General features: G+C 30.4%; 5 protein-coding genes across 5 annotated transcripts; 3 read left to right on the top strand and 2 right to left on the bottom strand.

Annotated features, from left to right (window-relative positions):
• Window positions 1-10,143: 10,143 nt before the first annotated feature.
• On the bottom strand, window positions 10,144-12,899 carry LOC114182609 (abscisic acid 8'-hydroxylase 3-like). Its single transcript, XM_085671775.1, has 9 exons — window positions 12,370-12,899; window positions 11,941-12,259; window positions 11,696-11,848; window positions 11,322-11,585; window positions 11,157-11,243; window positions 10,989-11,067; window positions 10,764-10,870; window positions 10,563-10,681; window positions 10,144-10,440 (listed from the first exon to the last, which is right to left on the bottom strand). Exons 1-9 carry the CDS (start codon window positions 12,576-12,578, stop codon window positions 10,350-10,352), a joined length of 1,428 nt encoding a protein of 475 aa, XP_085527901.1. The 5' UTR covers window positions 12,579-12,899; the 3' UTR covers window positions 10,144-10,349.
• Window positions 12,900-15,124: 2,225 nt separating this feature from the next.
• On the top strand, window positions 15,125-16,764 carry LOC114182669 (polygalacturonase-like). The gene is made up of 4 exons (XM_028069582.2): window positions 15,125-15,287; window positions 15,397-15,708; window positions 15,791-16,309; window positions 16,412-16,764. Exons 1-4 carry the CDS (start codon window positions 15,159-15,161, stop codon window positions 16,649-16,651), a joined length of 1,200 nt encoding a protein of 399 aa, XP_027925383.2. The 5' UTR covers window positions 15,125-15,158; the 3' UTR covers window positions 16,652-16,764.
• A 1,761-nt stretch (window positions 16,765-18,525) lies between these two features.
• LOC114182640 (transcription factor VIP1-like) lies at window positions 18,526-22,798 on the bottom strand. Its single transcript, XM_028069550.2, has 4 exons — window positions 21,976-22,798; window positions 21,181-21,313; window positions 19,594-19,678; window positions 18,526-19,047 (listed from the first exon to the last, which is right to left on the bottom strand). The coding sequence occupies exons 1-4, from the start codon at window positions 22,506-22,508 to the stop codon at window positions 18,803-18,805; spliced, it is 996 nt and encodes a 331-aa protein (XP_027925351.2). The 5' UTR covers window positions 22,509-22,798; the 3' UTR covers window positions 18,526-18,802.
• Window positions 22,799-49,215: 26,417 nt separating this feature from the next.
• LOC114182443 (tryptophan aminotransferase-related protein 4-like) lies at window positions 49,216-53,187 on the top strand. The gene is made up of 5 exons (XM_028069312.2): window positions 49,216-49,504; window positions 51,432-51,729; window positions 51,812-52,101; window positions 52,410-52,690; window positions 52,772-53,187. Exons 1-5 carry the CDS (start codon window positions 49,221-49,223, stop codon window positions 53,152-53,154), a joined length of 1,536 nt encoding a protein of 511 aa, XP_027925113.2. The 5' UTR covers window positions 49,216-49,220; the 3' UTR covers window positions 53,155-53,187.
• Window positions 53,188-58,737: 5,550 nt separating this feature from the next.
• On the top strand, window positions 58,738-65,025 carry LOC114182761 (protein ABA AND ROS SENSITIVE 1-like). Its single transcript, XM_028069690.2, has 8 exons — window positions 58,738-58,961; window positions 59,849-59,999; window positions 60,376-60,475; window positions 61,963-62,179; window positions 63,227-63,497; window positions 64,309-64,384; window positions 64,498-64,544; window positions 64,658-65,025. Exons 2-8 carry the CDS (start codon window positions 59,911-59,913, stop codon window positions 64,836-64,838), a joined length of 981 nt encoding a protein of 326 aa, XP_027925491.1. The 5' UTR covers window positions 58,738-58,961; window positions 59,849-59,910; the 3' UTR covers window positions 64,839-65,025.
• Window positions 65,026-72,089: the final 7,064 nt, after the last annotated feature.

The following is a 72,089-nucleotide window of genomic DNA, read 5'->3' as shown; positions in this document are numbered from 1 at the left end:
GACTTTTCATTTGATGATCATTTAGACGAAATTTGGTTTTAGTTTCTTTTATTTGGACAAATAAGTTTATTTATGTTCGTTTGGAAATAATGAATGCAAATTGTTTTTAAATTCAAACTAGTAGGAGACTCGTGCATACGCACGGGTCGTGTTTTTTCGTTTTATGTTATGTAATTTTTAAAATAAAAATTTGGTTGTTATTATATAAATCAATTGAATGATTATTATTATCGATTTAATTACATATAATGATTAATTTTATTATTTAGATATATTATTGATTTAATTAATTGTAATAATTTATAATAATAATATTAATGTTATTAACAATAATATTATTATTAAATTAAATTAAAATGTATATGTATACGTCGTTGTGAGAATAAAATGTAAGTATATTATGTAATATGGTCCTGTATAAATCAAATAGAATATAAAATTGATTTAAATATTTTGAATAGAAACATGTGTACATATAAACACTTGTATGCTATATTAAAACGAAATACATATGCATGTATCATTATTAGAGTAAAATGTAGGCATATGATGTTATATAGTCCCATATAAAATATATACAACATGAAATTTTGATGTTAAAAATTTTAAATATAAACACATATAGATATAAATAAAAACATGTATATTATACTAAAATAAAATGCATATTCATGAGTCATCTTTAAAGTAAAATGTAGACATATTATGTAATATGGTCCCCGTATAAATCAAATACAACATGAAATTGATGTTCAAATTTTTAAATAGAAACACATGTACATATAAACACTTGAATGTTATATTAAATTGAAATACGTATGTATGAGTCATTATTCAAGTAAAATGTAAACATATGGTGTAATATGGCCCCGTACAAAAAATATATATAACATGAAATACGTATGTATGAGTCATTAAATAGAAACACAGAAAGATATAAACATATGTATATTATATTAAAATAAAATATGTATCCACGAGTCGTTGTTAGAGTAAAATGTAGACCTACTGTGTAATATTATCCTGTATAAAATAACACAACATAAAATTGGTGTTAAAATTGTTAAATAAAAACACATGTAGGTACAACCACATGTATATTATATTAAAATGAAATGAGTATGCATGAGTCGTTGCTAAAGATAGAATGTAATCATATTATGTAACATGGTCCCACACAAATAAATATAACATGACATTGATGTTAACATTTTTAAATAGAAACACATGTACATTACATTAAAATGAAATGCATATGCACAGTTTATTGTTAAAGGAAAATGTAGGCATATTGTGTCATATGATCTCGTACAAAATATACATAACATTAAATTGATGTTAAAATTTTAAATAGAAATACATGTAGATATAAACACATGTATATTATATTAAAATAATATGTGTATTCACGGGACGTTGTTGTTAAAATAAAATGTAGACATATTATATAATATTGTCCCGTATAAAATAATACAACATGAAATTGATGTTAAAATTTTTAAATAAAACCACATGTAGATATAAATACATGTATACTATATTAAAATAAAATGTGTATCAATGTGTCATTGTTAAAGTAATATGCAAACATATTGTATAATATGGTCCCGTATAAAATAAATACAACATGAAGTTGATGTTAAAATTTTTAAATAGAAAGACATGTAGATATAAACACATGTATATTAGATTAAAAGAAAATACTGCAGAGGTTGTTGCTAAAGTAAGATGTGGGCTTATTATATAATATTGTCTCATACAAAATAAATATAACATAAACTTGATGTTAACACTTTTAAATATAGTAACAGAAACACATGCAGATACAAACATATGTATATTACATTATAAATCAACAATTCTATCTCAATTATTGTTATTATATTTAAATCAAAAAAATTTTTAAATAATTTTAATTAAATAATTTAGTTATGTATAATTATAAATATATGTGAGACAATTCTATCTCAATTATGGGTGGAAACAATTTTTTGTTTTCTGCAAATGGATTTCGGGCTAAAGACCGTATTGGAATTGGTCTGAGGACATGTCTTCGTCTATAACAATTATTAAAATTAGTTCTTAATATATTTAGTATGGATCCTGAAATTTTAAGAGACATTTAACTTTTTTTAGGTTGGATACAATTTAGATACTAAGATTTTGGAATTAATATTATAGTTTCTGTTATTTGTGATATATGACATGTATTATTAGTTTTCTTATTTTTGTTTAAAGAATTATAGAACATAGAGAGTACAACATCAATAAATTAATAAAATGAATATACTTGTACACTTAAAGTAAGTAAGACTCTCATACTCACAATTAGATGTTATTTGTTTTGACAATAAAAACTCAAGAAGTCTAAAAATTAGAAAAAAAAAATCATTATAAAATAACTTGTAAAATATTATACTTTTTTTTTCTTAAATATTTTATCACATTTGTACAAAGATTTATAAACAAATATATGTGAATATAATAAAACATAAATATAAATATAAAATCTATTTTGTGATGCATAAACTCGATTTTATATATTAAAATATCAATTCTATGCGCTACATAATAAATGCTATATACATTATTATTATTATTATTATTATTATTATTATTATTATTATAATAATAATAATAATAATAATAATAATAATAAGAAGAAGTCTAAAAATTACAAAAAAAATAAAAAAATCATTATAAAATAACTTATAAAACATTATACTTTTTTTTCTTAAATCTTTCATCACAGTACAAAGATTTATAAACATATATATATATATATATATATATATATATATATATATATATATATATATATATATATAAATATAATAAAACACAAATATAAATATAAAATCTATTTTGTGATGCATAAACTCAATTTTATATATTAGAATATCAATTTTATGCGCTACATAATAAATGCTATATACATATTTTATTTATTTATTTATTATTATTATTATTATTATTATATATAATAAATATTTAATTTATTGATTCAAATAATAATAACAAAAATACTAATAATTACAATAGTATTAGCAATTACCAATTAAAACTTCATTTATAATTAAAGAAATTTAAAGTAATTAATGAAATCAATTAATTGATAATAAAAAAAAATTCATTTATAATTAGAACATTAAAAACAATGAATGAAATTAATTGGTCAATTAATAAAAAATTAGAAACAAATCGTATAATTATTGATAGTATAAATCCATTCCAATTTGTACTTACTTGAGCTAATACATAACCAATGGTCTGTAATTGTTTGAAAAAAATCCTAAGTTAGATACACATTTTATTTTCACATTTTTCTGCTCATGAATTTTGGTCATTTTCAATCACTAATTATAGTGATAAAGATGAGAAGGTTACAAAATATATTATAAGCTAATAAAGCTTTGGACAATATTACATCTCGCAGCCTATCTTGATAAAACGTACCAACTATATTAGTTCCTGACGGAACTACAACATTTGGCATGCTCATTAAAAAGCCAAACTAACTAATCTTCAAGTTGTAGTCCATGATTCCTTTCAGTTGGTATTAGTCAAGCTACAAAGACTAATAGAGGATGAAGATAACAATTTGCTTTAAATTAAAATGTTTCAAATATGCAAATAAGTCTAAAATTTAAATAAAAGGCTTTATTCCTAGTGTCAGGTTTGAGGACCCCAAACTTTGTATTTGCTCTGATGTTGAATTGTAATTCTTTGAATTTCTCTTCCACCATCATCATTCAAAACTGTTTTTCCTTGTGCATATTGCTCTTCCAAAGGACTAAAACTTTTGTATGCACTTGCTGCACAATGAAAAAGCTAATGAGAAAGATGATAAAGATGAATTTTCAATGATAATAGTTTATTAACTACAATTGGGAGAAAATTGAAAATCTTGTAGAAAACCAATTTGCTAACCACTTTTATTAAATTATGAGAATAAAATAAAACTTTAGTTTTTAAGTATGATTTAGAAGCAATTATTCATGCACTATTTTCTAATATCTAAAAATAACACAACAAAAGTATAAGAGCTTTGACAAACTTACCACTAATTACAATTCCAAAGTTTTATCATAAGTTATACTTTGCAAGAAAAGGCCAAATGTTGGCATCAAAGTTTTGCAGGTGCTCTTATGCATTATTCTCCGATGGTGTGAAATAATGCACCTCCCAGGACAGAAATCTCAAAATGACTACCCTAAACTTTAGAAGTGTAAATAAATACCTCAGTTATTCCACTAACATCTGAAGGGTCCTATAACTCTTTAAATAACCTACATGAGATATAATTGCATCAAATGATACTGTATAGTTCTCATAAGAATTATGACAATAATAGAACCAAGAGATGCCTACTGGAGAAGGTGTTCTTTGTACCATGGGACACCAATCTGTCCATTCATATACCACATTACCATTAACATATATCACAATCCATATATTTTTGGAACAAAATCTAATATCAAACAACTTTTACCAACTTATGAATGCTCGCATTAAAAGAATAATCTTGACCGAGTATGAGAAGAATAATTTGGAACATATAAATTTGACATGTTTGACATTCAAAGTTTAAGACTAATATCATATAAGTAAGATGTTAAAATATAACTATAATTTACAAAGACATTTACTAACCTTGCTTAGTTAAGATAGTTGTCTCACCAGATTGCGTTTCTCATTCAACAACTATAGTTCTTGTTGTCATTAAATTTAGTTAATTTCCTCAAAAGTTGAACATGTAGAGGTAGACATAACTAACATGTGTATATGTTGTACCTTCAAGTAGACAAAAGAAATTTATTCACAGAAAGAGAGAAACTCCTCTTCTTGCCTCTTGCCTCTTGCTCTTGAATAAAGTTCCTACAATCAAACTTATAATTTTACAGAATTGTATGAAGCACCTTGTATCTTTCAAAGAAAAAATATGCATGAATGCTTATTCTTTTCAAACATTATGAGCCGTTGTAAAATTGATAGAAATCAAGAGCAATTTCTTATTGGAGCACAAAAAATCATTGTGATTGCTATATTTGTTGATAAAAATGGGGTACAACATTGTTATCTTGTTTCAAACCATTTAAAATGGAAAATAGTTTGCTTGAGGCTTCAAGCATAAAAATTCAAGCATTCAAAGCAGATTACTTTCAGGAGTGCATCCTTAATTACTAATGGCACAAATATCTCAAGCCATATTATCCTTGATTGATTTGGCAGCCTTGAATATTTGATGAATTATCCTTCACAACACATACAAACCAAAATGAGTAATAAAAATTACAACCATAATAAAAAATAAATCAAATAGAGCTCAACAAAAAAAGTACCCTTTTACTAAGAGGAAACAATGTCTCTGCTTTTGATTACGAAAATCGTAGAAAAAAAAATACACACACCAACTAATAATATAAAATAAAAAGGGTTTTTAAAGAAGTCCAACTTAATAAATGGTTTTCTATAGCCAAAAGCTCCCTCCATTTGTTCCCCTTGGTCATGCCTTCTTATCTCTTCCCGCACCTCAAATCTTGAATATTTTTCAAAAACCTAAAAAAAAAATTTGGTTTTTTGGCGATCCATTAGCAAGAAAATATATCCAAAGGGAAAAATTAATGGCACGCACCAACCTGATAATCGATAATCGATGGTCTTTTTAGCATGATTAGGGCATCACAGTAGTTTTGAAGAAAATCAAACCCATAATATGTCCTACACCATCAAAGGAGAAGTACCTAAGTTCAACAACAACAAAAAAAAAGCGTCTGAATACAACATAAAAATAAATATTACCTGATCAAGACCGAAGAGAAAACAAACATAGATGAAAGATTATGCTCCCTAGAATTTCATAAAGATAAAGAATGTTTGGATATATTTCACCGAATAAAAAGTAGAAAAATACCCTTTGATGAAGGAGACCTGTAGAGACAAAATAGAAACAAAGTTTAGTTAAAAAAATAGAAGAAGAACCTCTAATGAAGAAGGAGAACTCAAGCTATTAAACAATACCTAACTTTCAGATGTTAACTGATTAAGAAGAAAAAAAAAACTTAGATTAAGATGAAGAAGGATAAGTTATCAGAAGAAGTAAAAAAACCCTTTTATGAAGATCGAGAAGGAGAACTCGAAAACAAAGTTAGGTTATTATAACTTACCTTCAACTGGATATGACGGCAGGAGTAGGAGACGAAGACGAAGAAGAAGACAAAGACGAACAAGAAGAAGAAGACAACCTTGAGGGTTTTCTTCTGGTTCTGTAAATTTTTGTGGAAGAAGAAGAATGCGAATAGGTTTTCTCGGAGAAGAAAAAAAATAGTAATTATTTGTCAGACGTCAATCAAGATTTTAATCAAGCATTGAATGTGGGTCATTCAAAAATTTTATCAGCCATTGAGGAGGAAGAAGCGGGAAATCTTAAAAGAAGAGAGAAAAGACGAAAAAATCCTTCATTTGAGACACGTGTCAATGAATTAGAATGGCCAATTCAGTAACTTCATTATACTAACATTTTCTTAGATATATAGTAGATGTTGTTATAACGAGTTCACTTCCTATAATGAATCCTTAAATATGAAATCACACTAAGCATAAAATTGACTTTACAAACTTTTATATTTGTGTTGAATGCATTAACGGAAAACATACCAAAATAACGAGATCAAAGCTATAAACACATCCCAAATTTAAAGTCTTTTTTCTTTTAAGACGAGAACGGTTACATTCTTTGAAGATAATGAGTTTGGGTGGAAGATTAAGGTTAGAGGAAGAATTGGTGACAATTCTAGATTCAATTCATACAATTGCTTTTGATGAAGCAAGTTCATAACCTCTAAGTTCTGAACTTCCACAAAAACAAATTCAAGATCCTCAAGAACCTATGCTTCATGAGCCAATATCTTTGTGGAGATCCATGAAAAAAAAAATGTCATTTCAAATGATTATGTTGTATTTCTAAAAAAAAAAAAAATGAGATCTAATGGATGTGAAAGTTAGGCTTTCATCGATTGTGTCGTGGACCCACCTTGAAACTTCAACAACAAATGTCACACGCAAACGTTCATTTTCTAACCGTTTACTTACTCTGTCAACTTGATTTTTCAACTTCATGTCTTCAATTTTCCCTTCTTGTTTTTCTCCGATTAAAATGCATTTTACCAGCTTTGAGTGAATGATCAATTTTAGCAAATACTTGATTTTTTTTTTATATAAAAAGGATGTAATCTTTTTATCAAATTTATTGATATCGACAATTTTTTGAAAAAATAAATAAATAGATAAATCATCTTTAGATAACACGATTTTAAAATAAAAAAGCAATGTCTTTTAAACACCATTTTCAAACTATCAAGAGGATGAAATTGTGTTTTAAAATTATATGTTTTAAATTTTCTTTCTAGGTTGTACTGTTTCTACCCAAAAACGACAGTATGAAATTTATGTTATTTTTAAGTTTCATGGAATTCTAAATTTATGGGATTGATTGTATTTTCTTGTAAACAGACTGATATTATATATATATATATATATATATATATATATATATATATATATATATATATATATTGCTTTCAGAAGTCGTCTCGTTATTTTTTTTTCTCTTTATATTGTTATTTCTTTCTCTTTTACAGTTCATAATTTTTTAGTTTTTTCAAATTTTTGTATAAACTTATCTTTTAATTTTAAATTACCTTTTAGTAATATAGTCGAAATTAATTTATATACTAACTCATTTGTATAAGTTTTTTTTTTTTTTTACATTTTTATCAAATAAACCTTTAATCTATATCAATTGATTTGAATATTCACAAGTCATGAAGGAAATTGTGACTGATTTGTATGATGGAAATCAGATGACTAATCTTTCTGTATTATTTTTACCATTCCTATCATAAAGGGGTTTATTCTCTTTTAGATAATATTGAAATAAATAGTAGGAAAAAAATTAACTCGTAAACTAGCAATCTGGTTAATAATACATTTAATATCGATTCTATTAAAAATAAGATTAATCTCTTAAGTGTTTTCCTATATATACTTATTAAGATGCAAATTTGAACCTAATAATAATTACACTACTCTTACACTACAACAAAATCAATAATACTGCACCAATGTTAGAAATAACAAATAAATAGTAGTTAACTAAATTAGATAGTATTTTATACAGTAAAAATCTTAAATTAAAATTAATAATAATAACTAGCAAAATTAAATTTCAATTCACAAAATTATGATAATGTTTTATTCATAATAAACAATATTTCACCTACTAATAATTTTTAATTTATAAAATGATATATATCATAGTTAATATAATAAATAATTTTTTCTTTAAAATTAATTATTATTTAATAATGTCTTTATAGAATTACTAGGAACACACGTGTGTTGTGGGTTCGTATTTTTTTATTTTTATTAAGATTAATAAAAAATATATAATTAATAATTAAAATAGTTGTTAAATATAAAAATAAAAAATAAATTAATTTACAAATAATTAATTAATAATTAGAAAATAAAATAATTAATAATAACAGTAGTTTTTAAAATAATTGAACTGTTTTTAGAATAACGATTAAAGATAAATTATTTATAAAATAATAAAATTTTAAAATAATAATTGAGGGTAAATAATAGAAGATATAGAGTTGTCAACACGCGTAACCCGGTCCAGTCCGACTTGACTCACCATGGATTGATCACTTAGTGAACCAATCCAATTCGGCTCACTTATTAGCAAGCAAAAAAAATTTGAACCCGACCCGGCCCACCACGGGTTGGTGGGTTAAACAGGTTGGCTCATGGGCTCACTTAATTAAAAAAAATACATTTTTTTATTTTTTTTCAATCAAAAATAAATTATAATTCTAATTAAAATCTAAATAAACTTCAATACACTCCAATACAAGCCAAAATCACAAAATTACAAATTATGTACGTGTTGGCTAAAAAATAACCTAATATGACCCAAGTGCAAAACCCAATTTAACAAAAAATACTATTTGCTAGTGAGCCGGGTGAGCCAACTAATGTGTCAAGCATGTTTTTCCTCTTGCACTTTTGAAAGCATGTTTTTCCTCTTGCACTTTTGAAATCTGACAAATTTATTTTGTACAAAAACTCCTTTGTGGATTATAAGTTAATTAGGATATAGTTGCATGTTAAGTTTAAAAATGTGTCAGACATGTTTTCTCCCAAATGCACCTAGAGTTGGTTTAAAAGAAGTGGGATATGATGTGGTATTGGTGTGCACGGGTGGGGTCCACCATTTTAGGTAGGGATGAAATTGTGTTTCCTCCTACTCTTTCAAAATCTATCAATTTTATTTTGTGAAAAAAAATTTTGTAAGCTACAAATTAATTGTTCTTCAGTTGCAAGATAAGTTTAAAGATGTGTCAATCAATTTTTTCTCTCACCTAGAATTGGTGGACCCAATTGGATGGGATATGGTATTGGTGCGCACACTCTACCGTTTTAATTAAGGAGTGAATTGTGTTTTCTCTTGCACTTCAAATCTGTCAAATTTATTTTGTGTAAAAACTTCTTTGTATGTTACAAGTTTATTAGTCTTTAGTTATAAGTTAAGTCTAAAAATGTTTTAGACAAATTTTTCTCAAATGCACCTAGACCTAGATTACAAACGCTAAACGACGATGATAGCAAAAGCCCTGATAGTTGACGAAGAAAAATAATAAAATGTTGACGAAAAATATGAAAGCACACGTAATGGCACAAAAGCCCCCATCTCTCGTGAGGAAAAAATCAATTTCAACCTTCGTCTCCACAAAACCCGTAATGGCACGCGTAAAGAACGGAAAAAATGAAGAACAAAACCTTGGGTTACTGCTTCCAAAGTTCAGACTAAAGAAAAAAGGTGTTTGGTTCAACGTTCTGGGTTGCAAAATAAAGAGAAGGGAAGAAATGTTTCTATTTGAAGACACGCAAAATTCATTTTGAAAGAAAATTAAAAATTGCAAATGAAAAACCATGTTTAGTGCTGGTTAAAGTGGTAAAAAAATAGAAAGATTTGGGTGTCAACAAATCGTTTTCCAAAGAACTTTTATGATGATTAAACATGGAGAGAAACAAAGTGAACATGAATTTGTAAATTTGAAAATGATCTCAATTATTTGTAGTTACTTTCCGTTATAGCTTTGCTTACATATAAAAAACGAAATGCAAATTATTCTTTGAGGATTAGTTTCTTTCCTCAGAAGTCATGAAGCATGATCTCTCTGTGAAGTAACAACAAATAGACAACGATTCTATTCCTTCACAAGATTTTTCTTTGCTGTCTCTTCTTCTGTTGCTTGTTTGTAGTTGCTACAGCAAACTTGTTACAGTGCCTCAACTATAATAGGATACTTGTTCTTTGGCATCCTTACAAGCGTTGGTTGGACAGAATTTTCATCCTCCAGAGGTCTCCACCTGATACAAAAATTCTGTTACATAAGAAAATGTAATAATTGATGTTTTGGAAAATGCAGCATTGTCCATTTTCTGTGTTCAATGTGATTCTCTTGATCATTCAGAGTCTGATAAAATCTTACTTGTATCTGTTGACAAGGTGATGGATGAAGACACAAATTTCAAGCTTGGCAAGGTTCATTCCAGGACACATACGTGGTCCACTACCAAATCCAAGAAAACTGAAAGGCCTCAAGGGTTCCTGCAATTCAATGAAAATATCAAATTTGGGGTCCTTAGAAGAACGAATTATCAGCAATGTCTCATGTCAGGAAGAAAATTACATCGAATCTTGACGGATCAAACTTTTCAGGATCTGGGAAAACTTCTGGGTCATGGTGTATGGAAACAACATCTAGGTTGATTGACCAACCTTTCTTAATTTTATAACCTGCAACATTTAACATCAACTTTGATTCTCATTCAGAGAACAAAAGTTTGAACAAACACAAACAAAGGAACACACTTTACATAGACATATGTGGCCATTTTGTATTGGCATACCGTACCATCAATTTCAAAATCCTGGGATGCCTTTCTTGAAAACCAAGGTAGTATTGTTGCTCTTCGAAGAGTTTCACTGATGACCTGAAACATGAATCATAAATAATCTCGGTGATCTGTGAAATTTGATGATCAATTAGTTACCTAAAAAGGCTAAAATTTTTGTTACTCACTTTGGCTGTGTAGGGCATGTTATTAGCCTCTGACCATGTAAGATCTGTTCCAATTTTTCTTCTGGCCACAATTTGTCTATGTTCCTCCTGCAAAATTCAGGAACTTAAATTTTAAAATCATTGAACACAGAAAGGAGAAGACTGTATAGGGTCTTCAATACTCACTCTCAATTGTTCTAAAACAATCGGATTCTCAGCAAGAAATTTAATGAGCCATGTAAGAGCAGCAGTTGTGGTATCATGGCCTGCAACCAGCAGAGTTAATATATTATCCTTCAATTGTTTATCTGTGAGTTTATTTTCATCCTCTTCTCCATCTTCTTTGCTGTGTTTCATAACTAAGGATCCTAAGAAATCCTGTTGAAAGTCTTGCCCACTTCTCCTCCGCAAAATTGTAGAATCCAACATCTCATACATCCTATCTCGAGCCTGCAGATATTCAGAGCATGCATCAGAGTGAAAGAGAGTTAAGTTATCTTAGAAATTGAATCAAAGCACCTATTTACTTCCATGTGGAAAGTTTTGAACTACTTAGTTACCTTGATGCCACGATGAAAAGCTGTTCCTGGAAGTTTAAAAGGCAATGAGGCAAATGAGGAAGAAATAATCTTAAAATTTGATCTAAACTTTTCTTGCTCCTCCCCTGAAGGCTCTAAACTCATGATCATATGCCCAATCACTTTTAAAGTAAACTGCAATATTCAAAATTTCAAACACTTAGCATGAATGTATAATATAACCAAATATGAAATTTTCCTCGTTTGAAAAGTTAGTGCAACTCAACTGTAGAAGCCTCCTCAAGAACCAGAACTTTCCTTCCTTCCCATTGATCTAATGTCTGCATTGCCTGAGTGTTGATAAAATGGAAATATTTCTTCAGTCCATCAATTGATAAAGGTTCACCAATCAGTCTTCTTATTCTTTTGTGTGCCTCCCCAGTGGTTTGCAACAAGCTGGTGGGGCCCAGAACTTGTTGGCCAGTGTAGAACAGATTCAAACTCACAATACCATCCTTGCCAGTTAACAATATCTTACTTGCTTCCCTCCCTGTCATGAAGATGGTAAACCTCCCCAAGACAAAACTCTTGAAAACCATTCCATATCTGTCATAAAATTGAAGTGACCAATGAAAAACAACATCCTTAAAATTCCTTAGCTGATACTGATGCAAAATTAAACTCAGTTCCATGTTTTGATGTTACTAAATTGTTACCTCTTTTGCCTCTTCTTCATGAAGCTAAAGATTCCCGAGGGACTTGAAAAGTCAGAGAGGAATGAGAAGCTCTCTCCCACAATTGGCCAACCAAGACTTCCAGGGATGCCTTCCATTGCTTTAGGAGAACGAGTTTGATACAACAAGAACAACACTGAAAACACTAACACTGAAAGGATCAGTGAGAGCAGCAAATTGATCACCTCCATTTTCACTTACAGTCACCACCAAATTGCAGTAGTAGGGGACAATCAAAGAAAATGCTCCTATATATACATGTATATATCTATACTATAAGCTACAGTTATTAGTTGTATCTCTCTCTGTTTTGAACACCTTTTTTCTTAGGACGTGTGTGATAGATTTTGACATGACACAAACACCAAGGAGTATGTATGTATTCATACCTATATTGGAATCAGTTAAACTGCAGGCCAATGTGTTACTTTCAAATGGTAAATCCTAAATTTTATTTTGGTATCTCAATTTTTGAAGCGGTGAATCCAACAGTTTTCTTTGGTAGAATCTCAGGGAATTCTTTGCTCTTGCTGAAGGTGTTACGATGTTGATTGCTAGGTTGACACAAACACTCCATTTAGAAATTCTCTACGTTGAAAACAAACAATATTATCAATTTGCCGTCCTTGGACTACTCATTTTTTTGGCTTGAAGTGCATAGGTATCTTCATGTTGTATTATAATAATAAGAAAAAAAAAGACTATACTTATCTGCTCCAAATTTTAGGATTCGTTGGTCAAAACAATTTTAGTGTTTTTTTTTTTTTTTTATATTCTCAAGCAAAGCTAACAGCACCCTTTATGTCCTCGCATGAGCACGTAACCCTTTGGAGAGAATCCTTGATAAATGAGACAACATAGACCATGACGCCGAATCGTGTGGAGACAGAATGTAACAACATATGAGTCCCTTCAACTAATATAATATTGGATTATAATTGTTCCTACAATCTTGAATAATCTCAGAAATAAAACAACTGGATTTGAATTTCTGGCTCAGTTCAAATAATTTTTCGATAAACTTTTAGCTAGAATAAGATGAAGACTAAAAGAGAAGATATTAAACAAATTTAAGAAAACAAAACCACAAACCATACCTTCATCCAAAAGCAAATTTCAAAAATTACAGAATTCTCGCTTTTTCTTATAACATCACTATCTCTCTTTTTCCTTCAAATTGAAAAAAAAAAGTTCTCATGTCCTAAGCTTCTCTTCTCTCTCTTTTTTAGACAAAAGTTTTCAGTTTACTCTTTGTTTTTCTCTTTGCACTTTCATTGGCAAGTTTCTTATCGTCTCACAAGCTTATTCTTCTAGTAATTCATCGTTTGTTTGTCTTTCTCTATAATGGATTCAATATCTCTTTTCCATTTTGGGTTTGGTTTATCAGTTCGGAGGGTTTGTCATGTTCTGAATTTTTCTCTATAATTTCAAATTTCTCTTGGAAGGAGATTCTCACATAAAAGATTTTGGGTTTGAAATATTTTCTTAAAAAGCCCTTTGGAATGAGAAAATCCAACAAGTGATACTCGATCTATACCTAGGATGAGTATATCGCATTCATAAAGAGTGAAAGAGGCATTCTGATTAATGGGGTGATAGCAAAGCTCATCATTGTTATAATACATGAGTATACATTGCAATACTCAAAGTGTCATTCATCTAATTTATGATCATATTTGTCACGAAAGGACTGAAAATAGACGATAGACTATATTTTGTGAGAGTCGTGATTGTGGAGACCAACATCGTAAAAGTAAACTTAGAGAAGAATATTGCAAATGTATTTAAAAAGTCTTTTTTTTTTGTCAATATCGAAATTCAAAGTTGATTAATTTTAAAATTAAGTATGTTTTTAGTCTCTGAACTTTAATTCAAAATTGGAATTTGTCCCTGGTCAAAATTTTGATAAATTTTGGTCCCTGAACTTTAAAAATGAATGAATATAGTCCTTTTAACCCAATTTTGTTAACTTTTTTTTTAAGTTTCGAACGCATTTCTCAGTAAATATTATTGAGAAATACGTTCGAAACTTAAAAAAAGTTAACAAAATTGGGTTAAAAGGACTATATTCATTCATTTTTAAAGTTTAGGGACCAAAATTTATCAAAGTTTCGACGAGGCACGAATTCCAATTTTGGACCAAAGTTCAGGAGGGACTAAAAACATACTTGACCCTTAATTTTATTAGTTATTGATTTACTATAGTTATTACATTATTGATTTAAATTATTACTTCTTTTAGTTAATTATATTTTTAAGAAATTTACATAATTTCTGAAATTTTAAAATGAAAATATGGCATAAAAATTTATTTATATGAATGATCAATAAAATCATTAAAAAAATAACAAATGTATATAAATATAAAGTAGTCCTTTTCTTAGCATATTTGATTGTTGGGAGGTTGAATTTGCACAGCATCATCGAAATAAATAGTTCATTGTTGATTGAAGTGAATATATTTTAGGTAAAAATTTTGAGTTTGCGCACAAGGTCCTAAGGTTAGAATATAGGTAAATTAACGAACTTACTATTAAAAAAATTACAAATGATGGTTCACAATAAGCCATATTTTTGTAGAATCTAAACCCCCAATTGGTAAACTCCTTAAAAAAGATTGTTCCAACGAAATCAATGTTTATAATTAGATAAAAATCTTTATATAGTATTTACAAGTTTTGGCATTGTTATACTAACTAATATTTCATCATTTATAAATACACATTTTTCCTTAATAAAGAATGTAGAGGGAAATTGCGAAGAACACCGAAATGGATTTGCAATTGAAAACGATCGCATTTGCTTTATTGATATTGCAAGTTTCTTCTTCTGTGAGAGCTCAATCTGGAGTTCTTGATATATCAAAATATGGAGGAGCCACTAATGGAGATATAAGTCAAGTAAGATTTTGAGTTTCCATAATGTAAAACATATATGTCTTTTATACAAAATTGGATGAATAAATATGATTATATCTAATTTTAGTTTTCATAATTTTAACCCTAATAGGCTATGATTAAGGCCTGGAATGATGCATGTGCATCAACAAACCCTAGCAAAATTGTGATTCCTCAAGGCACGTTCCTCTTAAAACAAACAGAATTTAAAGGGCCTTGCACGGCCCCTATTGAGGTTCAAGTTGATGGAACAATTCAAGCACCACAAGACCCAAACCAGTTCGATGGAGAAGCTCAATGGATTAAATTTACCTATGTTAATTTCTTAACCATTTCTGGTGGTGGAACCTTTGATGGTCAAGGTGCAATTGCTTGGAATCAGAATGACTGTTCACAAAATAAGATTTGCAAGAAGCTTTCCATGGTAAAAAATGTTTGCAATAATTTTCTATCTTTTTCTTTTGCATTTCAATGACACAATTAAATTTTCTTCTATTATTTCATAGAATTTTGGTTTTGGCTTCCTGAACAACACCGTCATTCGAGACATAACATCAAAAGACAGCAAAAATTTTCATGTGAACGTTTTGGGATGCAACAACATTACATTTACAAACTTCAACGCTATTGCACCTGCAAATAGTCCCAACACTGATGGAATTCACATTGGAAGATCAACTGGTGTCAACATTACTAATTCTATCTTTGCAACTGGTGATGATTGCATCTCATTGGGTGATGGTAGCAAACAAGTCAATGTCTTCAATGTGAAATGTGGACCTGGACATGGTATTAGTGTAGGAAGCTTAGGAAAATATCCAGAAGAAGAACCTGTTCAAGATTTCTCAGTAAAAAACTGCATAATAAACAACACAGATAATGGTGTCAGGATCAAGACTTGGCCTGATACTCCAGGAGCAACTACAGTCACTGGTATGCATTTTGAAAACATCGAAATGATTAATGTCAGGAACCCTATAATCATAGATCAAGAGTATTGTCCATGGAATCAATGTACCAAAGAGGTACTTCACTAAAATCACCCTTTTCAGTACAAGTTAATATATCGAAGATCACACATCCATCGACTAGAATTTACTAACAATTTTTTTCTTCTATGATTGCAGAATCCATCAAAAATTAAAATAAGCCAGGTTTCATTCAAAAATATTACTGGAACTTCGGGAACTAAAGAAGGAATTGTTTTGCTTTGTAGCAGTGGTGTACCATGTGAAGATGTGGTGCTTACTGACATAGATTTAAAATTCAATGGAACTGTTGCTTCTGCAGTACTTTCCAATGTCAAACCCATAATTCAGGGAAAATCATTATCGCTAAGTAACACTATACCAAAAGTTGAATTGTAATAACCAAATAAGTCATCCTCGTCCTAACTATAATTTCTCATAAATGTTAATTGTAACAGTGTGATTGTTGGTTCTAATTCTTTGATAAATAATGATTATCCTTTCCACACAAAGTTTTATAATTTATGCAGCCTTAATTATTGCAGGACTTTATTGTTTTTGGAGTAGAAAAAAGCACATATATATATATATATACATATATATATATATATATATATACATATATATATATATATATATATACATATATATATATATATATATATACATATATATATATATATATATATATATAATTACTTTATGTTTAATTTAAGATATGGCATTGTGTGTCTATATATGTTTAACACAAGTCCTCCAAAGCTTTTCTGCAAATGTTCACTTAAATTTGAAATAGTCCTAAAAGCTAAAACATTAAAATCACTTCATTAGAAAATGAGTTATTGGTTCAACATTGATATATTTTATCTGATCTTTTCAAATGTGATACATTTATCGAGATAATAACATCTAAGTTTTATGTTAGCTCCGATATTTTTACATGCAAAAATGAAAAACAAATCATCTAATCAAAAGCAACTAAATAAGAAAAAAAAGGAAAAAGAAAATGTACCTTGTACATGTTAGGAGTGAGAACATATCCTCCTTTTTTTTCTATAAATTGTCTTTTTTGTTGACCTATAATGATATAGGGTCATTTTGAGTCTCTGAAAGATTTTTGTTGAATATATTATGTGTGTAAAAAGTTAAATATTTAATAATATATATATGTATATATATATATATATATATATATATATATATATATATATATATATATATAATAGCCTTGATTTTAATACCAAATTTATTTAAAATAAATAGATTAAATGAATATGAATTTAAAATTATTTAAGTCAAAATATTTAAATAAATTTGATTCAATTAAATATATATGATTTTTAAAAGTTCTTTCACACCTTGGATTGTACAATTGATGGTTTGTATTTACGGTAGTGAGAACCTCTGGTAGCCTACAATAAATATTGTACTATTAATATTGTACTATTGAAAACAACAGTCTTTTAAGTCGAACATTAAATAAATAAAAAATCAGTTAAATTTAAAAATAAATAGACTTCAATCTTTTGAAAGTAATTTTAGTTTCTTAAACTTCTTCTAAATAATACTCTACATATAGCTAAATTAAAATCGTTCACATCGAAAAAACAAGCCCACAAAAAGTGTATGAGCTGACCAAAAGAAAACAAAAAAAAAACAAAAAACAAAAAGTATGAGAATTTAATGGCATTTTATATTAAACTTGTATTATTTCTTAATGAGCTTCAGAGAACTTTAAAGATATCATTTTAAAACAATACTTATCCTATGTCATCAATCAGAAAGATAGAAAAGATTCCAACTTTATTTTGCTTTCATCCCAAAATAGATTTAAAATTCAGATTAGCGTTAGCAAACACTGTTATTTATGTCAAAAAGGTTGACTAAATTGTGGGAAAAGTTATTCTGGAACTTGGATTTCATTCTTGCAAAAGTTTTGATGCACTATGATCACTTTATTTTAGTGTTTTATAAAGGAAAAAGGTAATGCTTTTAAAACAAGACCACTCATTGAAACTCCTTAAACCACAAATTCAATATTTAATGATTCAACTGAAGTTGCACTAAAGTCCAACCATGGTTAATAGTCAAGAACATTGATATTTGTTCAAAATAAATGCTAGTGTCTGTTGTCACCTAGGTCCCATTATTAGCCAGAAATTTCGGTTCAGTGTACTTTTCTTCTCAAATAGCACCATTCAATTCGCAAAATAACTTCTATTTTGGTGCTTCTAACAAATAATTGAATCACTTTTATGTATACTTCTAACATATAGCCTTCATTCACCATCTATAGTATATTATGAATCAATCTTTCTACATATTTTATGTTACCTTCATTCAACCAAGAGCTACAACACATATTTCAAAAGCTGTGCTTCTAACCTACAACTGCAGAAAGTACACATAACGGTTCTATCCTAGAACTAAAGATAAACAGCAACACTGAACTGCACAATATACCCTTCACAAGTCTCACCGGTTATACATGTATGTGCACAAGATGTTACTTGTGATGAACCAATCATTTACTGCTACAGCTGTTGTCAGCTACTTCTGCTGATTGAAGTCCATGAAGTTAGGGTGGTTCTGTCCAGAGGGAGGAGGAGGAGGAGGGTGGTTCTGTGGCTGGTGTTGTGGTTGCTGTGGTGCAGAATTACTCAACTGTTGCATCGCTAACTGGGAAGCCAACTGGTTGAATATCCCACCAAAAGAAGGGTTACCTGCTATGGCACCCAAACGAGTACTCTGTGCCCTAAGGCGCTGCAGTTCTTCTTTCAATGCTTCATTCAGATCTGCAATTACACAGTGTGCCCATGTTGGAACTCATTTCTTAAATTTGGAATAAACAAATATAAAATCTACAACTAAACGTATTTCAAGGAATTTTGTTCCGGAACTTCTATGATACACTTCAATTTGAGTTATGTTACCATGTCTAACATGTATCCATGTACGATACTTTAGGATACTTTATTGGTAATCAATGAAGTATTTAATCTATAAAGAAATAGTATTTTAATGATGACAATAATTTATAAATTTTTATGTTGACAACTTTAATACATATGATTTTCCTATCATTTTAAAAAACAAATGTATCGACGTATCAAATAATGTCATATCCGATACAGGTATTGTATCCGTGCTTCATAGCTGAACTTGAATAAAGGGTGTGAAACAAACCCATAAAAATTCATGAGACAATGTTCATACAACAAACTAGTCATGTGTATTTATCCAATTTGGTATGAAATAACTGATAAACAGGGACAGCACATGTTCATTTTTAAAGGCATGGTAAATATGAAGTGGTGTGGTAAATATGAAGTGATGCATACCTTCTCTGAGCTGTGCTTCTTGCTCTAAAGCCTCTAGACGCAGTTTGAGTTCCTTATTCTCTGCTGTCAAATCTGTGGTGTCTCTCTGCATCATATGAGAAATTGATAAGTTTTCTGCTTGTTTCTACTTTCCCTTGTGTACAAAGTAGAATTTAACTGAAATACCAAGAGAGTAATGGTATGTAGTAAAAAATAGTTTGATTGAATTCAGACAAACTTTGTTAAGCTTCAAAGGGGTTGTCAGGTTTGTTCAAGTGGAGGGGACCACTCATCATCCAAAAGTCAAATGCAAAGGCACCAATTTAAGTTTTGAATCTGTAAGGTAGTGGTAAGAGCCAAAGAAAACAGGGAAACCTAGCAGTGTCAAATACCTTGAGAATTACCAGTTTACCATATCTATATTCTAGTACAAGTAGTTTGGAAGCATCTAAACTACCACTGTAACAAACAACAACTACAACAATTAAGCCTTATCCAACTGACTCCTTAGGTAGGCTAAATGGATCAATTGATGCCTTGGGGCAGTATCAAATACCAATTTTTCATAACAACCTAGCACAATAGAAAACTTGAACCAAAGAAAAGGATGTTAACTAGGTTATGCTTATCCGAGTTAATGTTCGGTGAAGGAAGACTGCAATTGGCAGAGCTCATGAATTGAAGGCCCCCTAGCAGATTTTTACACAGTTGTTAAGTGGAAAAAATGTCCCCTCTATTATTATTATGAGCATCCATTCTACCAAAGACACATCTTCACGAATAAAATTTATGCATCATGATGTATCAGACTTTAAACATATGTTGCGTGCATCCAAAACAAAACCATACCAGAACAGCATAACTATCAGTCTTGCAGTCCTCAATTTACTTTTTACTATCACAATTCTTTTATTCTTTTTCTAACAGCTATGAATATGTTTCATTACCAAATTCTTCTTTACTTTCAACTTACTTTGTTTATCTCCGAATCAGGTATTTAAACAAGTATAAGATAAAAATGCAACTGATTTCAAAAGACATTTGAAGATACTAACAAGCAATATATCCACTGTTGAGGTTTGCTCTCTGATAATTTGGTTCTTCTGATTTAAGATATTTATGTATTAAGAGCAAAGTACAAAAGTAAATTTCCACATTCTTTCCATTTGACAAAAAACATGAAAAAAAAATCAGATGAGCATGGTGTAATTGTGAAAAGGGACTTTACTGTAGGGTAAGGGAATCACATGTAAACTTCAAAAACTGAGGGATGGTTCTGTAATGAGAACAACATGAAAGGGATGACATAGATAGTAATTTTATCTAAATTTTGCCAAACCAAGGACAATTTTGAAGATATAACAGAAAATTTAGCAAACACTTTGCATTTAAAGAAAGGGCCCTTGATAATGTGTGGGATCCATAAGCTATTGTGAGCTTGTGGCCACACAACTCAAAATCAGCATAAAGTAAAGCTAGATCGATGCTATTGTGTTGGGGGGCTCCATCAAACACTGACAAGAACAAGTTACCAAATTCATGCTTATTCATCTTATTCACCACCAAAAGTAAGAGCTTAAAACCATCACCAGAAAAGAAAGGACATACCTGAAGCATGGTAAGCTGTGCAGATAGGTTGGTTGCTTCAGTCTGAAGTGTCTGCACTTTCCTCTCCAATTCACTGGTGTAACGAATCTTCCTCTCCTTTGATCTAGCAGCAGATTGCCTGTTAGCAAGAATCCTGCAAACAAAACAACATTCCAAATCCATACCATCAGTGCATCAAACTAATCATTTTCTCCCAGTTTTCCACAATCCACACAACCCTTAACAAAACTTTTTTAATATAGTAAGAAAAAAATAAGATAAAGAATCCTGCAATTCCTATTTCCTCACCACCTAATTATCCAGCAGAAAATTGTGCATTACAAAAAAAGGCAAGAATAACAACTTAATAAAAAATATGACAACACCACTGCATCAATCAGATAGCCTATTGATAAAAATCCTGCAAACACATAAAACATTCTAAAACCAAAATCAGTGCATCTAACCATGATTTCTTAACCAGTTTCCTCACAATCTAAAACACCCCTTTATGATAATAATAACACGGTTTTCATAGCCACCATAAGTCTTGACTCTTCAGTAGGACCTCATATGTCCACAAGTTTCAATCCTTTAAATAAGACTAATGATCAGTGCAGGATTTAGTGGCACTTCTTGCAGCACCCCAAATTAATAAAACTTCATATAATTTGTAACCATATTATTTTCAGCAAAAAACAACGTATGCGAAACTATCAAATAAAAGAAATACATAACAAAAAAAAGAATGAAATTGCGCTTAAACTTATTACTATAAAGACACCAAGAACACAAGAATGAAAAAAGAAAACGAACCTCTTAGCTCTTTTGGGATCAATAAGAGCGAGTTCAGCTAGTTTATCAGGCGCCATAGCTTTCTTCACGCCATCTATCATCATCGCCGAGTCCGCCTCAAACGACGTCGTCGAGGACCCGTCCATGGAGTTGCTGTGCCGGTGGTGCCCCATCCTCCGCTCACCGCCACCCTTCCCTCCGCCACCCCTCTCCTCGCCGCCGCCGAACCCGATCCCGTCAAAGAAATCGGAGCCCACCGACAGACTCCTCAGGTGCCCGCCGGCGACCGCCCCCGCCGGCCTCGGCCTTCCGCCGGACTCGTCGGAATCTACCGCAATCGGCACCGCGCCGGAGGCCCCCGGCGAGGGCAGAGGGAGCGGCGAGGGGAGCGTGGAGATGTCGAGGTCAGAGGCGTCGAAGAGGAGCAGGTCGTCGAAGTTCGCGGCGAAGCGGAACGACGTGTCGGAGTGGGAGCGACGGTGGTGGGACCCACGCTCCGGCATGCGTTCAAGGTCCACCGTCGCCGGCGGCTTTCCGACGAACTTCGGGTCCATCGAAGTAAGAATAAAAATCCAATCTTTCTTTCTCTTCTTTCTTTTTTTTCTTGGATTGTTGTTTGTTCTTGTTGTTGTTGGTTCTGGTGATGGTGAAGAGAGAGAAAGAAGAAGAGGGTTGTTCAGGTGGTTGTTGGGTTGTGGTTGTGTGTGAGTTTGCTGAGGAACAAGTGGAAGCAGACAAGAAATTGACTTTAGTGAGCAAAAGTTGAGGAAGTTGTGTTAAGGCAGTGGTCTCAAAGAGCATCATTAGTGTTGGGATTAGAGATATCTGACGGCAATGTTCATTGGTGGCATAACTAGAGTTGACACCATTTTCAATTTGGATTTTAATGGAAACAACAGTTTAGTAGTGGAATCTATTCACTAAATACTCTTATTAATTACCTTAGTTTTCTAGTTTTCAATCAATTGTTATTAATGTGAGAAAAAATTTTACTGCTTTGTTTTCAATCAATCATATTTTGTGTGGTATTCAAAGTTTTCATAATAAAATTAAGAAACACTATAATGAATTTGTGGAAATTAGCTTGCTAAAAGAGTCAAGAGGAAGAATTCCTTGTCTTTTCTGAACTAACTAGTCAAAAGTGGCCCCATTATATAATTTTTATATTAAATGTAAAAGTTAGGAAAAAAAATAAAAAACATATTTTTTTAAAGTAAAACAAGCTTAACAGAAACTTTTCCTTTTAATATACTGTTTTTTTTTAGCTATTTAAATAATCTATTCTATTTAAATTTACTTAAGATAGAAAGTAGTTATTTACAATGTGATTTCTTACCTAACTTTATCAAATTTTCGAAAATTTACAAAATTACTTATAGTCTTCAGTTGATTTGTTTTTTTTTTTGTTTACTTTTTCTTAGAATGATTTGAATTTCACACATAGATTTCTATCATTAGATTTATCGATATCAAAATTATAGAAAATAGTTATACTCTGAAAATTACTAAAAATTAAAAATGATACATAGAAATTCAGATTATTTTGAAAACAAATGTTAAGTAAAAAGATAATTAATGAATAAACAATTTATTGCAGTAAAATTTGAAACACGTTGATAAACTAAGGTGAGAAATGTGTGCTGTACATAACCGATTTTTTACCTATAAATAATACATGGTATATTTAAGTAAATAAAAAATAAGAATAGATTATTTGGCAAATAAAAAATAGTATATTAAAAATAAAGCAACATATGAATTTTGTTCTTTTAAATATATTTTTCATTAATTGTTCACTTTTTTTATTCGTTGTATAAACATCTTGTCATGGCTTCACAATCAGGGAGAAATAATATAGCATTCATTGATAGATTGAAAAAAGGTGGAGAGATAGAGAAAAGTAGTACAAAAGTTAATAGGAACAATTTTTTTGAACCGTATAAATTTGGTTTTCTCATGATCAAATGGATTGAATTAATGAAGTGTTGGACCTCTTAATCACTCGGTTTATCATTCAACCAAAACATTTCAATCACTTCATTACTATCTTGATTACTAAGAAAAATATATACTTTTATATTGTTTAAGAAAAACTAAAATATCAAGAGACATGTATATAGTTAAACGTGTAAAAAATATAATTTTCAACTATAAAGAGAATATTTTTTTATGATTTTAGATTTAGTGAAACAAGTCCATTAAAGTTCATCAACAAACTTCGAAGGTGCCAATGGTGGATGAGGAAATCTACCATCACCACCGCTAGTGAACCAAGTCTGATAAGAAAATATCTGAAGAACTTTGGGTGACTAAAAATGGAAAAAAAGTTTTATTTTTTTATTTTGAATATTTTTTTCCTTCTTTTTTCTCTTCTGTGGTTGTTGATGTTGAAGGGAGGGATAGAAGAAATCTTATTCCTATCGAACTAGATTGAAATGAATGTTTGAAGGGACAATGTCATGATAGAAAATACGAAGATGTACAAATAAAACATGGGAAAAAGAAGGTTAAAAATGCATAGTTCATGAATTTAATGATGGTGGGTCTTGCAGAAAGGTGGAGGCGATATCTATTATAAGCTTTGTCGTCTCAATATCTTTTAAGGAATGGAGGGCAATGGGTCTATTGGTCCTTGTCATAATAACAACAGAACAAATTTTATTCAAACTAATAGCAAGTATTTGGTCATGTTTCTTGTTACATCAAAATATGTTTTGAGTTTTATTATAAGAAAAATCATAGGGTAAAACATGATTTCAGTAAAATAAGTAAGAAATAGTTTTAATATAATAAGTTTATATTTGTTATTTTTCTTTTTAGCAATTATATTAATATGCATGTGGAAATGAATGGTATGTACCTTGACTTTCGTTATATAAAAAGTAACTACAATAAATATGATTTAGTTTATTCTTGTATTTGTTATATATTATTGAAAGAAATAAATGAGTTTTGTTATTGTCTGAAACGAAGATATTGAAATGACGGTAAAAGAAAAAGGGAAAAGCTTGGAATCCTAGTGTGAAATATATTCATGGAAGTTAAGACTGAAGTAATTGTGTTCGTGAATGCTAACAACGAAAGATAAAAGAGGAATTTGCTCATGTATAGAAATAAGTAAATAAACTTTTGTTGTTAGCTTTTGTGTCTCATTTATTGTTGTTTGAGTATAGTTCTTTTGTCTCCTACTTTGGGTTAGGACTGGACTGGAGTATGGTAAAGTCGTCCAACAATTTTTAATTTATGTTATTTTGTATTTGAAGGAGGATCACTTTCTTTTAATTTGTGTTATTTGGGGATTTTTTTTTTTAATAATTATCAATAATTATATTAAATTGTTTGTTTATATATATATATATATATATATATATATATATATATATATATATATATATATATATATATATATATATATATATATATATATATATGTCACCAAAAAGTTATGGCCACAATTATTTTGGCTATTTGACTTCGTTTTAAGACCTAATACATATCCCGTTGAGGTGAAAAATGGTGACCTTCCTGTTTTGATTTATAATCAAGACATATTTACTCTTTATTGCCTCGATTTCGAAACAATTGAAGCCTAAAATGGATTAAAAATTAAAAAAAAAAGAATGGTGTTTTTGTTTTGGTTTTGGCTGCAACTGAGACAGAAATATGAGACTTATTGTCTCGGTTCTAGAACAACTGAGACATGATGGACAATAAAAAAAATTAAATAGTATTATCTTATTTTGTTGGTTCTGATATGAACTGAGACATAATATTCTTTTTTACATCAGTTTTGGTAACAACCGATGCATAAAGTGGGTGTTTTTTTATTTTAATCCAGATTTTGTTTCTTTAAAATCCTACACATTAAACTTGCAAATTAAAATAACTAGAACCAGCCAAATACAAAATATTATACTGTTCAAAGTAAAATAAGGCAAAATACTAAATATATTATTCATTACAATCATATCCTACCATAAATAAATGAACTAAATATTATTGTACATTTGTATAATATACTTGACACAAATTATCCTTAAATATTTAATGGACTTCTAAGGGATTGGTGTAGTGGTGTAAAATTTCTGCACATAAAGACAATAATTTTAATTAGTATATAAACTAAGACAAAATTACAGATAAGTATTTGATATAATGAAATTATTACCATTTTTCAAGTACTCATGATATGAGCACGAACAATGGTTGATATCCAGTGGCGGATGTTTTGAGGGGCAGGGACCTCCTCCCATTTTTTTTTTAATTTTTTTATATTATATGTAATTTAGAAAATTTTAATATTCTTTAAAAAATTTAAATGATATGTAGTTTATATTAAAAAAAATATATGATTATTAAATTAGGTATTCTTTTTAATTTTTTATAAAGTATAACATTTAATAATAATAATAATAAATGATAAAACATAAATCAAATATAATAAAAATTAAAAATATTTATTAAGATACATTCTTTTTTATTATCTTTTTGAAAGATTTATCTCTTATTTTCACATGTTTTTTTTCACTTTTAAAAAAAAAGTTAGATACAAACTTATTATTTTTTTCTTTTAATTTTATTATAATTGAAGAAAAAAAAGAAATTCTCATATCTTACTTCATCCTGAAATATTTGTTTAATAGTTAGTATATAGAAGTAAAAGTAATGTATGATGTGTTTTTTCATAACCGATTTTGAATTGTGACTTTATTATCATAGATTTTTTTTAGGAATTCTCATTTTTTTATTAGATTGTAATAACTTATTTTTTGATTTTAATCATTTTTAGGAACTCTCAATCTTTTATTAGGTTGTGATAAATATTAATGAAGAATAAGATAATAGATTCATTGTTTTAAAGTGATAAAAGGAAAGCTACATGTGAAGATGAAAACAAGACTAATTCAATTTTTTACATATTCTGAAACATAATACTAATGATCATATTGTTCAATTAGAAGATCCTTTTCTTAAAGTTCAACGAGTTACATGAGAAATTTCCATTAATTATTTAGAAAGGTTTTCATATTTATATTAAAAGAAATAGCTGAAAATTTTAGTTTTTATTTAATTATTGATGAATTCAAGAATATGAAAAAATAATACTTTAGATATGTGTGATTTGTTTTGTAGTTACGGTTATATTAAATTATGTATTAAGTTTTATTATATAGTGACAATAATTAAAAATATAAATTTTGAGTACATTTTTTGGCTCCCCCAATATTATCGGGCAAGATCCGCCACTGTTGATATCCATGGCATTACATAGTAACTGCACTCATATGAGTCGGTTTGTTTATTACACTACAATAAATGCACAATTATAAATAATTAAGGAAGAAAATAAATCTAACAATTATAATATTGTAAACCAAAATACCAAACCTGGAGGACCAACCATCTAAACCTTTTGCCTTAGTAGTTAATTTTCCTAACAACATGTTATGTCCAGTAATTGAACTATGAAAAAAGTAATGTTTTAGGATACAATTATATAAGAAAGAAAGTTCATAAAATTGAGATTCTTACATATCTATTACTTGTGTGAGATGGTTAGGGGGAGGCCCGTGCAAGGAACAAAGTCACACAACGATGTTGTCCTTCATGGAAACCACAAGTAACTATGACGCCTGAATTCAAAACAAAATTCATTGTTATACCTTAGAATAACAGATTATAATTACAAGTCAACAAACTACACTTACTAGCAACATAGGGGACAAAATATATTTTCTTCCCTCGTTCAAAGCATTTGGTGATGTATGCTTGAACATCATAAAACTTATTGCATTCATGAGTGAGTTAGGGGTCATCACTCAACCCCATATTGTTACTGACACCAAACATATACCTGGACAAAAATAGTTATTTAACATAAGTAACTAGATAAATCAACTAAACATAAATAATGGTTTAGATGCTTACATCATCCATAATTGAATGATAGTAATATTTAGTTCTTATGTCTCTGACACAAGTTTTAAGACATCTTGCTTATGCAAGTACAATGGGATGTCATTGTTTCTCGCAAATACATCATAATCCCATGGAACCATCATTGGCTCATCACTTATGATGTTAGCAAGCTGGTATAATGCACCAAGAAAATCGTCCAAAGATATTAAAATTTTCATAGGTTCAGGATTTTCCACTTCATCCAACTATTATTACATGGAAAAAATAATTTGATTGTGAACATGCATACACTTTTATTTACGTCAAACTCGTAAATTGATATTTAGGAAGATTATAGGAACTAACTTGTCTAAAAATATACATAACTTAGTCTAAAAACATGAATAACTTCTTTGTAACTCTAAAGTAGCTTCTAATTCAAGCAAATAATTTATTCAAAATCTAAAAAACTAAAAAAAAAATTCAAACATAACAAATTTCAATACAAACTAGACTAAGTTAGGATAATTAGTTTTCTAAACTAACTTCACCAAAATTTATGAAAAATCCAAAATAAGAAGAAGAAAACAAATTATCTTTAACATAAATAAAAAGTTACTATATGTTTGAAAAATTGATCGATTGAAAATGACTCCCAACTCCCAAACTACTCCAAGGTATGATCAAAGTTTGAAAAAAAAAAAAAAGACTAGAGAAAAGAAATTAATGAGAGGGTAGGGGAAAATTCTTTTAAAGAGAGCATGACATTAAAAAATGGAGAAACACTACAAAAGGAATAAATTTTTAGTAGTGGAGTCTTTGTTTTGGTTATATTTAACCGTTTAAAGAATATTGTCTTTGTTATAATATTTTAACTACAACAATATTTATATATTATTTTAATATTTTAACTTTTATTAAGGTGAAATTTGAATATTTATGAATCTATTGAGCTATACGGAGAATGGGTGAAATAATAGATTCACTAAACAACAAACTTTAATAGGTGATAAATGCTCAATTAAGTGAAAAATTAGATGAGTTTTCGGTACTTATCTAGCTTAGATAGTTAATAACTATCACAATAGAGATCGTGATGGAACGATGAGTCAACAAGAAAAATTACTTAAAAAAAGAGTTTTGAAGTTGCTATTATAGTTTATTTTAAAAAAATTATGAAAAAACATAAAGATTAAGGTGATGTCTACAAAAACTGAATTTGGATTCGAGAGTTAGTTACGCATAGAAAATGTATTAACATCCTACAACGCTAATTCGAAAACGAAAACTTTAATTAAATACATGAAAAGAAATAGGGCTTTTCTAAATATTTATTTTTCCAAATAAAAGAAAATAACTATTCAAAATAACTAATAAATAAAACATTTTTGGAACCTTTATTTGAATTTAACAATCGACTTTTATCCTATGTATCCTCGTAAAGGATTACATAATTCTATAAAAAAGAACAATTTGTGTGAAACCATAAATATTTGATTTTGAAAATATTTAATTTTAGGGTTTTGGAATTATTGAAAAAAAAAATACTAGAATGACGCCTTTAATCACACGAGTGTAATCGTACGTTTATTTTGAAGAAATAAGACATCATGGACAGGCATATAAATATCCAAAAGAAAAGCCTCATTTTAGAAATCTTAAAAAAAAAATTTAAATAGACACAAGAGTAAGATGACGCGACACGTGCGGTCATACATCTAGTGACGGACCTTAGAGTCCGCTGGGCCATACTCCCAAGATTTTTTAAATTTTTTTAAAAGTATTTTTAAAATTTTCTTGAAAGTATTTTTAAAATTTTTTAGATTTATTTTTATTTTTTTATAAAATATATTATTTAATATAAATAAAAAATAATAAAATTTATTTAGATATTTTTTTTCTTTCTCTCATTTTAAGTTTCACGTATTGTATTTATTTATTATTCTTATATATCTTTTTTTGTTTTTTTTTTGTTTTAAAAAAGAGATAATAAGTTATACTTAGATTCATTTTCTTGCTCTTAGTTTTCATCATTCTCTTTTAAAATAAAAGAGACAACTTTCTTCTTTCTCTTGATAAAAAAATATTAGTTTGATATTTAATTTTTTTCATTTTATGAGCTTTTTGTATATTTGTTTTTTTATGAATATAAGAAGAGAAGTTATGTACTATATGTTTTTTATAACCATTTTTTAAATGTGACTTGATTATAATATTTTTCTTTTAGTAATTACATCTCTCAATTTTTTATTAAATTTTGATAAATTATTTTTTAGTCTTCAATTTTTTAAATAAGTATATTGATGAAAGATAAAATAATAGATTCATGTTTTTTAAGTCATAAAAAGGAAGATACCCTTGAAGATAAAAGCAATACAAATTTACTTCTTCACCTAGTTTCAAGCATGATACTAGAGATTCAATTGTTGAATTAGAGAACCATTTATTAATATTCAAAAAATTATAAATGAGAAGTTTCATATTAATTGTTTTGAATTATAGGCGGAATGTTTCATATTAATTCTTTGAAACTTATTATAAGAAAACGTTATCAAATATGAAAATATTCAGGAAAAAAAATGTAATTAGAAAAACTTATTTAAAATGAGTTTCATACAAATACAATTTTAAAACTATAATTTTTTTAAGGAAAAACATACAAGAATTTCAATACTAAATCATGTATACTTTTGTTATCTTAGTAATAATAATTAAGGTATAATTACTCGTATAGTACCCAATTTGAGGCTAGTGTGTCAAATAGGTACCCGGATTAAAAAAAATGTCAATTGCATCCCAACTTTTAAAAAAGTGCTTCAATTAGGTCCCTTTTAAACGAAGTTGACTAACGCCATTAATGACATGCCACGTGTCAGTTTGTGGTTTTTTTTATTCTTTTTTAATTTTTTTAATTTTTTTTAAATTTTTTGAAAAAAAAATGTCATGTGTCAGGTCCCTGTGTGTGACACGTGACATTGTCAATGTCACGTTTTAGTATCACTATCAGATGTCATTGTGCTGATTTCGATTTAGTTCTCATATATGTTTTTTGTTTCAATTTAGTACCTATTTATGTGTATCTGATTTAATTTTGACATAATTTTTTTTAATAATTAAAATTCATTTTTTATAAAATTAAAAGTAATTAAGTATAAAATTTTTACAAAAATTAAGTATTTGATATTTATATTAAAATTTAGTGGTAAAAGTCATTTTATTAAGTCATTTTTAATAATAAAAAAAATCAGTATAACATTCATACAAATAGAAATTTTGATTTATAATTAGTAAGAGATAATATTGTTCTATTTTAGAAAAAAATTAACAACACATGAGTACTTAATAAAAAAGTAATTAATAAAGTAATATTTTAAAAAGTCGTTTTTAATAAAAAAATATTAGTATAGCATTTATACAAATAATAAATTTGGTCTGAAATTGAGATAAACAATATGAATATTAGTACTTAATTTTGAAAAAAATATTTATACTTAGTTATTTTTAATCTTATAAAAAATGGATTACAAAAATATTTTAATTATTAAAAAAAATTGGGACAAAATTGAATCAGATACACATAATTAGGTACTAAATTGAAACAAAAAAACATATATGAGACTAAATCGAAATCAACACAATGACATCTGATAGTGACACTAATGCCACGTGGCACTAACAATGCCACGTGTCACACACAGGGAACTCACACATGGCATTTTTTTTTTCAAAAAATTAAAAAAATTTTAAAAAAATATATAAAAAATAAATAAAAAATAAAAAACCACAGACTGACACGTGGCACGTTGACTAACGATATTAGTCAACTCCATTTGAAAGGGACTTAATTGAAGCACTTTTTCAAAAGTTGGATGCAATTGACAATTTTTTTTAAACTGGGTACCTATTTGACACACTAGCCACAAACTGTGTACTAGACGAGTAATTATACCTAATAATTAAATATCTAAAATTTAAGTATATTATTTTGGCTCCTTCAACTTTTTGATCAAGATCCTTCATTGTGAAACCCTAGAAAATGGCATTTTAGTAGTGAGACTCGATTATTTTAATATTAAAGGTTTTAATATACATAGAATCGTTCTAAAAGAGTTTCATTATTTTAAAACACCATATCTCTCTAGAAATCACTTTTCTAGAGTTCTCTAACTTCTCTCTAGGATTTTTGTCTCTTTGGTCATCTTATTGAAGAACTGAGACCGTAGGATTGATCCTCTCGGCGAGCTCTTCAAGTTGGACTGATCAATTTCTCTGTTCGCGTAAGTTAAGTTTATGTCTCTTTTTGGTCTAATTCTGTTTTCTCTCGCATGTGAGCCATCTTCCACTTGCATGACTTATTTTAATCATCAATATGAGTCTTTGTTGATCAGTGATCATAATGGTAGGTCCTAACCGTTCTTGTGATGTTTCTATGTGTAGATAGAACATCTTGTGGAGTTAGATGCGTTTTGGTGTTCTTTGAGCAGTTTGGGTCTGCAGAGTCGCTTTGTCAGGTAAGGGAAGCTAATATCTTTTAGAATGAGTGAGTCATATTTTGTATGATTGTGAAGTATCTAATATGCTATGATGAATTATTGATGCTTGTGATTGTGATATATTGATCTTTTAAATGATTGGATTGAAATTGATTGTATTGTTTGAATTGGGGGTATTTGAGAAAGATGGAGTTGTTGGATCATGGATATAATTGGTGCAACCTACTATAATTTAAAACTCTTTTTGGCAACTACCTATAGTAGAAGTACCAATTGGAGTAATGAAACGAGTCCAGATTTGCTCAAAAACCTTAATTTGATGTTGCTGATATCTACTACAAGGCTGAGCCTCATATGGCAGCGCTTAACGCTCGTTTTTACAAATCGATTGACGCTAAGCACTGGCCAGGTGGCACTAAGTGTTCGTTTTTGCGAATTGATCAACGTTGGGCGCCACTTTCCGGTGCTCAGCACTACCCAGTTTTCAACACTGCGTCTTATTGGTAAAATGAAGATTCCCGCTTCGTTAACCGTCAGATTAAGCTAAAATTTTGACAGTTGATCCTAGACACGCGAATATTAATTTTGATCGATAGGATCTTTGTTTTGAAGTCTGTGGTTAGAAAAATTATTTTCACCATTTGGATGTATTTCATGTATAGCGTCAATTCTCTGTTTTCCTGTTTTTGCTGTTTTGGTTACTATGGATGTCATTGTGGGTATATAAGATGATAATTGGTATGAAATGTTGTGTGAGCATGCAAATTTATGATGTTTAAAGAATTTCAAGGAGAAGTTCCTAGTGGTGATGGTTGTGGTGGTGTTTTAGTGTATGCAATGACATAATGACTTGGTATTGGTTGGTATCCTGACGCTCTAATAATCATTAATGCTCAAATAGAGTAGAATGAGTTATGTCGTGACGAGTAGCAGGAGATCCTAGTCACTAGACTTGATCAAGTCTTAGGCGCAAAGGGGATTTACCTTGTGAGATAACCCCTTGGGGCCAAACTCTACAGAGTTTTGGAACCACACACAGGTGCAAGCCACCGAGAGATCCGATGTCACTTGCATGTATCCAGATAATTGAGTTTAGTGTCAAATATATCTCTATTTATATGTATGCCTATGTGTGTTATGTTGGTAAATTGTGTTAAGTTTTCACATGAATATTTCTTTGTTTACATTAGCTTACCCTTCTTTTGTGTTTATGTGTTATTTGTCTTTCTTTTGCGATGATCACCTATTCGGTGGGAGCAGATGTGGTTGTAATGTCAGAGGCACCTCTGGAGGTTGAGGAGTCATCTTTTAAGTTGATAAAAGGTTTCAGTGGGAGCTATTGTAAGTGAGTAGTTTGTGCTTAGAATTAGAATTGGCCTTTTTAGCTGGTTTGTATAAATGTTATACTTTTATAGTCCTATCTGTTCTAGGACTGTATTAATATATTTTATACATTGGTTCTTCTGTTTTGACTACTATGGTGAAACAATCCTATTTTATTAGTTTTTATGAAGATGCTAAAATTGGGATGTTAGAGTCACTGCATACATCTAACAATTTTTTAATACAAAAGGGTGGTGAAAACCACACAAAAATTAAAAGAAACGGTGTTGAATTGATAATATATAATATCATATATTTATTAATGGAACACCAGATAAATAAGTAAAATTAATTGAACTAAAAAAGATTACAAACTTCTCTAATATAAAACTAAATAAATATACTATGCTAATACAAATAAAACCATTTGGAGCCAGGAAAATCGGACAACCAAAGTTACAAAACTGATAAAATTAAAGCATATTATCATGATGTAATAATGAAATATGAAAGTAAATATACAAAACTTAAAATGCTTTACGGGGTCCAAATATATTATTCATGCTTTTAGTTTATACGATAAGAATACGAATGCCTTAGTTGGTTATTTGAAATGCATTATAATGTCAGAGGCAAAACAATGCATGCAGAGTCTAAACCCAATGTAATATGAAGCTTCCATACATGCAAAAATAATGCACACGGTACACACCCAAATGCAAATCAGATTCGATATTAGTGGCGTTGTTGCGTACTCCATGAGAAAAACATATATAACCACATATCATGCATAACACTTTTTCAATATATTTTAAAAGACTATGACTGGGTTCGAAGGGTGAAAGATTTAGGTGTCAATCATCTGCCAGTGCACTACAACATACTAAAATACGATCCACTCAGAGAGAAAAAAAAAAGTGTATTAAATATATTAAAAAGGGAAATCGACGCATATAAAATAGAAGAAACCCACACTACAATAAAATCCAAACAACCAAACTAAACATGTAGGCTCTCAACACTGTCCACCGTCTCAGTTGCTCAAATACAAGCATGATTTGTTTTCACAGTAGATGACACAATAGTCAGTTAGATGTCTTGACTTCAGAAAAGTGTTGCACTTTCAACCACAGAAATAGAGTACATGACTATTTCGGAAGCATGTAAGGAAATAATTTAGTTGAAGAATTTTTTTGAAGAGTTGTGCAAGAAGCATTGTGACAGTACTTTCTATTGTGATAGTGAGAGTGTCATTCATCTTGCTAAAATTCTTGTGTTCCATGCAAAGACAAAACACATCCAGATGAGATACCTTTTCATTAGAGATTAATCAATGATGATACTTTGTTCTTGGAGAAAATCTCTAGGTCAGAGAATTTTACAGATATATTAACTAAGGTGGTTATTAATGAGAAGTTAAAGTTTTGCATAACTTCGGCCTTTATGGTTAATTGTTGAGAAGGCATCACACTGGTTTGGAAGTGTTATAGTTTTGAGGTTTACTAGATTTATTTAGGAGTGCAGTTTATGATATCAACCTCTAAGTGGAAGATTGTTGAGTATGTGGAGTTTGAAGGGTTTATTGAACCTAACCGATTTATCTACTCTATTTTTATAAATACTCATGTAATTATAAAAAAGATTTATCAATCAAAAATACAATCTAATGTAGTCGTCATGAACGTAGGTCATTTTGGCTGTGTTAGCGATCCCCAACAACATCACCATGGTTACATGGTTTAGAAGGGAAACGATGAAGATGCAAATGTGCACATGCAATGAGAAAAAGTGAAATGAGATAAAGAATAAAAGAAGAAAACAAACAAGAAACAACAACATCCAAAACATACCAACATATAAACTGATAGACAAGTTCTGAATGTGAAGCCAAGCACTAGAGAGAATCAAATACATTCATGGAGAGATTTGAAAGCAAGGTTAAAGGAAACTTACCTGTAGAATAAACTCTTCACGGTGCCAAGAGTATCTCCTTCTCTTTTCTCAGCTTCACCTTCCTCAAACTCTTTCTATTCCTTCCCCACTTCTCTCTTCTTCTGTACTTTTATGTTTTTTTTGTGTACCCCTCACACTCTCATCGGGCTCTTTTTGAGTAGAGAAGGATAAAGATATGATCTTCCTCCCCTGTCATTCAACTTGCTATCATTGTAATTGAGTATAGCAGTGCCTCACTGATGATAGGAAGATATCTCTCTACTCATACACTTTCCTTTCTCACATAGGAATCAAATGCATGGTTAAAATGTTGGAGGTTGATCATTACTCGGACAAAACCGAGTGTTGACAATAATTTTTTGATAATTCATTCCAATTTAGTTTGTTTTGTATATTAGAGTACCAAAAGAGAGGATTGTGGAGATATTAGAAGATTTGACAAAAAATACTGTAAAATTGGGTTGAACTGAGTCAACAACATTGGGCGGTAGAAATTGTGCGGAGCCACAGAGAGCAAACCCTCATGAAGAGGAAATTTCAAACACCAAACCTGTAGTTGAGCCATGGAGACTCCTTCTCAAAGAAGTTACCTCAAGAGTTGAGCGTCAGAACATGAGGTTGGGCCATAAAGCAAACCCACATGGAAGGGATACCTCTACTGCTGAGCCACAAGTGTGCAATTGAGCACCGTCCTAGATTATTTATTAAAACAGAGTTGCACCTTTGTTTGAGAAATCTCTTAGAAGGATCTTAGAGAGAGCTTTTGTAGAGCCTTTTAACAAACTTTTAAGGATAGTTTTTGGCTCCATCTTGATGCTTATTGTATATCTTTAGAGAGCATAAGAGAGTTATGTCTACTCCAAGTTATGTAAATTTTATAACCACCATGAAGAGTTAAACTCTCTTGTGTTCAGATCTGATATAACCCTTTGCACTCTCTCATATCGATTTATTATCTAATAAGTTTGCTTTTATTTGCATGTTTATGAATTAGATTGTACTTATATTATCTTACTAGTTTGGGATTGCGTGAGAAATGATTTGAAGTTGTCAAACTAATTATCCTCCTGCTTTTAGATGATATGAATATATCTAAGGCTCTAACTACTTATAGCATCTTGAACATAAAACCAGTGATTCATTCAAACAGTCACTAAGGAATCATACTGGAGTTTGATGATCTTAAGCTCTAGATTTCAGAATTGGATCTAGAGTTACATTTAAGAGCACTCCCAAGACAAGAATAATTGCATCTAAATAAGTAAATAATGGACTAGTACAAGAGAGGGATAAGTGGTGAAATCTGATCTCAACACATCATCATATTGACTCAACTTTTTTATTGAAATTTGTTTTACTTTATTTTTACACAATCCAAACATTGTTTTATTAAGATCAAACATGTTCTAAATGTTGTGTATTCTTCTAAACTTTTGTCGATACGACACTTGTTGTACTACAATTATCCAATATACTTGCTCAAAAATTGATTGAATTGGAGCATCAACATTGGGATAGACTGTAACTCATGACTCTGATGCCTTGTTAAGAAGTGAAATTTAAAGATAATTCAACCTTATAAAATCAGCTTGTAAGGTGAGGTTTGGACCTACTTATATGTTGTAAATTGATCTTATCTCTCATAACGGGGATTTCCAACATTGCATGTTGTTTGATTTCTTGTTCAAAAATTCTATAAGGTTCTGAAAACTTTGATAGCATCTAGAAAATCTTCAAGTATGTGTTGGTAATTTCTTCAAATTTCAAAGCATGTGAAATGAGATTTTCCATCTTCTTGAAACAATGTGACATATTCTTTACTTTCTTCACAGAACGTCGTAGTTTTCTATTCATTGAACCATTTTTTTTTATTTAGTGTGATGTTTATAACTTCTAATTCCATTGATTTATCTAATTTTGCTACCAAAACCCCTAATCACATCTAAGTATGAGTCTGGTGTTGTAATGATAGTGTTTGCATCATAAGTACATGGTGGTTGGAAGACAAGGGAGGTGAGTCACGCATTGTGATGATAAGAAATTGGTAGACAAGTGTTGCTTTGAGGATGAGATAGTCAATAGGTGGCCAAGGTGATTGGTTTATAACGTCCCACAAAGGAGTGTTGAATCCTACAAAATGATTGAGAAGATCTTTCTTCCTTGGTTTTGTATGAATTTTATTTATGATATGGATTAGGCAGGAATAAGAATTGTATTTTTTTTATCAGCAAAGAGTATATATATATATATATATATATATATATATATATATATATATATATACACACTCACACACACACATAGACACTTTAGGGGTGCCTCAACCCTTATACAAATCCGTGAGGTTCTTAGATAAACTAAAACAACCTAATAGATGTGTATAGCAAAAAGATTAAAGGCAAATAGAGGACCTTGCATATTCAAAGTGCAACTAAAAAGTACCACCTTAAGAATATCCACTCATAGGTACTTGTTCAAGTTGGTAACCAATTGGCAATTATTGGATTCATTCCCTTTAGTCCAGTGCTAGATTCAAATCCGTTCATGATCTATTTGAGAGCTTCCTGATCAGTAAATAGATGTGTGTAACAATTTGTTCCCTGACCTATTACTCAAAATTAAACAGCAAAGTGTTGTGCGTCCAGTAAACCATTGCACCTTTGAAGACTTCCCCTATGAAATATTCTGCATAAAGCAAAAGAGACCTCTAGACTGAATAGTCTGAGTGGGTTATAACACATGTTTCCTCCATATCATATTTTGATTGGAGGATTCTACGTTATTGATTTGATGTACTCAATTGGGTACAAATTCCAATCATTATAAGAGAAATGAACATGTGGAACTTTGTATTTCATCCATGCCTAAGCATTTAAATGTATCAAAGTAAAGATTTCCTCTGGATCCACTTTCCCTTGTTTAAACACAATCTTATTTTTATGGTTCCAAATATTCCAAATAATTGATATCCATAAGCCCTTCCATATTTTATTTTCTTTGTTGTTTAAGGCCATTAAAGAAAATTGTTGGAAATGCATATTTAGTTGATTATGTTGCACTGAACTTATACCCACCCATTTATTACAAAAGTTCCAAACCATGTTTGCAATTCTACACGTTAAGAATAAATGGGTTGTATTTTCCTCCTCTAACCCGCATAGGACACATGATGTTTCTGCTAATTGTAACCCTCTTCTGCTCAAGTTTTCCTTTGTTGCTATTTTATTCAATATTGCCCTCCACGCAAAATATTGTGATAATGGAGCTACCTTTATAATCCAAAGCATGTTGAACATATCAGAATTTTCCCTGATAATTAGAGTTTTCAATTTCAAGTACGTAGATTTGACTGTGAATTTGTGTTCCTCATCTTTCCATACCCAAAGGTCCTCTCCTTCTCTTAGAATTTGTGTTTGATTTAACATTTGTTTAAAATCCTCTAATTGAGGCAATTCCCACTCAAACCAATCTCTTCTCCGTTTCATCAACCATACCCAGCCATTGTTAGTTCATTTACCGAACTCCCTTAGTGTTTTCTCCTTACTAATTGAGTTCTCATATAATCTAGGGAATCTTATATAAAGAGGCAATGATCCCTTCCACGTATCTTCCCAAAACTTAATCCTAGATCTTGAACCTACTTTCCACTCCAAGTTTTGGTTAAACCATTTTCCTTCCTCTCCTTCACCACATATATCACATAAGTCTTTCCACCACCTTGATGTATAATGCTTTCTGGTATGTCTTCTTAGACCTCTCCAAGATCCATATTTTGATTCTAAGATATCCTTCCACAATCTATGTTCCTTCATGCCTAGTATCCACTTCCATTTGGCTAATAAAGCTTTATTAAACAAATGGATATCTTTTAATCCAATTCCTCCTTCGTGCTTAGATTTACAAATATTTTTCCATCTTATCTGAGCAATCTTTCTACCCTCATGTCCCCAACCCTAGAGAAAATTTCTTTGAAGGTTCTTAATAATCTCACAAACACCTATCGGGTCTTTATAAAAAGAAAAATAGTAAAGGGGCAGGGTTGTTATGATTGATTTTATTAGACAAATTCGTCCCGCAAATGATAAATGTCTGCCTTTCCACGCGGACAATTTATTTTTAATTTTTGTAATCATTGGTTGCCAAAAAGATTGCTTTGTTGGGTTACCTCCTACAACCATACCCAAATATCTGAATGGTATTTGCATTGTACTACAATTTAAAACTTGTGAGTACCTCATTAAAGCATTTTTATCTACACCCAAGGCTCCAATTCTGCTTTTATGAAAATTGACTTTGAGTCCTGAAGCCATCTCAAAGCATCTAAGTATACTTTTAATGACTAAAACGTTCTGGCAGTTTGCTTCACATATAAACAAAGTATCATCTGCAAATTGTAGGAGATTGACCTTGACTCTATTTTTCCCTACATTTATACCTGTATACAAATTTTCTCTTACAACTTGGTTTACCATTCCAGATAGGCCTTATGCAACTATTAAGAACAAAAAAGGTGCAATAGGGTTCCTTTGTCTTAACCCTCTTGTTGGATTGAATTGTTTGGTTGAGCTTCCATTTACTAGAACTAAAATCATGGCAGATTCTAAATTCATAGCCCCATTATTGTCGGTTACAAATCTTACTCAGCCCTCCTGCTCGATTCTCCTACCCAGAAGCTCTTTCTTTCAGCAAAAGTCTTTGAATCCATTGTTGCCTTGTTGATGAGTGTCAATGCATTTGAATTAGTTTGGGGTTCCTTCTTCTTTCTTTTCTCGTTCGTAGTTGCATCGACTTCCCTTTCTTATTGTTGGGAGTGTTTGTAACATCCCTAAGGAATATTACATAATAAAATAATTAAATAAGAAAAAGAAATTAAAACATCGTAATTTGATTACTCCCAAACGCGGGAAAAATTTAAAATTTAATATCCAATACGACAAAATTCAAATGAAATTAAACCAAAAGTTATTACAAGTTCCAATGTTCCAAATAAAACAAGAAAACATAGTAAAAATTTCTAGCTCTATTCTCAACTATCCCTCACTCCGTCGCCTGAGCATCCTCAGCATCACCTGTATCATCATCTGCTTCCGTGTAACGAATCATACAATCATCACCAAACAGAAACAGAAAGGGTGAGCTGATAAAAATAAAAATAACATATATCATAACACAAGATAAGTAATACACCCATCTTATTCACTCTACATAGTTCTTGGCCAAGACCTTAACCCCAAGGCTTTTCAGCCTTCAAATCATACAAATGGTTAGCCTTAGACTCAGGAATATGATGCTCACACGAACCTGCCCGCTCATGGTCTTGTCTCTACGAACCTCCTCGCTCGTAGTCCTACTCTACGAACCTCCCCACTCGTAGTCATACTCTACGGACCTGCCCGCCCGTAGTCCTACACATGTGATCCACCAGCTACATACCTCCCCGCACGCAGCATCTCTCAAGTGTGAGCACGGAACATACGAACCTACCTCGCTCGTATCCCCACACGAGAGTAACTGGATATGAACCTCCCCGCTCATATCATCATATGTTCACCACCATCCATGAACCTACCCGCTCATGGCACATCATCTCCTGATCCAAGTATAGCATCATTGATCAAACGTAACACACACACAACACATAGACTACAAAATTTATCGCATGGCGCAGCCCCAAGCGTCGCTGGACGAAACTAGCCCAGACCGCCTGGCGGAACCTCTCACCGCCAGGCGCCAGCGTTTTCCCAGACCCATTGTCTTATAGTCACCGCCTGGCGGAGCACACCTTGCTACTGGGTGCCACGCGATGCAGGGACCTCTCCCGCCGTTCCTATCGCCTAGCGGGTATCAGCAGGCCGCTAGGCGCCATACTAGAGGCACTCTGCTGTTATTTTTGGCACTCAATTTGGTTGGTTCTATAATACAGATTGCTCTATGATATATTGTGCCTTTGCTTTTCAAGGCTTACTAGTTTTCCAGCCATCCACCCTCATTTTAATTTCCTATATCTCATTCATAGGTTCTTTTATTCTTACCATTTGATTCACCAATTTCTCCCCTCAACCATAATTGTTCAATCAAACTTAAGAAAATTGGCTAATCCATCCAATTGAACTTACTCAATTCTGAAATATATAATTCTTTCTCCACCCTAGACTATACAAACTCGTGCCAAATTAATTTGTACCCCATGGTTACATAATTCCATTTAGCTCAAGTTCTTACGCTTAACCCATTTAATACATTCTTTTATCCTTCAATCATTCTTTTAATCATCATGCCAAGACCCACGGTTATCTACTCACTATTCCAATTGCACACTCCACTCAATCCACTACATATAGCCATAACCACATCCTATTCCCCTATATTTCCTCCAGACAAGCTAACTTTTCATGCACCTGCGAACCCAATCCCTCTCCTCTATTTTTCCATTAACCACCTCACGTCAATATTTCAGAACAATATAATTTCATGCTACTAATCCACTTCATAACCTCATACTAATTTAATTGATGCATCACAAACGTCAAATTTTCCAGATTGTATAATCCTTCCCTCACGTAAATGAGCTCTTAAAGTTTCTAATCACAATCTGAATTCTAAACACTCCAAGTGACAATATACAAGCATAATCAACACTCAATTAGGCAAACATATCCCAATGGACCTCAACACATGACAAAAATCACGAAAACAAAGCAGAACAACAACAACCATCATGTACCGCCTGGCGGATTTCAACCTACCGCCAAGCAACTTGAGACAGAACCCAGAAATTGGGTTAAAACTATTGTGTCGCTTGGCGACACCTTCATGCCTGCCATGCGGTTTTTGGGTGAGAACTCAGTATTTTGGAAAACAACTTGATTCAATAGGGTTTTCATGCAATTCAATTCATCCAATTCACAGTACAATTATTCACGAATTAAAATGCTTAAAACAACTCCACTTACCTGGATTCCTTGCTAAAATACGAATTTGATGTGTCTCTAACCCCAAAAACACTCTTGTTCTTTGCTTGCACCCCAAAAACTGGTTTCCACTCCAATTCTTCTCTACAGTCCGTGTCAATTCACTGGAATTCTTCTACCCAAGGGTTCACACGCAGTTCCAGACCTTTTCTCTACCTAATCTCTCCCTCTCTCAATCTTAATGCTCTTTTAATTACTCAATTACTCCACCAAAACGAAAATTAAATAAAAAAATGGGTTAATGGTTATTCAACACTCATAAATGCAATGTTTTCAGCCCTCTAATCTACCTCTTTTGGCTACTAGGGTTCCTAAACCCTTCCCTAATCATACCAAACGAAAATTTGGCAAAAAGAGAGCAATTTTGTTCTTAGCAAGGTTTGAAGCCACTACCCTTTAACCACAAAGCAAGTGCACAACCAATTCAACTAATTCATATTTGTGATAATTCTTATAATTTTAGGATTATACTATCACGTCTAGCATTCCAAATATTTCCACCAAATAATGCAAAGATTAAAATAACACACAATTGGCATATATATAAGACTTAAAGCCTAGTCTTTTCACACAATCAAGTACTTTTAACCATTTGAGCTAGTACTTTTCCACATCATAGCACTTCACATTAAATGCCTTAAAGGCTTCTATTACCTGCATTTATTAAATAATTATTTAATTAAGTATTTAATTTTCTCGAGTCTTACAGTGTTGACCTGGTTTTTTCGAATCGTATACCATGTGTGTGGCTCGATCATCACCTCGACTGATATTTTCTTCGTCGCATTCCTCCCTTCCCTCTTTTTGGTGCCCTATTTTTAGATTGGAATTTTTATTACTGAATATGACGTTTGTGTTTGGACTTGTAGATGAGCGATGAGTTGAGAATGTTTGGACCTTTAACTCCTGATTTGGGCCCAGTTGTGTTTCTTGCACTAATGACATATTAGTGGGCCAACATTTTGGACTCATCACAATACCAACAGATTGAGGATCAACTTTTTCCCCCAAATCTGACATTTTACCATCCGAAATGGTCTTCACGATACTTTCCACTTTCGTGACTAATTCAGTACCTTGAGTAATGTGTTTCTGGTCATGGTGGAAACTTTCTTTTTTGGTGAAAGATTTTCCAATGTTTGACGTGTTGTACACCTGGTGCCTGGTGTCAGCTCCAATGTCTCTTTCTTCCCTGTTGGCGTGTTCTTTCGACAACTCCACTGTTTGCTCCACAATTTGATGATCGGGCCATCGGACTTCAGATTCTGAAAGTTCTGAGCATTCTGATTGTGATGATAGGCATATTTGTGGGTACTTAGCAAAAGAATTTTCTGATGATGTGTAACCCCTTTTTTCGCAGCTACATTCAAATTTCTCCTCTCTGAAAAATTCCTCCTCTAGCGTAATGAGGTATACGTGCCCGTTGATTTTAATATCCTTCCATAGTAATCTCATATGAACAGCAGTGGGCACACGTACTTTCACTCTCATGTACTCGAGATCCTTTTTTGAGTTCACAATTTGGACCACTTTTGTGAGGGTACCAAATATGGCCATCACTTTTCTTAAGCATTCTTCATTCCAACATGATAATGGTAACCCTTGACATCTAACCCAAATGACTTTGTTCCCTGCAATTTCACAATTTGACCATGGCATTATGGAGTCAAACATTGTTTCAAACCATGACTTATTCTCTTCTACTACCTTTGTTACTTCGGTGCCTTCTCTTCCTGAAATTAGCATCATATTGTCACCCATATATTTTGTTGATAAAGATCCCATTCCACCCATTATGAAATGCTCTTGTATTGATTCGATGAGATCGTAGTTGTTTACTCTTCCCACCACACATATGTTCAACCATTCTATTTCGTTCTCAGTAGTTGTGATTTCGTGTCCTTTCCATTCCTCTTGGTAGTACTTTTTTATTGGGCTTTTAACCGCCTGTGCATATGTTTGGTGATCATCCTTCCTTTTCCACACTGTTGCTACCTATGCTTGAGTGCTTTTTTCTTTCTCTTTGCTAAATCTAGCTATGTTTACTTGCATTTTAATATTTCCTATTCTTATTGCATCTAGCTCACTTTCCAGTTGCCCCTTGTGCTTGACATTCCAGAATCTAATAAATCCAAATCTACGCCCCTTTCTGTCTAACCTTCTTGAGATGAATACCTCCTTTAATCTCCCCTATCTTTGAAAGATCTTCCACATATCATACTCTTCAAAGTTATTTGGAAAGTTTGAAAAGAAAAAAGTGGTTTCATTGTTATTCATCTCTACCACAACTTAAGTTGGACCACTAAGATCACCTTCACCTCTAATGGAGGCAAAAATGAGACCACCCTCGTACTCCTCCACCCACCCTGCAACTTCTCTTAACAATTGAGTTATGTTGGAAGTTCCAAATCGACTAGACATAAAGTCAGTTCACAATATATAAGTGGGTGCAATCCTCACCTTACAAGCCGGTTTTGTGGGGTTGAGTTACGCTTAAACTCCACTTCTAACATGGTATCAAAGTCAGGTTAGAGCCTATCCTAGCGAGATTTTGTGGACATTTTGTTCCACACCCTATCGGACCGCTAACGGACCACCCACTAATTTTTAGTCCCATGCACGAGATGAATATACCTCGGCATGAGAGGGTGTGTTGGAAGTCTCACATCGACTAGATATAAGACCAATTCACAATATATAAAGTGGGTGCAATCCTCACCTTATAAACTGGTTTTATAGAATTTTTTATGCAAAATTATTTGGTTATGTAGGGCATAGAGTGTGGTTAGTTGTAGCTCATCAATATGCCCACATTGTGTTTGAAAAATGGACTCAGAAATTTTAGAGTTAATAAATAACTATTAAACATGAATAGGTATTGTTATTTTTATTTTTGATTATAAAACTTAGCGGCATATTTGCGTGTCACATGTGTGTAGCATGTGTTAGAAGAAATAAAATAATATTAAGCGTAAAACTGGCTAAATTCGCGGTTATTATATTTACGTGTTATTCCATGAAGGAAGGATACGATTACGAATCATATGATTAGTTTATTATCATACGAAAGGAAGCATATAGTTTTGCCGGCACATTAATTAATTTCTTTTAATATTTTTTATTTTCACTTTTGGGACATTGGGTGTTTTCATAAACACTAGTTAAATGGAACAACTTGTCTACAACATATGGATCGTTATCAATTAATTATAATTCTTTAATATATATATATATATATATATATATATATATATATATATATATATATATATATATTAAAATGTAATATTTAGGTTTTAATTATGTTAAAAGAAGAATTTTTTTTAAATAAAAGTTATTGTATTCTGGATATCACTATGATTTTGACATCTTAGTTAAGTTGGTATATAAAATTCATTAATCATAGGTTGAGATGTCAACAAAATTTGTACCCACGGGTATCTGCGGACAAAATCCACAACAGATGGGGAGTGAATATTGTAAATGGATACCCGCGAATAATTGATACATATATTTTTTATACTTGCATGTTAACGGAGCGGATACAGATATCATAGTATCTGTACTTGTGGATACTCATACCGAATATACTCTAATTTAAATTAAAAAAAAAACATAATTAAAACATTAACACATCGATTTTGAATGAGTTATTTTTTATCGATTGATTTTAAAAAATCTCTTTTTCTTTGTGAACTGTCATTCAAAACTGTTTAAATAGGTTATTTGCACTTTGTTTGACATTTATGAATATTTTGTCTTGTATTTTTATTTGAATTTATGGTTAAAATATGTTATTAAATATTAAATATTTCTTTTGTAAATATCCACGGGTACCCGTGGATATCCATGAATATTAAAAAATATGCAGATACTCACATAACGGATACCTGTGAATATCCGTGAATATTAAAAAATATGCAGATACTCACATAACGGATACCCGATACGGGTACATGACGAATATTTATCCAACGGGTAATGTACGAGAGATTTACTACCCGTATTCTACCTACTCTGTTGATATCCCTAATTATGGGTCTATGTTGAGAATAATAAAAAGAGATGAAAGTAAAAATGACCACTAAAATTCATAATAAATCTAGAAAATATAAATTTTTGTAATAACTTAAATTAGTTTTTACTTTATTGATGACTAATACAATAAAGTTTCAGATCCATGAAAAAAATTTCTAATGTCAATTTATATATTAACTTATTAACACACTTATTTTCTTTTCTATATATATGCAGAACATATTATAATTTAAGATATTGCAAATGGTTAAACAGAAATATAATGTATCCTCAAAGGCCAAGAATAAACAATATAAGATTTCTTGAAAGCATCAACTACTAACATAAAACCAGTCCCTAATATTTAAATAGAAAAACACCCTTCACCGTGTCTAATATTTTTCGAAAGTTTCATATTCACATCCTCGTTGTTCTTTTATTTATATATTCGTTATTGTTGAGAAAAAAAAAAACCAACATCACTCTCATAATCTCGAACTTCTCACTATGACCCATAAATTAAAGTTTCTAAGAAGCATATTTTTTTTCTTGTGATGGCAATAAAGTAAGACGCAGCGTAGTTTTTACTTTCCCACTATCTTTTGTCATAAACAATATTTCAACGTCAAGTATGCATTGTTGATTTCTTTGTAAAAAAGAAAAATTGCGACTTAAACGTTTTTGGTCTTGAATCAAACTATTAAACATGCACTTTCGAAATATATGCCACTAAAATCGATCTACCTAGCTATAACTAGCTAATTTTGAACGTGTTTGTTGTACTGGAGCCAATTATTTCTTGCATAGTACTTCCTAGCTAGGTCAATTTTCTGCTATGATAAAAATTTGGGGACACTTGATGCAATTTTTTTTTGGCCGAGTGGTTGGTAGACTCTATTTATCTACATCGACTAAATTCCTATTTTATTTACTGCAATACTTGACCATTTAGTTTTTGTAATTTGACCACTCTGTTGCTAAGAAACACGTAGATCCTACAAGAAACAAAGATATATAATAACCAAAATAATGTTATATGCTTCAAAATAGTGCAATTTGCTTTTGATGATGTTCATAAATCGCGCTATCCTATGAGGTTGACTAATTATTATGATATTCAAGTACAGAGTGGTATAATAGCAACTTTGTCTCATTTTTTTAACACACTTTTATTATTAGTAATTAAAATTTATTAAAATGTACAAATTATAAATAAGACAATCAATTAAGAAAGTGAGACCCATATATATTGTTTTATAAATTTCAGTAAATTCAATATAGAGTAGATTAATTCAAGAGTATGGTACTGATATTTCTCAAATCATATATGTAAAATATGTTAGCAATTTAGGATATATATATATATATATATATATATATATATATATATATATATATAATAAATAATTAAATGTGTTAAAACCATTATATTATTAGTCAAAATATTAAAGTGATCTAATTAATTAAATCTTTGGCTAAAAACATGTACATGTCATGATATATTAAATGTAATGTGTAGATATCAACTATATTCTAAGTTGTTGAAGGGGCATAAAGAGTTACGGTCCTCATCTTTGTTATATTTGTGTTCCTTTTTTTTTATCCCTATTAGAAGACAAAATCAATAAATAACCTTCAAGTGTTTTATAATTGGAAAATCAGGTACCAATCTTGTCAATCTTTCATCTATTGTTCTCTATGATAAGTACATTTTCGCATTCTATTCTTTAGATATCGAGAATTACTCAATTAATTTAAGGTTTTTCACTCTTTTATAATTGATTTGATTTGATTCATAATCTAACAAAATATATATTTGTATGAAAAAAACATAACGGTATATATAACAAAATTGAAAACACATTCTTTCGGTGCACCAAATAGTTTCATACTATGTGAGAATTGATACAAAAAATAATTTAAAGATAATTTTCTCCTTCAAATCTCCAAAACACTTTTTAAACAAAATAATTATAAAATTTCAAATTTCAAAATAGAGAGTATCTCGAACATATTAATTTTAATAATATTATCTCAACGAAATTAAAAGGAAAAATATTGACATTTATGTAGAAATGAAAATAAGGCTCCCAGGGACAAATCTTTCTTTTCCTGAACCCTAGACTTTCGAAACACGTATATTACAACAAAACAAAAAAATATAAAGAAATAATAGGTTATGAAAAGTGCTTTCAAAAAATGTGGTGCAATGTACCTGACGATTGATAACAAAGACTTAAATAATTTTATATATTTCTCGAGCGTGTTTGACTAAATTCATCGATTAATTAATGGTGTTCACAAATAACCTCTAGCTTAAAAGTTTATTTCGTTGACCTAGTTGGCATTACAGTAGTGTTGGAAACCTTAAACTTCGAATTAATGCTTTCCTTTTTTACACGCATGTTGCATGTACAAATATAGAAGTTAAAAAAAAATATTTGGAAGACTGAAACAGTGTTTCCCCAAGGTCAATTAATGCAAAATACTCATATTTCTCACGAGTGAATTGGCAATAACAAAATATTTCCACTGCACTTGCTTTGATGCTTCCTGCAGCTTATATATATAATGGGGATTAAATTCAAAATGAGAAAGCACAAGGGGTAACATGGCTAGGGTTCATAGTCTAAAGTATGCTCTATCTCTTACTTCTTCTGTTGCACTTAATATTTTGTTAGTTGGCATGTACATGTGCAACAGAGGGAAGCAAAATTGGACAGAAGAAGCCATGGCAGAAGCTGAAGCTGTGTCATCTATATCATGTTCTGGCCATGGAAAGGCTTTTCTTGATGGTTTAGTTCTTGATGGCAAGCCAGTTTGTGAATGCAACATGTGCTATGGAGGAAGTGACTGCTCACAACTTCTACCTGATTGCATGGTTGATGCAGATAGGTATTAATCTTTGTCCTTACTATCTTCTGTGGTTCACACACTCAGATGCAGTGGCTGATGCAATTTGTCTGAATCTTTATAAAAACTTTCAAAATAAGTACATGGTTCATGATATAACCTTCGAGATTATAGTAAAGTTAAATATGTTTTTGTTATACATTATTTTTAAAAATTGTTTTATTTCTAAATTAAATTATATATTTATTCTGTTTTTGTATTTTATAAAAGTTTGGGCAAAACAACATCCTTTCTAAAATAAATGAAATTATGTTTATCATATAAAAAATACTATATTATTTTATAGATTAAGAATTATATTAAATTGAGTATTTGAAATGTATTTAACAAATATTATAATTAAAGAGCTCTACAAACATTACAAATATATATATAATAAAATAAATTTTCTAAATATTTAATTTATAAAAGTTTTCTCTTACTTTTTAAAATCTTTCTTTTATCAAATTCATAAGTTATATTTAGGTTTTAGAAAAAAATATTTTAATTTTTTTATTTTGTTATACATATTTGTGAGATAATATTTATCCAAAAAGAATTGATATTATGACTCGATTGAGGGTACAAAGTTTCTTTAAAATCATGGTAGTGCATATAGGTTTGAATGCATTTATCATCTAGATGTGTAGTTGTAATATTTAATAGGTTTAATTGTGTTGCATATTTTTTAGCAACTCCGCTTATTAAAATACCTAATGTTAAAATATCAATTAGGTATACCCAATTTTATGTTTCGAATTATTGAAACTAATGTTTCCTTAAGTAGTAAAATATTTTTCTCAAGTGTTTTTTTATTTTTAATTTAATTTATAAGCATTGGTGTGATATACAACATAGTTATTAGTCCATATTTAATTTTCTTTATGAAAATATTTGATTAATGATTTGGTTTTAATATTTGGGTTTTATTTCGGTCCTTGAACTTTTTTAACTCAATTGAATAGGTATTAAAAAAAAAAAAAAAAAAACTCAACTTGGCTTCTTCGTTAAACTGGCTTAATATGTTCGGAAAGGGTAACACATCAATATTAGGATTATTTTGGAAATCTTATGAATTTATTTGTTTTTCTCCTTCCACCTTCCTCCACCTTCATCCTTCTTTCATCCCTCTCCACCTCCCACCACTTACCAATCAAAAGGTTACCTATCTCCTAAAGTCAGAAAAGTCTCAAACGAAAAGTTTCAGAATCCAAATACTTTACTAGTTTTGTAGTGTGTTTTCTGTTGAACATTAAAATTACACTGTATTAACATTTTAAATATCTTTTTAATATATTTTAAAATATAAAGATTAATAATAATCAATGTATCATAGAAACATAATAGAAAAACAATACTAATAAAAACTCAACAAAGAATCCAAATTCAAAATTTTAACTTTAGCTTTGAATATTTTTTTTAATTCAAAGTCGTAAATATTTCTCACCTAAAATCCCCCATCCATATAAGAATTATGAAGCTTAATTAGAAAAAAAAAAAAAAAAACTTACCGTTTTAGTTGGGAAGAGCATAGCAAAGCCTTTCACCCACTTTGGTGGAAGTTGGAAGAAAAAAATAAAAATAAAAAGTCCAGAAGGATTTCAAGGTTAAAAATACACTTCACTTTTCAAACGGAGTTAAGCTAATGAAAGATAAACCCAGTTGAGTAAAAAAATTATAAAAACTAAAAGGATAAAGCCGAAATTACTAATGAAAACCTTAACTATATGTTAACACTTAATTTTATGTACTGTGATGTAAATTATTTTACACGATTAATTAATTAAAAATTGATAAATATGATTGTTTTAGACATTATAAGGGAAGTTAATAAACACATATCATTCATGGTAAATTAATAGGACATATACTATGTACTCTAATTTTTGCATAAATTAACATCTATTACTTTGTGTATTGTCTTCTGCAGTGGAGATCCCACTTTTTTGGAACCCTTTTGGATGAAAAATGCAGCTAGCAGTGCAGTGGTGGTTGCCGGGTGGCATCGTATGAGCTATGAATACAGTGATGGCTCTCTCATCTCAGAAGAGTTGAAAGCACAAATTCAAAAGGTCCATGCAAGTGTTGGAAATGCCATAACAGAAGGAAAATACATAATATTTGGAGCAGGTGCCACCCATCTTCTTAATGCTGCAGTGCATGCACTTTCTTCAAACAATGCTTCATCTTCATCTGCAAAAGTGGTAGCTTCAGTCCCATATTACCCAGTAAGTTCTGATCCAAAGACCTTAGTTTTTTATATTTACATCTCTCAATGAATGCACTTTTTAACTCATTATTACTTGCTAGGTTTATAGAGAGCAAACAGAATTTTTCAATTCTGAAGATTATGAATTCAGTGAAGACACATCTATGTGGAAGAATGATTCTTCAAACTCAACCTTCATTGAGTTGGTGACTTCCCCAAATAATCCAGATGGGGATATGAAGAAATCTGTTCTTCAAGGTCAATTTGTGAAGACAATTCATGACCTTGCATACTACTGGCCTCACTTCACACCTATCACAGCACCTGCAGATGAAGATTTGATGATATTTACACTTTCTAAGTTAACTGGTCATGCTGGAAGCCGATTTGGGTAAGTCATATACATAAAACTGAGTCAAGTTATTCATAAATAGTTCATATAGTTTGAATAATATGTTTGAAAATTTCATTTATACTTATATTTTTTTGCCACATAATGTAGTATTTCTCTCAGAATTAAGGTTTTGTTTTCTTCTATAAATTGATTAAAATTATTCTAGACATAAGTTACCTTCTAAAAGTCTGCATATTAACTTATTCAAAAGTTAGATTTTAACTTATTTATTGTTTTAATTTATCTTATGAATACTTATAAACAAAATTTTCTCAATAGAATATGTGTGCATTGATTTGTGTTAGGTGGGCAATAATAAAGGATGAAGCTGTTTACAAACGAATGTTAACATACATGGACTTGAGTACCTATGGTGTTTCTAGAGAGACTCAGCTAAGAGTGTTGAAGCTTTTGAAGGTAGCCCTATCTGGAAATGGAAGGGCAATGTATGAATTCGGATACAACACAATGAGGAACAGATGGACTAAGTTGAGCAAAGTCTTGTCTCAATCAAAAAGATTTTCTACTCAAAATTTGAAACCTCAACATTGTTCATTTTCCCAGCACGTCAGAACACCTTCTCCAGGTATGTAGTTTCTGCTTAAAAAGTTAATGGGGGCATTAGTGAAGTTTAAAAAGTTTGCTAACACCTTCGTACTTTTTGCAGCTTTTGCATGGTTGAAGTGTGAAGCATCAGTTGTACAAGATCGTTCTTGTTATGAAGTTCTGAAAGAAGTAAACATTACTGGGCGAGAAGGTAGTTTATTTGGTGCTGATAAGCACTATGTGCGTCTTAGCTTGGTTAGGAGCGAAGATGATTTCGATTTATTGCTAAGGCAAATCAAAAAGCTAGTTTCTGTGGAAACTAATGATAAAGGTGTGGCCAAAGTTTCAACTGGTTTAGGGCAAAACAATGATTCTACACTGATGTTGCGTGGTGAATGTTGTGGGAACGGATCATTGGATTTCAGAATGGAATTAGAGGCCTTGAACTACAATGGATTGTACAATATTGTTGATCTTTTTTCTTATCAAGAAATTAAGGTTTAAATATTCTTTTAGGGTTTAGATTAAGTTTATTTTTTCTCCAAATTTAAATAAGATTTTTGGTCTGAATTTTTATTATGAAAATATTGCTTAATCTTTTTGTTTTAAATACAATTAAAGATTTATGTTACATACAAATTATAAACCATTTCTGTTTTTTTTTTTTTTACAGTGATATATGGATCACTTTGTTTCCTTTAAGAATTATTCATTTATATTATTGTTATAATATGGTTGCTAAGTGGTTTAATTATTGGTTAAAGTATCACTACAAGAAAATATCTAATTAGTAACAAATTTTAGTAACTAAAAGTGGTTAGTTTACTAACCAATTTAGATACTAATATGCAAAATAAAAAATTACTGATTACTAAAATAGTCACTATTATAAATAAAAAATTATAATTGGTCACTAATTAATTATAAATCAATTTAGTAACTATGTCATTTTGGTAGCCAAAACCTAGTGACTAATTTTCTTTGATAGCTAATTTTAAAAACCAATTTAGTGACCAATTATAATTTTTTATTCATAAAAGTAACTATTTTAGTAACCAATAATTTTTTATTTTGTAAATTGGTATCTAAATTGTAATGAGTAACAATTTTTTGTCACTAAAATTAGTTACTAATGAAACATCTTCTTATCCTGATATTTTTCTATGCATTCAATCAATCATCTTATCATATATTTATTACCTATCAAAAAGGCATTTATGTACAAAAATTTGAAATAGAAGAATTAAAGCAAAGTATACCCTTATGTTGAGTAGAAAAAAATATTTTTAAATTTAAAAGTCCAAAACAAACTTATTTTAAAATTGGGAAACTAAAAAAATATTTAAATCATATATCAATTTGTGAAGTTGTCTAATATGCACATCACCACATCAATGAAAATTATTTTTTGTTAAAGAATACTTACCTTATTATGTGTGTTTTAGGAAAAATTAAATGTAATTACAAGCAACGGCGGAACTAGCATGTGACAAAGGGGAGCCACGGCTCCCCCAAGGTTTTTAATTTTAATTTTTATATATTTTTATATATTTTTTAAATTTCAATTTATATATTTATATATTATTTTTATTATATATATATATATATTATTTATACATTTTTAAAAAATAAAATAAAAATTAATTTGATGGATCTTGATTAATATAAAGGATTAAAGTTTTGTATCTGATTATAAAGTTTTTTTCATATCAATCTGTTAATAGAATGTAAATGTAAAAAGAAAGACAAAATGAGAAATGGAGATGGGAGAACAAAGAGATCGAAGAACTCATATTCACAATATCTCCTAAATCAGTATCTTAGTATCCTAGTATGATTTATGTAGGTTAGATTTATGATTCTTCCATTATGATATTTCTTCTAAATTAAGTTTTCTTTAACTTAGTATGAAAACTAGCTTAATTTTAGGGATTATTTTATGAAATTGAATAAACCCTAATTATATTTTTCTCAAATTAGTATAATCCTACCTTATAAAATGTTGTGATTTTATGTTTTCAAGTGCATACAATGAATTAGTTTAATAATCTTGAATTAGACTAGAAATTAGAATACCATTTTGCTTGAATTCAATCAATTAGAAAGATTAAAAATTGAGAAGTGTGAATTGCAATATGAAAATGGTTTAAGTAAAAGAAATAATTTTTTTTTATTAATAAATTATATAAAAAAAATTAAATTGGCACTCCCGAATTTTTTGTCCAAGTTCCGCCACTGATTATAAGCGTTAAAGATAGAGCTTTTCTGGAAAGGTTTGAGGAGTCTACTCTATTACTTGTTGTTGGATCACACGTAAATATATATTTAGTCTCATATTTAATATATGTTCATTCATTTTTTTAGGGCTGCAACATATGTAGGTTAGAATGTAATCATTTAGATTTTCTATTATGGTGGTTCGTTTGATTAGTCCTCACTAGTAAATCATTAATTTAGTGAAATTAATTGGCTTGATTTGTGGAAGAGTTTGATGCAGTGGCTGCATTTAGAACCTATAAAAATTTCTTTTGTAGATCTCGTTAATTTAACATACAGTTCAATCATTGGAGGAAATGAAAATTGGAAATTCCAAGTTAACAATTGAGAAAAATTGTTATAAATTATTATTTGAACAACATTGTACCTAATTTGATCGTGTACTATTAGTTGAGGTTGGTAGTAGTACTCCTTCAATTTTTTTCATTTTTTTAGGTTAAAATATTTCGTTGGTCCTATTTTTTATCAAAATTTTAATTTGGTTTTCATATTTTATTTAGTTTCAATTAGGTTCACATTTTTATAAATTAGTAACAATTAGGTCTTTTCTGTTAGTATGGAACTAACATTGTTAAGTAGGTGTCATGTGTCAGCTCCTCGTGTTTTTAAATTTTTTTTGAATCTTTTGAATTTTTTTTTTAAATATTTATGCCACATGTCACGTATGTACTGTGTCATGTGTCAATCTAATATGATGAGACGTGTCAAATTATTGTATGAATCTCAATTTGATCCTCATATTTAATTTAATTTGATTTCAGTCAAAAAAATTTTAAAAAATTTTCAATTTCATGTGCTCCAAATTTAGACTAAATTTTACTTTTATATAATGTTATTATTATTTTTATTAAAATTGATATTTTTATTAAATATTGCAATAATATTAAGTGTATTTAATATTAAAATTTTAATTATATTTATTTTAATTTGTTATAAAATTGTTTTAAAATTTTACATTTGAATTTATAAAATTATTATTTTTAAGCCAATTCTAAAAAATTGTTGATATTTAATGTTATATATCACTTGTAATAAAAGTATCATCATAACATTTATATAAAAATTAAATTTGGTCTAAATTTGGAGCACATACAATTGAAAATTTTTGAAAATATTTGGAAATGAAATCAAATCAAATTAACAAATATGAGGATCAAATTGAGATTCCTATAATAATTTCACACGTGTCACCATATTAGATTGACATGTGGCACATTACAGAGTGACACATGGCATAATTTGTTTTTTTAAAACAATTCAAAAAAAAAAAATAAAAGAAATTCAAAAAAAGAGGACATCTATTTAACTGTGTTAGTTCCATACTAACGATATACTAATGGAAAGGACCTAATTGTTACTGATTTACAAAAATGTAAACTTAATTCAGACTAATAAAAATATAAGGACCAAATTGAGATTTTGGTACAAAAACGAGTACCAACGAAATATTTTAACCTTTTTTTTATCTCTTCAATGAGAATACACTTGAGTGAGATGACAATTATGAGAGGAACATTCTAAGGGGAAGCCTTCATTAAGTTTTGTTCTGCGACTGTTTTTTCAAAGACAACAATAAGATCATAATTGAAAAAAGAATTCATGTATGTTATTGGATGTCCCATATCAACTAGAGATGAAATAATTTTATAATATATAATTTGGTAAACCTCAATTTACAAACTGGTTTTATGTGATTTAGTTACAGTTAAAACTCATTTTTTAACATAATATCAGAACTATTGTATCAAATGTTCCACTCGATTTGACCGTTGACATGTATGTGTTGGATGAATTATTAAAGGAGATTACTTTTCTTTATAGCTGTAACTATCTTTTTTGGTGTATATATTTTATTGCCAGTTTTATTTTTATTAATCTAAAATGTTTTATCCTTCAAATTTTGTAACCATTTTCATGATTATCTTTTAAGAATTTATTTTTTATAAAAAGTATTTTTTATTTTAATAATAATTAAAATAATTATATTTTATTATTTTGTTATTATAAGATAAATGCACACACATATGCACATTAGTGCAGTTTTGCTATTTTAACTCATGTTATAGGTCTCAGTTATCACTTAACCGAAGCATAAAATGGCATGGTGGCAATTTTACAATTTTTTCCAACTTTTATGCCTCGGTTCAGTATATACCCAAGGCAGAAAACGCTTTTCTGCTTCGGTTCTTAGAAAACCGGTGCCAAAAGTTGGCTAATATTTCAAAAGTGCCACTACGACAGTGATATTTGGCCTCAGTTGGAATTGAATCGGTGCCAAAAATTGTTTTCTGCCTCAGTTAAAAATTGAACCGAGGCCAAAAACTATTTTCTGCTTCGGTTGGAATTGAATCGGTGCCAAAAACTGCTTTATGCTTCGGTTAAAAATTGAATTAAGGCCAAAAGGTTCGTTAGGGTTCAAAAATCGCGAATCACTTTTTTTCTTCTTCTTCCTCGCGTGCGTGTTCTCTCTCTCAGCCACCCACCTCCACTGCTATTGTTGCGCTCCGACCACTCGCGATTACTTAACATTTGGCTCATTCGTGTTCTGGCTTGGCGAAGTGCAAGTTGGGGCTCGCGAAGTGGGCGTCAGTTCGTTGTGTTGCAGGTGTGTGGCAGACTGGTGTTCTACGTGGATGGAGATCTGTCGTTGATGGTGGCGAGACATGTAAGTGGCAGCAGCGTGAATAAACTTGTCTTTGCGACGGAGGTGGTTTCGCGATTTGGGGGAAGAGACCCGATTTATGGTTTGTGATTTGTTATAGATGGTTGATTTTTGTTTGCATTTATGCAAGTGTGGTGTTCACATTTTTCGTGTATGAAGAACATGGAGATTCCATGGTGGTGGCACGATTCACAAATTGCTCTTACGATGAAGGAGAAGATGGTGGTGGTTGCGGATCTTTGGTTGTGAGTTTCGGACATCGCGGTGGCTGACGGAGCTGTGGTTGAACCATGGTGGCTGCTTAGGGTTTCTGGTGGAGTAATGCAGAGAGGCACATATGGCCTCGGTTCTCAACAGAATCGAGGCAGAATAGGGAGCTTCTGCTTCGGTTGAGACCCGAGACAAAAAATTAACCTTTTTAGCCTCGTCCTAAAATGCCTCGGTTCCAGAATCAGGGCAAAATGACAAAAATAATCGCTTCCAAAAGTCCTCCTGCACTAGTGACACATGTTCCTTCTCATGTGAATATAAATTAAGTTTAATTTAAATTACAAATTTAGATTTATCGATCAAATTTAATAGTTTATATAAATTCTTATACTAATTTTTTTGTGTGATTGTTATAAGATTAAATAATTCATTGTTATTAATTATGATAATTATACTTTATAACTTTTCTAATAACAGTAAAATATTAAATTAAATATTTATTATATTAATTATAAAATTTAAATATTTAAAAATTATTTATTAATTTCTTATTAAGTATTTTTTAATATTTCTAAATTATTATTATCATTTTTATTTTATGTTTTTTAAATTTATTGATAAATATAAAATATTTAAATATAGTTTTTTTTTTATTACTTTTATTTATCTATTTATTGTTTCATTAATTAAATTAACATATTAAAAGACCTACTCGTAATCGATTTCCAGCAGGCAAATATTAAAAAACGGTTTATTTTCCTAAATAAAATTTTGAAGTAAACTAATTGAGTATTTTTCTTATTTCCGAAAAAAAAAATCCATTTGATAATAAATATGCCAAACAGCGTAAAAAACAAGAGGAGTAATTGATATGTATTATTTTATTTTTTTAGCGTAAAAGTGATGATTTCAATTTTCAGTGAAAGAGGAAAAACATGTTTTTATTAACCACGCGCACCAAATTCATACGCATAGCAATTCACCACAAACTCCTCCAGGCGAACCACCAAGAGCCTCCGGCGACGTTGTGCGAACCACAAACATACTCTGGTAACCCCGAGCGGCGAACCAACCGCGTGTCCGGCGAGACCATACTGCAACTTCGGTGTGACTCGGCTCTGGTGAGGCGGTAGAAGAGGAATGGGGATGAAGCATATTTGAGGTAAAAAACTTCCAATTTTTGCTGTTTTCATGATTGGTTTTTTAATTTCTGGTTTGTACCTATCCCTATTGAGAATGGCTGATTAGGGTTTCATTAGAGTTTGTTCCTACCTCTGCAAAATGCTAAGTCATGTTTTCATGTATCCCATTTGATATTTAATTCTGATTCATTTGTGTTATATGCCGTGGGCATCAAAATTGTCCGAGTAGAAGTGGAATCAGCTCTTGTTTCATCCTTAATGTGCAGAGGTTTCTGTGGTTTGTCTGGAGCACTAGGCATGGCTTTATAATAGTCTCTGTATGTGGGAGCATGAAGTTTGTTTTTGTGTGTGAAAAAATTATGCACAGTTTGTGTGTAGCATAGTCAAGTGATTTATAAAGTTGAGACCCTCTGTCTCTCTGAAGGTTACCTGTCTTGTTGGATACCATCCTGAACTTATGTGCAATTTGTTGTTTTCTAAATGGTTAGAATGTTTTTTAAAATTTCAGTAGATACGCTTTGTCTAGTTGTGGTTTAAGAGGTTACTTTTTGTGACTTAATCATTGTGCATAGGCTTTGTCTTGCGTTGGCAAGGTTGCTGCCTGTATTTGAAGAAATTGCTGTGATTCCTGTAGATCAAATGACTAGTGTATTTTTATCTCACTTTGGATCTTTGTTAGGTTGCTTTCTTACAGTGTCATCAATGTTATGGGATGCTTGGCTTACCTTCTTAACTGGTTTTAATCTTGCTGTGTGTGGTGATATATTGATAAGTTTTCACCGAAAGCAAAACTGTTGTGGCACAAAAATGCTTGTTTCAATTGTCAAAACTCTTCTTATTTATATTATTATTTTTGAGGTGATGAAGGATCATTGATCCAACTATGTTTTGGGTGTTGACGTTTCAGGGAAATTACCTTTTTGTCAACTTTTTCCTATACGCTACACTGCTCTTCCAATCAACAGGAATATGGATGCACAAGCCAAGAAAAAGGCTTTGTTTCGTGCTAAGTTGAATGCCCAGAAGAAGGAGAAGCGCATAGAATCTCCCCTTGTGAGGTTTGTACTTGGTGACCCGCATGTACTTTTTGCATTCCCAAACACCAATTTACTTTGCCCTTCACAAATTTGCGTATGGATTTCTTACTTTGTTATATATTACACTGCATCCGTTCACCCTTCATGGTTTTCAATACCTTCTGCTTATAAATTGAGTTATACCTTTTTACTTAATTGTTTAGTTTTATGCTAATTACAAGGCATCTATATCTGAATTTGTGGCAAAGTGTACGATATCCATGTTTACTCCTATTATGATTTGCATCCGATATGTTAAGACATGCCTCTTCCTGGCTCAGCATAAAACATTATAAAGTTTATTTATTTAAATTATACCTGTTATTATTTTTTATAGTTTCTGTGCATATCAATACAGGTATAATGAATTTGATCAACCTGTTTGCCGGGTTTGTGATGTTGTTCTGAAGTCCGAGTCTTTATGGGATGCACACCAAGTTTCTCGTAAGCATCGTGAGGTGATGATAATTACAATCTCATTCTTTTTTGAGTATTTGTGCATATTAGTTGATAGAACACTATAGTAGAATCACAGAGCATCCCTAAACTCCTATGAGATTCTCATCACAGAGCAGCCATAATAGAAGCCTTTTTGCATGCTATAGCAGTGGAACCATGATACACACTTAAAATCATAGAAGCCATTTTCCCCTTAAATAATTCTGTTTAGATCTTCAGTTTTTATGGAGGTATAACTGTGATGTCTCCGTCATTTTCTATGGCGTTCTTTGGCTTCAAAAACATAATAATAAGATTTGAAACACTTCTTCCTTGATCATCCACACAAAAAGCTACGTCTGTGTTGACCTTTGTTACAGGAACTTTTGTTTTTCGATAAGTTACTAATGGTTTTATCTTTAGTCAGGTCTTGCTTTTTTCTGCATACTTCTCAGATTACATTCTACTAATTTGTCTCGAGTGTTGTTCTTTTTCTACATCGTCTTTCATTTTTTACTTAATTACAATGTTGTTGATGCTGCACTGTATGTGTTAATTGTCTTATAAGTTATTATTTATCATAAATTTGTTTAATTTTTCCAATTTTTGAGTATTTATATTAGAAGTAATAGTATAAATTATTTAGTTTGCATTATACTTTATAAGGTAACAGATACACTGACTTATTATTTTAAAAGGAGTGAAAGACTCTGTTAACATAAAATTACATACAGAGCTCAGCTGTAAGTTAGTTTAATTGTCTGACAGAACTTTTACACTAACCAACAGTGCCACTACTGTAACTGAAAACAACACTAACAGGCTCGATGTGTGTCAAATATAGTATTACAGTCACATTACCCCAGAAGCTCACGGGGGGCTTAGAAACCAAAGGTATCTCGGTGAGTCTGTCTGCCCCTAAGAAAGGAAAATCTAGTAGGAGACAGGCTTTATGAGAAGATCTGCCCATTGATCTTGACCAGGAATGCGTCGAACATCAAGCTGCTTGGTATTAACATTTTTGAAAACGTAGAACACGTGAAGCTCCATTTTCCTGGTTTTAGCATGAAGAACAGGATTATGAGCCAAATTAAGAACAGATTGTCACACAGAACAATAGGAGTATTATGAGGAATTGAAAGCTTCTTAAGAGTCTCTATCCATAAGATGTCAGCTGTAGCAACAGCTAAACTCCTATTTCCAGTTTGTTTTCTTGATCAACATGAAACTAAATTAGGTTCCAAGTAAATGGAAGCCCCTGAGATTCAAGAAGAGAAGTCATAAACTATCATATTCATACCTTGTTGACAGCAAAATTTTTACACACCTTGTAAATGGTATTTCTTTCATGTAAAAATTCTATTAGGTCATGCCTAGCTACTCTTATTTGTATCATTTTTTAGGATTCTTGTTAAGGCTTGTTTCCGTTTGTATTTCACAACCTCTCTTACATCTATCCCCATTCCAAAATGAACTTACCTTAAAAGGCTATGATTGTTTTGGGCAGGCAATAAGTAATCTGAAAGCTAATGCAGCTGGATTAACTCAACAAAACAATGTGAAGCCTGTTTCAGATGCCAACATTCCCAAGGCTAAACCAGAACATCCTTTGGGCTCACAATCAAAACTTCCAGAAGGTTCACGAGAAGTGTCTAAGCCTCAATCTTCGTCAGTGCTTCCACCAGGTTTTTTTGATGACAGTGATTCAGGAAAGAAAAGTTCTGGTAAGAATTTGGTTTAGAAAATTAAGTACGTATTTCTACTCTTGTACATTTTAATAAACAGAGTTGGAATTACATATCACAAGAGGTGATAGTAATATTTGTCTTTATTTACATATTTTGTATGCCACTTAATTAATATAAGTCCATTTGATATTTATACAGTTACAATTCATAATTTTAAGAGTAGAATAGGTTTTCATGAATTCTCACGTCTAGTTTAATTTGAATGATAAAAAATTTTCTGAACCAGTGTCTCATTTAGGGGTCTCATCTCATTCACAATTTTCAGTTGTTTATTTAGACTAAAAGATTTTGGTCCCTTGACCCTTCTGGAATGTTTTCACGAAAATCATTTTCAGCATTTCAAGCTCCTTTTTTTTCTTTTAAAATATAAAACTAGTTTCTATCTTGAAATTCTCTTTTGTATGCTCTAAATTTTTATTTAGGGTGAGGTGCTTAATAGAACATATTACATGTTTGTAGCCTACAAGAGGCTGATGCTTGTTCAAAAGTGGTTCCTCATTCGGTTTTGCATTGTTTTTTTGTTACCTTTTGGAGTTCATTGGTTTATTTCCTTTTTTCTTTATGGGGCACCCTTTACCCTTTACTCTCTTTGTAATTTTCTTCTCTACACATTATTGAATTTCTTCCTTTATAAAATTTATTGTTAAGAGTAGGACATGAAATCCATGTGGTTGGGCTTTGAAATGATTGTAGATGCGTTACAAAAATGATTGTAGTCTACAGTTGGCTGTCCCTGCTTGGAAATGGATTAAACAACTTTTGGTGCTTTTCTTCCAAAATATATATTGATAAATAGTTAAAACCATGGAATTTTCAGATTTTATTAATAGCAGTGACAAGGTCCTTTGGGTCTAAAAGTAGTAACATTATTCTCATCTTTTATTATTTGTGCTGGGTATATCCAGTTGGTGCTTTATCACACCTTGGGACTTCATGTTACTACATGTTTGATAATAACGTTGGTTCCTTGCAACTTGCAGCACTTAATATTAACTTTTGCTTCATTGACATTTTTCCTTTCAGACCATTCAGCAGACTCTGACTTAGGTAGAAAACCTGGGGTTTCTGCTCAAAACCAGGTGTTAAACTTCAAGAAGGAGAAAGGTCATTTTCATGAAAATAGTGTTGCAGAGTCAAATGTTAGCGAGGCCTCAACGGAGAGTAAGCAGACATCAGTTAATAGTACTGATACAGAGATCACGCAAGTAAAAGGGAGTCTGCCTGAAGGATTTTTTGACAATAAGGAAGCTGATTTGCGTGCCCGTGGCATAAAGCTTGTTAAGCCAGATGTCAAGTAGGTTCCCCCTTTATGTTGAAGGTTACTGCTACATTTGGTTTTCATTAACTTGTTTTTTTTTTTTTTCATGGGAAGTAAATATAACCAAAATATTTTTTATTCGTGGGGCAGAAAAACATTGCCCATATTTAATAGAACAGAGAACAGTAAAATTTTCATTAGCTTTCATTCTTATTTTATCAACCAGAGTGATTTTTGGGAAACTGTTGAAGACATTGAACTGGAAACAAGTCTAGTTCATAATATCAGATGTTTGTATCAACCTTGTGTGATCCACATAGAGTCATATATAACCACTACTCTTTGATGATTTTCCTATTTTCTTAGCAAAATGATCTTTTGACAACTATATTTTTGTAAACAACCATGTGACAACTTTTTGATAGTAAAATATTATACTCAGATGAGTCACTAAAGATAGTGTCGTAGTTAGGAATAAAATATTATTAGAAGACAGTTGTATACTGAATGAATGGGATAGAATGGGTGTCAAGGTATAGGGATTCATTTTCTTATTTAGCTTCTTTAAGACGAGGGTGCACTTGAGAGGGTATAATGCAACCTGTGATTGAGGTGCAGAAAACTTCCCTTAGTGCATTTTATGGATGCACCCCTTACTCTATAGGAGTCAGCCTAATGGGTGAAACCATTTTATTTCTTGGTGTTCATTAATGGGATACCATACCCTTGTACGTTGCTGGTTCTGTTCCGTGAGAACTGTTGTTCTTCTCTATTCTGTGGAAGATTTATATCGTTAAATAGAATGGAACTTAGAATGACATTGTATTCTTTAAAATGTTCTCTTTAGAGACGAGTACAAGGAATTTGAGAAGTTGATTCAAGAAGATTTGCAGGAGGTTGACAACCGGTTGGAGGAAGAAGAGGTGATGATCATTATTTCTTTATGCTATATAATTGAGCTTTTTGACTTTCTAACCTTGATATGTATATGCACTATAAATTTGATATATGATGAAACATTTGTCGTTATGGGCAGATTGATGCGGCCGAAATGATAGAGGAAGCTGAATCTGTAGAGCAGAAGTATGTTTAGCTGTCTTAAAATACTTTCACCCCTTTCATTTGTTCTCTTTTTCCATCTGTATTTTTAACTAAGACACCCTTCCGCACCCCATCTATATTTTATCCTTCTACAGGATCTTCAGGGAGAAAGTGCAAATGTTGAAGAAGAGGAGATTGGATCTAAAAGCTGCTAATGCTGCAAAGCGTAATAAATCATCCGAGGCTGTAGCGAAGGATTCTACACACGAAGAGTCATCCAGTGATGATGAAAGTGAAGAAAATTTTGCCGTGGATTGGAGAGCACAACACTTGTGATATGTGAACACTGTGCTAAGTTTTTTTCTTCTATTTCTTGAATTCATGACTTTTATATATACCCCATATCACATTTTGGACATAAAATGTTATGTCCACCCTCTTGTCTGTTCATCAATGATTTATCTTCACTTTAACCGAATTTGCTTAGAGCTTCGGAGATAAGGTGGTCATAGAGATTTTACAATATAGTGAGTTTGGGCTGAGTTATGGTCAAATTTGAAAATGTTCATTGACAAGACGTCCTTCCTAACCTAAAATTCATCGGTAGGCGAGAGGTGTCAATTGATGTTCTGAAGATATAAAGATCAAATGGTCATAAAATAGGTGTTTTTACACTCAATGACACTTTATCTCACTATTTATCACCTTTTTTTAAGACAAAAGTTAACTTGTGTTAGACCATTTTATTCTTGTAAAAATTGTCAAAATGGTAGTCAAATATTATTAAATATTAGTTTGTTGATACATTCTAAAGGAAATAAAAATGTTAGTGAAAAGAATATTAAGAAAGAAAAAAAAAATAGATGTTTTTAGAACATCGAAAAAAAAACCCAAGAGCAATATGGAGGCAGAACTTCAATTCTTAGTAAAAAATTTTTTGAATTTTCATTTAAACTGGAAAAATTTCTTAGGTCAAAAAATATTTAACTATGTAAAAGTATATTGTCTCCTTATTAGATTGAAAAATTTAAGAAAAATTAATATGGTAGTTGTAGCCTTTTATTTAAGAAATGATAATTTCATAGTTTAAAAATAAATTTACTTTTATTTTTCATGTATTTTTAGTTTATTAAACAACTAAATATTTAATGTTCAATTTTTTAACTTATTTTTTGCTAAAAATCAACCGTTTTGGTAATTGGGGTCAAAATGCATGAATATTTAATATTACTACTTGTTTTTGTAGTTCCATTAGTTATTTGGCCACACACTATGGTAATAGTTGCTATTTGATCTATCTTTATAGGTATATATTTTAACGCTTCGTTACCTTTTTTGTCCACCTCCAGTCCTATGGGAAAAATTCAAGTTATCTATAACTTGAAAACATTTTAAATTGTATAATTTGAAAATTCATATTGAATTGTGCAATCTAGAATTTAAAATATATTTTGAATGACATAATTTAAAAATATATTATGAATTGCATTTGAATTTTAAATTTTAAATATATTTTTTACAAAATTCAAAATGTATTATGGAATCGTGAAATTTAGAAATATATTTTGAATTACGTAACATAATTTGAAAATCTGAAAATGTATTTTAGATTACATTTCTAGATTACGAAATTTGGAAATGTATTTCAGGTTCAAAATATATTCAAAATTAAACAATCTAGAAAATATTTTAGATTATTTGAAATACAATTAATGATTGTAGAATTTGAAAATTCATTTTAAATTACACAATATAAAAGTACATTTATAATTAAATAATTTGTAACATTTCAAGCAAAATAACTATTGTGACTCCACTTGGCTCACATCTATAATGATAGGGTTAATTCTTTATAGTATCGGCATAATGGTTTTCTTTCAAATAAAAATCTTGCTATGAGAATCTTTTTCAACTCTCACAACCTAAACCTCACTTTCTATTATATAAGTCAATGAGTTTAGTAGAGTTAGGAGACTTACTACCGGGATTCTAGCTTAATACATAAACTAACACATGCATAAATGAAACAACTCTCTTTAGAATTATTCTCATTCACAAAGAAACATATAGAGAAACATTCATAGATCATAAACCATCATTATTTCAAATTTTGAAAACCTAAAACATCCTGTGCCACTAAACTAGGCCACTAAACTAGCAGCCAACGTTAAATTCACTAGAACTCTTTGTTAAATGAGTGCCTAATGGTCCTTCTAGTGTTGATACCCCAATCCTCTAAAGCTCACTATGAAGTGAGCACCCAACGGTATTTGGGTGGCGCCTTCACTGGAACCCTTGATGGTCATTGGCTATAGTGCACTCATAGAACTTAAGTGGTGCCTAGCACCTGGAGCTCTAGAGTTCACTGCCAAAAGGGCACCTGACGGTGTTCATGCTATTAGCACCCTAATATATATTAGATTTTTTTTCTTTTGTGTATCAAATGAGTTTAATTATATATTTAAGCACTTTACTTCTTTTTAATTCCTTAAACAAGTATCCTTTGATTCAAAACGTCTCAGATAATACCATTCAACCAATTTGATCACATCACACTTCATAATTTCATATTCAAATCACACAATCCATCACAAAGCAGTCAATAAAATTTCATAATTTCAACAATTGCATCTAAATCAATTCATCAACTAGATCAAGTCATTGCATCACAATTCACAAACCAATTTAGAGAAATCATTCAATTCATTCACATGCATCAACCACACACATTTGTATTTGAACAAAATAAAAAGAATAAGCTTCCATTAACTAGAGTAAAAAACCATGACTTAAAGGTTGCTCCTAAAGCTCTAGTTCTCGCAAGATGCTTTAACTACATAAAAAAATTATCAAAGATTCGAACACATCCTCATGATCACAAACAAATAGAGATTCACCTTCAATTATTTTGAGTCACAAGCATGGACCAGAGAGCCACATGCATCATCAAAATTTTCAATTAACTCAAAAGTAGCAAAAAGTGAATTTATTCTATCTTGAATTCTAATCGACTGGATGTGTTGAGCTCTTTGCTAGGATCTCTCTTATGATCTTTGATTTTCAAACATGAAAAATTATGTCAAAAATCTAAAGAGAAGACAAAGATAGGTTTTTAGAAAAAAATTTAGAGAGATGGTGATTTTTGATAAAATGAAGCTTGATTAATAGAAATTATTTATAATATTTTTAATATGCCATTTTAAATAATAAAATAATCGAGTGCCAACAAATAGTACTACTCTTTACTATTTTATTAATCTTTACATAATTTGTAAATCTATTTTTAATGGTATAATCTAAAATTTATTTTCAAATTATACAATCTAAAAATAAAAATGTAGTCTAAACTATATTTTTTTTATTACATAATCTGGAATATATTACTAAATCTAGAAATATATTTTGAATTATGTATTTGAAATCATGTTTTCAAATTTCACAATCTAAACGATCTCAAAGTATAGGTATCTTAAACCTTTTCATCTCTATGGAAATACATGATGAGGAAATAATTGGGACGCAAAAAAGGCAATGGCCTCAATCTTCTCTTTCAGCCCAATATGAAAGCAATGGCCTTTTCATATCTCTTCGTAAACATTTCGTACCAATGGGTCCGTAGGACAACAAATATGCAAACTGATTCTCAATACAATAAATATGCTACATCACTGTTGCCTCCTGCACCCCCATTGTTACTATAGACATACTTATATTAACAAGAAATGGACTAAAATATTATTTCTTACTGTATTATATTATCACTATCTCCTATTGCTGCCACTGGATCAGCAGAAGAGGAAGAGAGAGAATGCTAGCAAGAAATAATTTATTAGACTTGTAATATTGAGTTAGGAAATGAAAATAATTATATAAATAATCATTAAAATAGTATTTTACATGATAAAAATATTAAAAAGTAAAAATATCAAATGTATGTGTTAGAAATAATTTGATATACCATTTAATGAAATCATACAAACAAAAACAAATGTATAATTAACGATACGAAAAGATGAAAAATGTAAGAACTTAGATATAAAAAAAATTAAAATTATATATTATTATCGGAATATTATGGTGTTCCTTGTTAATTTATATGTAATAAAAAGTTAAAGGATCAAGAGGTTTACTTCAAAAATAGTTTTTGAAACACCTTTCATTTTAAATTTTGAGAAGCAAGGTTCTCCCATCCTTCCTTCTCCCTGAACAAAATTTGACCTCCTTCCTTATCTTCTTGAAGATCAATAGTCATAGAAGTGGTTGTGAAGGGTTCTACCATATAATCCAATTTTATCTTTAAGGTAAGTTTAAGTTTTTGTCATTTTTGTATAACCAATCTGTTTTCCTTATACATGCCGCTTTTTCCTGGACTGCATATAATTTCTCTGTTTTCTAGATGAAACTCCATCTCACAGTGATTCTAAAATCATGCTATGATCATTTGATCGGACTTTTTATTGTGAATCTATAACAATCTTAAGTGGTGGAGTTGTGTAGAGGAAGAACAATGATAAGTGTATTCTATAAGGTAAGAAGGTAAGGGCAGCTAAATTCCTTTCAATTTTAAAGTCATATTATTGAATTTAAATATTGGGGTATGAATTGTAGTTACATGTTGACTTAAATACAAGAAAGTTAAGAAATTATTGTGAGAAGTATTCTGGTTCAAAATGTGAAATTGAGTGAGGCTTTTAGTGCTATGAAATTGTGGATTTTTTTAGTATCAGTGTGGTTTATAAAATTTTTAAGTTAAAACATATAATTGGAAGCATGTTGGATTGATGAGCTGTTTGAAAATATGGCTAAAGTGTTAATTCTTGAGATTTATAAGAATAAAGAAGGGAGAATCAAATTTAATGTCATAGTAATGAATGTGACATATAAGATTGTTTATTAGAATGTTGTATTTGTGTAAATGTTGTAAATTGAGAATAGGAATGAAAAAAAAAATGAAGTGATGAGAAAGCCTAGATTTTTAGAAAAATTGTTTTGTCTATAGGGTTGTCGTTGGGTGCTAACTTTGTGACATTTTTTCATATTAGGAGTGGTTTATATTTTGCTAAATGGTTTTCTTTGCCTGTCAAATTATATTTATGATTGTATTGTGTTATGTGTTAAAAGAAAAATTATATGAATAAGTTTCGTACAATAATATTTCATTAATAAAAAGAGTTAAATTATAGATAAAGTATCTATTATAGAGTTAATCTTAACTATCTCTCTAAGATGTAAGATTACTTGTGAAAGTTTACTGTGCTATGGTTGTCGCATTAGCTATTTTCGAGGAAAAATGTTAATCTATGATGAGGTCAAGTGTATTGAAGGAGACTTGTGATGTAAGATTATCCTAACTCTACTAGTATCAAACTATCTTAGAAGATGATAATGGTGGTGAGAGTCAGAGAGCAAATGATATGATATGAGAAACGATCATACTTAGGGAACTAGTGAAGTTAACCATGTTTAAGGATGTCAAAAAAACCCGCAACGAGTAGGGAATGAATATTGTAAATGGATATCCGCGGATAACGGGTACATGTCTTTTTTATACCCGCATGTTAACGGGACGAATATGGGTATCACAGTCTTCATGCCCGTGATACCTGTACCTGCTATACTCTAATTTAAATTGAAAAAAATTAAAAAATATATGATTAAAACATTAACACATGGATTTTAATTGGGTTATTTTTATCAATTGGTTTTAAAAAATCTCCAATTCTTTGTAAACTGTCATTCAACACTATTTAAATAGGTTATTTACACTTTGTTTGAAATTTATGAATGTCATACATTGTATTTTTATTTTAATTCATGGTTAAAATATGTTGTTGAATATTAAAGTTTTCTTTTGTAAATACCTGCAGATACCCGTGAATATCCGTGTATATTAAAAAAAATATGCAGGTACCCGCATAACGGATACCCGCATGGATATGGATACGGGGCGAATATTCATCTAACGGGTAAGGTACGGGGGAAGCTACTACCCGTACCCTATCCGATCCGTTGGCATCCCTAACCATGTTAGTTCTGGATGAAATATATGATGTTCCACTTAAATTATTATTGTATAGAAGGAGGAGAGGAGGGTTAGTATTACATCGCAAAGTCTTACAAGTCCATAGAAATTTCTCTGTAGTTTGATGCTTGAACTTTAGTTAAACTAACTTTAATTTAAGATTTTTGGTGAAAATTATGATATCTTTCAATTATAGATTATTTTTATATAATTAGCTCACCCTTGCATTTTTGTACCTTTTTTTTTTTGTTATTGCGATGATCGTATATTGTGTATATACAGGAGCAAGGTAGGGAGTTAACGGAGATAGTAGCAATGGAGCTAGAGCTAGCCTTTGAAAGAGTAGTATAGGAATGAATTAGAGAATATATGTTACTCTTTTGAAAGACTGTATCAAGCTTTTAGCTTCTATTTAGAGTACTTATGAGTTATGTTAACCATATTTCGATATACACACTTATTGAGTTTAAGAACTAATTGTAACTTAATTTAATTATAATCATTGATGCTATTATTGAGTTTTAATCTTAATTATATTTACTATGAGAATGATTAGGAAAGGGTTGTTACAAAAAAAATATACCTAGGAGATCTAAGAAAAATTTTCATATATCAAATTAGTCGAATTAGGAAGAGATAATGAAAATTGTTCTTGCAAATAAAGGTTTTTCAAATGAAACAAAAATTAGGGATAAAAGAGAATAAAAGAATAAGTTTTTTATATTACCTAGTAAATAAATGCTTATTAAGAGTCAAACATTCTCATAAGAAAAAAAAAGCAATAAATTAAAATATTAAAAAGTATTACAAATATTCAAATGCAAGACCCAAAATTCAGTGTAATTAATAATAAGGTTAGATACTTTTTTAGTCTCTTAACTTTGAGTGAAAATTGTAATTAGTCATCTTCAAAACTTTGGTCAAATTTAGTCTCTTAACATTAAAAATGCGTGAATTTAATCAATTTAACCAAAATTTGTTAAGTTTATTTGACATTTCAAATACGTTTCATAATAACATTTGAGTTGTTTACATCGTTTAACACATTTCTACTTCAATATTAGTCGAAAAACGTGTTCAAAGCCTCAAATAAACTTAATAAAATTTGGTTAAAATAACTAAATCTACGCATTTTTAAAGATAAGGACTAAATTGATCCAAAATTTTGGAGATTAATTTCAAAGATGAGGACTAAATTGATTCAAAAATGATTATGGTAAAAGGGGAAAAGTAAGTTGGAAACGTGAGTGTATTTCATGAATATAGAAACAAAATAATTAGAAGAGAAAAAAAATGTATAACAAAAGAAAAAAATATTATAAAACCAAAAACTAAAAGAATAATATATATATATATATATATATATATATATATATATATATTTATATATATAATATTATAACAGAGATGGAAACAAAAACGAAAGTATGAAGATCAATATAAAGATAGGGATAAAGATAGGGACAGAGACCAAACGTCTACATACTTATTATTTTCGTTCCCATTTCTAATTGAAAAATTAAATATTGTTCATAACCAATCAATATGGACATCTCCCTTCAAAA

Source organism: Vigna unguiculata, chromosome 4 (assembly GCF_037176805.1).
Source record: "Vigna unguiculata cultivar grain cowpea cultivar isolate G323 ecotype 2 chromosome 4, ASM3717680v1, whole genome shotgun sequence".
NCBI lineage: Eukaryota > Viridiplantae > Streptophyta > Magnoliopsida > Fabales > Fabaceae > Vigna > Vigna unguiculata.
The sequence above is the reverse complement of the archived record's forward strand: the minus strand, read 5'-3'. Positions and strand labels throughout refer to the sequence as shown.

What these genes read in the sequence shown, in the direction of transcription:
- LOC114182609 (XM_085671775.1), bottom strand. Translation starts at nt 12,578, where the DNA reads ATGGAGGTGATCAATTTGCTGCTCTCACTGATCCTTTCAGTGTTAGTG. An exon ending in ATGAAGAAGAGGCAAAAGAG is followed by an intron (nt 12,260 to 12,369) that starts GTAACAATTTAG and finishes ATTTTATGACAG; the next exon opens with ATATGGAATGGTTTTCAAGA. An exon ending in CTTTTCATCGTGGCATCAAG is followed by an intron (nt 11,586 to 11,695) that starts GTAACTAAGTAG and finishes GAATATCTGCAG; the next exon opens with GCTCGAGATAGGATGTATGA.
- LOC114182669 (XM_028069582.2), top strand. Translation starts at nt 15,159, where the DNA reads ATGGATTTGCAATTGAAAACGATCGCATTTGCTTTATTGATATTGCAA. An exon ending in CTAATGGAGATATAAGTCAA is followed by an intron (nt 15,288 to 15,396) that starts GTAAGATTTTGA and finishes TAACCCTAATAG; the next exon opens with GCTATGATTAAGGCCTGGAA. An exon ending in TTTGCAAGAAGCTTTCCATG is followed by an intron (nt 15,709 to 15,790) that starts GTAAAAAATGTT and finishes ATTATTTCATAG; the next exon opens with AATTTTGGTTTTGGCTTCCT.
- LOC114182640 (XM_028069550.2), bottom strand. Translation starts at nt 22,508, where the DNA reads ATGGACCCGAAGTTCGTCGGAAAGCCGCCGGCGACGGTGGACCTTGAA. An exon ending in GATCCCAAAAGAGCTAAGAG is followed by an intron (nt 21,314 to 21,975) that starts GTTCGTTTTCTT and finishes TTTTGTTTGCAG; the next exon opens with GATTCTTGCTAACAGGCAAT. An exon ending in CACAGCTTACCATGCTTCAG is followed by an intron (nt 19,679 to 21,180) that starts GTATGTCCTTTC and finishes CATATGATGCAG; the next exon opens with AGAGACACCACAGATTTGAC.
- LOC114182443 (XM_028069312.2), top strand. Translation starts at nt 49,221, where the DNA reads ATGGCTAGGGTTCATAGTCTAAAGTATGCTCTATCTCTTACTTCTTCT. An exon ending in TGCATGGTTGATGCAGATAG is followed by an intron (nt 49,505 to 51,431) that starts GTATTAATCTTT and finishes TGTCTTCTGCAG; the next exon opens with TGGAGATCCCACTTTTTTGG. An exon ending in CGTCAGAACACCTTCTCCAG is followed by an intron (nt 52,691 to 52,771) that starts GTATGTAGTTTC and finishes TACTTTTTGCAG; the next exon opens with CTTTTGCATGGTTGAAGTGT.
- LOC114182761 (XM_028069690.2), top strand. Translation starts at nt 59,911, where the DNA reads ATGGATGCACAAGCCAAGAAAAAGGCTTTGTTTCGTGCTAAGTTGAAT. An exon ending in ATAGAATCTCCCCTTGTGAG is followed by an intron (nt 60,000 to 60,375) that starts GTTTGTACTTGG and finishes ATATCAATACAG; the next exon opens with GTATAATGAATTTGATCAAC. An exon ending in TTTCTCGTAAGCATCGTGAG is followed by an intron (nt 60,476 to 61,962) that starts GTGATGATAATT and finishes TGTTTTGGGCAG; the next exon opens with GCAATAAGTAATCTGAAAGC.